At 35.3% G+C, this 72,089-nt stretch overlaps 3 protein-coding genes across 3 annotated transcripts; all 3 read left to right on the top strand.

The window, feature by feature from the left end:
* Positions 1-25,443: 25,443 nt before the first annotated feature.
* On the top strand, positions 25,444-26,559 carry LOC127136039 (extensin-like). Its single transcript, XM_051062644.1, has 2 exons — positions 25,444-25,599; positions 25,735-26,559. The coding sequence occupies exons 1-2, from the start codon at positions 25,444-25,446 to the stop codon at positions 26,557-26,559; spliced, it is 981 nt and encodes a 326-aa protein (XP_050918601.1).
* An 8,527-nt stretch (positions 26,560-35,086) lies between these two features.
* LOC127136038 (extensin-like) lies at positions 35,087-36,202 on the top strand. The gene is made up of 2 exons (XM_051062642.1): positions 35,087-35,242; positions 35,378-36,202. Exons 1-2 carry the CDS (start codon positions 35,087-35,089, stop codon positions 36,200-36,202), a joined length of 981 nt encoding a protein of 326 aa, XP_050918599.1.
* Positions 36,203-52,347: 16,145 nt separating this feature from the next.
* On the top strand, positions 52,348-53,960 carry LOC127073378 (S-adenosylmethionine decarboxylase proenzyme 4). The gene has a single exon (XM_051014532.1). It carries the CDS (start codon positions 52,655-52,657, stop codon positions 53,687-53,689), a length of 1,035 nt encoding a protein of 344 aa, XP_050870489.1. The 5' UTR covers positions 52,348-52,654; the 3' UTR covers positions 53,690-53,960.
* The last annotated feature ends 18,129 nt before the right edge of the window (positions 53,961-72,089 follow it).

The following is a 72,089-nucleotide window of genomic DNA, read 5'->3' as shown; positions in this document are numbered from 1 at the left end:
TTTTGCTAATTGTTCCTTGGTTTGTCTATTTTTTAATGATCGTGATTTCCAAAATTGTGCATGGCTGGATTTTATTTGGTGCTAGGTTATGTGATCATGTATCCATTTGTGACCTTGTCTTGCTTATCTTGTTGTGAAATGCTTGTTTTTAGTCCAATGAACTTGAAATTTTGCATGTTGATTCTAGACACATTGATGGACATTTTGGTTTTGGTTTGACATTTTTCTCAATTACCATTTTTGTTTTATGCTTGTGTTTGCATGGTGTGACAATTTGTGTCACACCTTTGGTTGTCTAACTTGTACAATGTGATTTCCATGCCAAATGATCTCCAATGTTTCTGATTTTTTGTGTGATGGATGTTGTGGATGTCTTGATTGCTCATGAAGTTTTCCAGAATTATTTGAATCATTTCTGTTTTGATTGAGAATTTTCATTCATGATGATCATTTGGATGCCTTGAATTGGTCTTTGACTTATCTTGCACATGAAATGGACTTGCTTATTGATTATGATTTGGTCCTTTTTAGGATTTGTTCTTGAGTAAATAAAAATGCTTTGTGTTGAGTTTGAGGTTCTGTTTTGGATTTTTGATCCTCTTTTGACCCTAGGCCTTGACCTAGTGGTTTGTTACTCACCATCTGAGTTGTGATTTCAGGTTCAAGTGTGCATCTCCATGATTGATGTTGCTCCTTCATTTGAGCTTGATTATTGGTTATTGTTGGCTAACATTTGCTTGTTTTATAGGCTTTGAGAACAATTCACTTGTGCTTATGGTTTATGTGTTGCATATTGGGTTGTTTGTCTGTTATTGATTGTTGTCTGTTTGTCTGGATTTTGTACTGATTGGTTTAGATGTTTCCACAGGTACTTAAGTTGCTTTAAGCTCATTTGAACTTTGCTTTGCTTGCTTGTGGTTGGCATACCACTGAGGTATAATTCCTTGATCTTCATGTAGTCTCGAAGACCTGTCATGTTACTTTGGCAGGCACCTGTCTGAAGCCCTCCTTAAGAGGCAATGTTTGTGGTTGTTTAATTTTGTGCCAAGCAGGTAAAGTCCTCTTGAGAGGCAATTGGCAGATAAAAGAGATGTGCAATCCATCCCCTGCTATTCAGTTGTGTCATTCACTTTTCTCACACACCATGTGTTGATGCATCTTGAATAAGAACCCAAGATCTTGTTGTGTCAGTCATGTGGAGAAAAGTTCAGTCATGTGGAGAAAAGTTCCCTCATTCTGAACTCCCACACTTTCTATTTTGAGTCAAGCTCTCCCAGGCCAGGGATAAGAGCTATGAGGCATAACCCTCATCTCCCATTTCATCTGCTTCACCCTAACTCTCAATGTTAGGGTTAAGAGCTAAAAACACCCCATTCCAGTTGGCTCGTTTCTACAGCCTAGCCTTGTGTGAGCCAATTGTTTGCATATAGTGTGTGTGCTTGCTTTATTGTGCTTGTACATGTTTGATTGTGCTGTTTAGGCTAGCTTGCTTCCTGTGCGAGTTAGGATAGAGACCTCAACTTATGGATCGTATGCATGACAACTTCTAGGCTCGAGTCGTAGTCTCCCTAGTAGCTTGTTATCTCCCTAGTCTCTGGTTAGGATAGAAGTTCTTTCCCTGTTTAGGGGAACTACGTCGCCCTGATCCTCATACCAGATGAGGTACGTAGGCAGGAGATGAGCTGATCTCTCCGGGCGCCCTTTGTCTTTTTCAACCCTTTGTGTGTGTTTGGAGTCTGACGTAAGTCCAGCGATTGGCAGTCGGTTTCCTGTGTGTGTTTGCTTGTTGGAGTCTGACGTAAGTCCAGCGATTGGCAGTCAGTTTCCTGTGTGTGTTTGGAGTCTGACGTAAGTCCAGCGATTGGCAGTCGGTTTCCTGTGTGTGTTTGTTGGTTCGGAGTCTGATGTAAGTCCAGCGATTGGAATTCGGTTTCCATGTTTGCCCATTTGTGTGGAGTCTGACGTAAGTCCAACGATTGGCAGTCGGTTTCCTGTGTGCGTTTTGTTTGGCGTGTGTTAGCCGAGCTACGAGTGCTCTGATTCTTCTATGGTCAGAGAAGATACGTATGCATAGGATGCGACATCCTAGCGAGCATGTTTCCCCTGTCCCGAACTACGTCGACTCTGATGTTTGTGCTTGATAGACTATGTAGGCCCAGGATGCGATATCCTGCTGAGTCCCGTTTCTTCCGTCTTTCTGTGTTTCCTTCCAGCCTTGTGCAGTGTTTGAGCAGTCTTTAGCAACCTTTCTTCTATTCTTTCTGAGCGTGGATCCCGTCGAGTACGACGGATGCGTAGGGGTGCTAATACCTTCCCTTCGCATAATCGACTCCCGATCCCATCTTTCTCTGGTCGTGAGACCATGTCTTTTCCAGGTTTACTTCGAGCGTTTCTCTGGCAATGTTTTTGTTTTTGTGACTTTCTTGAACTCTTTTTCTAAAATAAAGCATTAAACATGCAGAATTGATCTTACGGACTCCACTATAAACAGTTCTGTTATGGCTCAGTATGATTTCAATAATCCCATCTACCAAGCTGAAGAGGAGAGTGAAGAAGATTGTGAACTCCCTAAAGAACTGGTCAGATTATTGAAGCAGGAGGAAAGGGTCATCCAACCTCATCAGGAGGAGTTGGAGATTATCAACCTTGGTACTGAGGACACCAGAAGAGAGATCAAGATCGGGGCTGCTTTGAAGGAAGATGTCAAGAGAGGGCTGATTGAGATGCTGAGAGAATGTGTGGAGATATTCGCCTGGTCGTATCAAGATATGTCGGGGTTGGATACAGATATTGTGGTGCACAGGCTACCTCTCAGAGAAGATTGTCCTTCAGTCAAGCAGAAGCTGCGCAGAACTAGTCCCGATATGGCGGTCAAGATCAAGGAAGAGGTTCAGAAGCAGTTGGATGCGGGTTTCCTGTCAGTTACTAATTATCCCCCGTGGGTGGCCAACATCGTTCCCGTGCCGAAGAAGGACGGTAAAGTCAGGATGTGTGTCGATTACCGGGATTTAAACAGAGCTAGTCCGAAAGATGATTTCCCATTACCTCACATCGATGTATTGGTTGATAACACTGCTCAATCCTCGGTTTTCTCTTTCATGGACGGTTTCTCTGGTTATAATCAGATCAAGATGGCGCCAGAGGACATGGAAAAGACGATATTCATTACACCTTGGGGCATGTTCTGCTATAAGGCGATGCCGTTTGGGCTGAAGAATGCCGGTGTTACCTATCAGAGGGCTATGACGACTCTCTTTCATGACATGATGCACAAAGAGATTGAAGTGTGCGTGGATGATATGATTGCGAAGTCGCAGACGGAAGAGGAGCACCTGGTGAATTTGCAGAAATTGTTTGAAAGGCTGAGAAAATTCAAACTGAGGCTGAATCCAAACAAGTGTACGTTTGGTGTGAGATCCGGTAAGCTGTTGGGTTTCATTGTCAGTGAGAAAGGGATTGAGGTTGATCCAGCGAAAGTCAAAGCTATTCAAGAAATGCCTGAACCGAAAACTGAAAAGCAGGTTCGTGGGTTTTTAGGGAGATTGAACTACATTGCACGGTTTGTATCTCACCTAACTGCCACGTGTGAACCGATATTCAAATTGCTAAGGAAGAATCAAGCAATCAGGTGGAAGGATGACTGTCAGAAAGCTTTTGAAAAGATAAAAGAGTATTTACAGAAACCTCCAATCCTTGTACCTCCAGTTCCTGGGAGGCCTCTGATAATGTACCTGTCAGTGACTGAGAACTCGATGGGGTGTGTATTGGGACAGCATGACGAGTTTGGTCGAAAAGAGCATGCCATATACTACCTTAGCAAAAAGTTTACCGACTGTGAAGTAAGATATTCGCAGCTCGAGAAAACTTGTTGTGCTTTGGCCTGGGCTGCTCGCCGACTGAGACAGTGTATGTTGAACCATACTACCTTATTGATTTCTAAGATGGATCCAGTGAATTACATCTTTGAGAAGCCGACTCTCACCGGGCGTGTTGCTCGTTGGCAGATGATTTTAACAGAGTATGATATCCAATACACATCACAGAAGGCCATCAAAGGTAGTATTTTGTCAGACTACCTTGCCGAGCAACCTATCGATGATTATCAGCTGATGATGTTTGAATTCCCTGATGAAGACATCATGTATCTGAAGATGAAAGATTGTGAAGATCCTCTTGTCGAGGAAGGACCGGATCCTGATGACAAGTGGACATTGATGTTTGATGGGGCTGTGAATGTGAATGGCAACGGTGTTGGGGCAGTGCTCATTAATCCAAAAGGTGCTCATATACCTTTTTTCTGCCAGACTGACTTTTGATGTCACCAACAACGAGGCTGAGTATGAGGTTTGTATCATGGGGATTGAAGAAGCCATCGATCTAAGGATCAAAACTCTTGACATTTATGGAGATTCCGCTCTAGTGATTATCCAAGTCAATGGAGATTGGAATACTCACCAGCCGCATTTGATTCCTTATCGAGATTACACCAGAAGGATCCTGACTTTCTTCAAGAAAGTAAAGTTGTATCACGTACCCCGAGATGAAAATCAGATGGTTGATGCCTTGGCTACTTTGTCTTCTATGATCAAAGTCCATTGGTGGAATCATGTGCCACATGTTGCGGTGAATCGACTCGAGAGGCCTGCGTATGTGTTTGCAGCCGAGTCTGTTGTTGATAAGAAGCCGTGGTACTATGATATCAAGAATTTCCTCAAGAGTCAGGAGTATCCTGAAGGTGCATCGAAGAATGACAAGAAAACCCTGAGAAGGCTAGCTGGAAGCTTTTATTTGAATCAGGATGATATGCTGTACAAGAGGAACTTTGACATGGTGCTGCTCAGATGCGTGGATAGACACGAAGCAGACATGTTGATGCAAGAAGTGCATGAAGGATCGTTCGGTACCCATGTTGGTGGTCATGCAATATCCAAGAAGTTGTTGAGAGTCGGTTATTACTGGATGACTATGGAATCCGATTGTTTCAAATACGCTCGGAAATGCCATAAGTGTCAAATCTATGCTGATAAGGTGCATGTACCACCAAGTCCTCTGAATGTCATGAATTCACCTTGGCCGTTCGCGATGTGGGGCATTGATATGATTGGGAAGATTGAGCCTACTGCTTCCAACGGACATCGCTTCATCCTAGTTGCGATTGATTACTTCACCAAGTGGGTGGAAGCAGCTTCCTATGCTAATGTTACCAAGCAAGTGGTTGCCCGGTTCATTAAGAAGGAAATCATCTGTCGTTATGGGGTTCCTGAGAGAATCATTACGGATAATGGTTTGAATCTCAATAACAAGATGATGAAAGAGCTTTGTAAAGATTTCAAGATTGAACATCACAATTCTTCTCCTTACAGACCAAAGATGAATGGTGTTGTAGAGGCGGAAAACAAGAATATTAAGAAGATTGTGCAGAAGATGGTCGTGACGTACAAGGATTGGCATAAGATGTTGCCTTTCACTTTGCATGGGTACCGTACTTCAGTACGTACGTCGACCGGGGCAACCCCTTACTCCCTTGTGTATGGTATGGAAGCAGTCCTACCAGTTGAAGTGGAGATCCCTTCTCTGAGAGTCTTGCTGGATGTTAAGCTTGACGAAGCCGAGTGGATTCGAACAAGGTTTAATGAGTTGAGCCTTATCGAAGAGAGGCGGTTAGCAGCTATTTGCCAAGGGCAGTTGTATCAGAGAAGGATGAAGAGAGCCTTTGATCAGAAAGTGCGTCCTCGAAGCTATCAGACTGGTGATTTAGTTTTGAAGAGGATCTTTCCTCCCGGTACAGATAACAGGGGCAAATGGACTCCTAATTATGAAGGTCCGTATGTTGTTAAAAAGGTTTTCTCTGGTGGAGCCTTGATGCTTACAACTATGGATGGTGAAGATTTTCCGTCCCCTGTTAACTCAGATGTAGTCAAAAAATACTTCGCATAAATTGACCCGCTGGACAAAAAGAATAAAAGAGTCCAGGCAAAAAAAGGCATCCCGGCGAACCAAGAAAAATAAAAAGGTTCGGGCAAAAGTTAGGGATAAAGAATAAAAAGAATTTGTACACCCGGTAAGTCGAAAACCCGCAAGGGCGGCTTAGGCAAAAATGGGTATCCCGGTGGATTGAAAACCTGAAAGGGCGATCCAGGCAAAAGAGGGATTAAAGCGAAGACTACAGTCTGAGTTATCTGTACTTCATCGCGCTTCATTGTTTACTATCTCGAAGGATAGGATCGGTCCAGTCATTCTTCTCAGAAAGCAAGGAAGTTGAGGAGAAATTGATGATCTGTGAGTCATAACAGAATTGGGAAATAGTGGATGCCGTATTCACATTGCCATTAGGATAGATTTTTCCTTTTGGGCGCAATTACCTCTTCCTAGGAATTGCTTCCTGATGTATTTGCCTTTTCAAGCCCATTTTCAATCAATAAAAGTCATTATTCAGATAAATTGCTCTCTTGTTTTTATTTTTACTGTTTTGTTTGCAAAAAAGTCCGAATTTTTGATAAACATTGCATATAAAAACATGAAGGCTAGACAATAACGTGCAGAAAGATAAAACATTTGAAAATCATTTTGAAGGTTGAGTACACTTGAGTGTATCTTGTCCATGCAATCCCCTGGGGCATGTATGTCTTGTTGGTTGCAGGTTATCACCTTTGGTTCCTGGCTGAAGCAGATAAGCCACGGTTTGTTCAGGGATGTCGTCAGCACTGTCCTATAGTGTGAGAGGATGGGGATCTTCCCCAGCAGATGAAGCAAGTTCAGGACTTGTCTACCCAGCATAGTCAAGATCAGGGATTCCTCAGCAGGATTGAGGATGTTTCCCCAGCAGGCTTGGAAGTGGCTGTTTCCCCAAGCAAGTCTGAAAGCTATTATAACTGTTCTTCCCCGGCAGAAGCGTTTGTGGGTAGTGTGTCCCTCAGCAGCAAGTTCAAAGGCTATTCTATCCCCAGCTAGTCTGAAGGTTGTTAGTCCCCACTGAGTCTGAAGGATGTTGTATCCCCAGCGGAGGTATCAATGAGTAGTTTATTTCTCAGCAGTCGGGTATGAAGTACTGTAATCCTCAGCAGGGTTGTGAATGCCTTTCCCCCATCAGGGTTGTGAATGTTTTCCCCTAGCAGATCTCCCCAGCAAAGGTTTGTGTTGATAGTTTTCCCCGGCGAGTTCCCCAAGTGGATCAGGGTCGGTGAAAATTATCCCCAGTAGAGTTTATCCTACCTGTAGATTGGCCGTTATCCTCAGCAGAGGTGAGCATTGGTTGTTTCCCTAGCGGAGTCCCCAAGTGGATTGGATTCGGTGAAGGTTGTCCCCGGTGGGATCCTTTCTCCAGCAGCAGTGCTATTCCCTAGCCAGAGACTCCCCAGTTGAGTTGGTTTCTCTGTCGTCCCCAGAGTATCAGATCAGCAAGGCACCCCCGGCAGTGCGTCTCCCCACAGAGTTGGAGAATCTAATCAGAAGTGTGCACTCAGAGGAGCGACCATTTGCTTCCCAGCAGGAGTTCTCATCATTTTGTATCTTGCATGTAGTAAACATTGCATCCTCAAACCGCATAGCATTTCCATTCAATATGGAGCATTACGCCATAGAAAAATTCAAACATATGCATTCATGTGTTAAACCTAATCAGACCATATCCCCGGCAGAGGAGGATCATTGTTCAACATCTGTGCGGCACACTTGCTACAGTTGCTCTTGACAGACAGCATTCAGGATTGATATCCCCAAAGAGGTTATTTCCTCACCCACCCGTGGAAGGAAAGTTTGATTCTCCCCAATGAGATCCCCAACAAGTGTTTAGCCTTGCCTTGACATATGTAGATGTCATCCCTGTGATACCGGTAAGTGTCATGTCAGCACCCGTGTGTGTTCTTTCTTTGGTGTCGGTAAACACCATTGTTTCGATGTCGGTAAACATCGAGTCTCACTCCAGTCATCGGTAAATGTCTGGTCGTCCTTTGTTTTGGTGTCGGTAACATCATCTTTCGATGTCGATAAATATCGAGTCTCACTCCAGTCATCGGTAAATGTCTGGTCGTCCTTTTTTTTGGTGTCGGTAAACATCATCTTTCGATGTCGGTAAACATCGAGTCTTTCGCCCAGTCATCGGTAAATGTCTGGTTTTGCTTCACTTCTGTACGCATCACCTTTCGATGTCGGTAAACATTGTATCCTTTCCCATTCATCCGTTGATGTCTGGTCACCTCTCCGTTGGTCTCGATAAACGTTGAGTTTTTCCTATTCGTCCGTTGACGTCTAGTTGTATTCCTTTCTCCCATTCATCCGTTGATGTCTGGTCACCTCTCCGTTGGTGTCGGTAAACGTTGAGTTTTTCCCATTTCGTCCGTTGACGTTTGGTTGAGTCTTCCCAGTTCATCCGTTGATGTCTGGTCACCTCTCCGTTGGTGTCGATAAACGTCGAGCTTCTCCCGTTCGTCCTTTGACGTATGGTTGTATTTCTTTCTCCCAGTCATCCGTTGATGTCTGGTCACCTCTCCGTTGGTGTTGATAAACGTTGAGTTCTTCCCATTCGTCCGTTGACGTCTGGCGGTACCTTTTCATTGATAAAAATAAAAATCCCCGGTGATAAATATCAGATCCCAGTGGAAGTTGTCCTTGGTGGACAGTCTGTTCTTGGATCCCCGCAGAGTGCAAATTTCTACGGTTCTTTGGTATTCAATCCCTGTGTACCTTGAGGGTCTGACAGTCGTCGCTCTCATCCGTTCAGGTTCCCAGTTGATTGAATAGGGGAAGCTGTAGCACCTCAAATTTGCACCTCCCATTTGTTTATACATTTTATTTTTTAGGTCATTAATATTGCATTCATATTGCATAGTCCATTACATCTCATCAGTCAAGACTGGCCAGGAGATTCAACTGTGCAAGAGAGCAAGAGCATTTTCCATGAGATGAAAGCCCTATGGTGGCTCCAATGAGCTTACATGACCCAAGGATCATTTGGAAGCAACATGGTCAAGTGTTGAAGGCTCAGAGTCCACAGTGCATGTCCAAGTCATCTGAGGCCCATAAAAGTCAACTGCAAAGTCAACTGTGGATTTGGAGGTGGGAAGTGATCAGAGATACTTCATTCATGTTCAAACAAGTCTCATTTGACATTTCAAACACTCACATTGAAGAATTTGAAGTCAAGTAAAAAATTTCCCAAAATAGAAAGTGACCCATAATTTGAAATTTCCAAAAATGGAAAGGTTTTGGACCAACTTCAACTCAACTTTCCAACATCAAAGAAGCTTCAAATGAAATTTTGTCCAACATGAAAGTTGAATATCTTTCTCTCCCATTTCCAAAAAATCCAAGATCATGGATTTATGATGTGTGGTTGAGGCGTTATGATCCAATCATGGTAAAGTATGCTTAAAAATTCAGATGGCCATATCTTTTGAACCAAGGCTCCAAATTTGGTGGTTCTTTTTGCATTTTGTTCCTCATGACATGCACTTTCCAAATATCTCATTACATGGCATGGAATTCCTTTGCATGATCATATGCTCATTCATGAAGTTTTTGAGGGAAAATTATTAAAATCAATTTGGTTGATCATATGCATGAAATACCAATTCCAAAGTGTGCATGGGCTATTTTTAAGTGGATTTGGGCCAGCTTTGGGTACTGTTCACGCATGCATCTCATGCATGAGGTGAAAACACAAATTTGTGATACACCTTATAACTTGCTAATCCCATTTAGTTTTGGCTTAAGCATGTTTTCAGAATCATTAACAAAGCATATATAAGGATAATTGCAACTGCATTTGTGATTAACAACACTTTCAGATCTAGATTTTGGAAATTGATCAAATTTTTCTCTCAAAAAAGAACTTCCAACTTTCTCACACAAAGACCATTTCTCTTGTTGGAATCATGGTCATGAAGTGTTTCTGAGGAGATTTGAACGTGAATTTGGAGGAATTCGTGCCAGTTTTGACCACACATGAAGCTTGAAGCATTAATGGAATTTTCAAATTCAACTGGATTCAAACATGTTTGAGCTTCAATCTCACCATCAATCATCTCAACAAGCATTGTAGAGGAGCTTTGGACCATTGCTAAGCCTTATAGCACGAGTTTCCACTTGCTGTTCTTCAAGAGGTCATGTTTCGATCTCACTTATTCTCAAATTCATGGTTATATTTGTGTAGATCTTTGTTTGGTGATGATTCTGGTAGAAAAATCAAGTGAAATGGTGCATTATTCATGAAGTTATGTGTGTTTGAAAGTTTGATGTCCAATTTTATTTTCTTCGATTTGAGCTTGTTGTGATGAATTAGGACTAAATGCTTGTTGATCCATGATCTCCATGAAAAATGTTGTATGTTGATGTATTCATTTGGAATTTCTGGAAAAAATTTCTGGAAAACGCATGAAGATTGCTATTGTTCATCTTCTTCCTCATGAAGAAGATGAAGTTCATGATTTGGCAACGGTTTCATGCATTGGCCACGGTTTCCTGGTTTTTGTCCATGCTGGCTTAGGGTTTCACCATGATTGGTCCATGTGCGCGCTTGCCTTGCAGATCTATTGGTCCATGTTGTTTGATTGGGCGCTGACTGGTGACTGGACGTCCCAGTCATTAATGAAACAGTGCCTTTTAGCACCTGGTGCGCCACACTTTTGAATCCACACCGGATTCGATTCCTGGCGAAGGAACTTTTTCAAATTGCCTTATATTTTCTTGTTTTCCCTCCACATTTCCAATGCCATGATCATCTTGATTTTTATTTTTTCCATCAACTTAGAAAAATCATATTAAATTGAAAAATGCATTAATTCATCTCCAATTTTTTGCTAATTGTTCCTTGGTTTGTCTATTTTTTAATGATCATGATTTCCAAAATTGTTCATGGCTGGATTTTATTTGGTGCTAGGTTATGTGATCATGTATCCATTTGTGACCTTGTCTTGCTTATCTTGTTGTGAAATGCTTGTTTTTAGTCCAATGAACTTGAAATTTTTGCATGTTGATTCTAGACACATTGATGGACATTTTGGTTTTGGTTTGACATTTTTCTCAATTACCATTTTTTGTTTTATGCTTGTGTTTGCATGGTGTGACAATTTGTGTCACACCTTTGGTTATCTAACTTGTATAATGTGATTTCCATGCCAAATGATCTCCAATGTTTCTGATTTTTTGTGTGATGGATGTTGTGGATGTCTTGATTGCTCATGAATTTTTCCAGAATTATTTGAATCATTTCTGTTTTGATTGAGAATTTTCATTCATGATGATCATTTGGATGCCTTGAATTGGTCTTTGACTTATCTTGCACATGAAATGGACTTGCTTATTGATTATGATTTGGTCCTTTTTAGGATTTGTTCTTGAGTAAATAAACATGCTTTGTGTTGAGTTTGAGGTTCTGTTTTGGATTTTTGATCCTCTTTTGACCCTAGGCCTTGACCTAGTGGTTTGTTACTCACCATCTGAGTTGTGATTTCAGGTTCAAGTGTGCATCTCCATGATTGATGTTGCTCCTTCATTTGAGCTTGATTATTGGTTGTTGTTGGCTAACATTTGCTTGTTTTGTAGGCTTTGAGAACAATTCACTTGTGCTTATGGTTTATGTGTTGCATATTGGGTTGTTTGTCTGATATTGACTGTTGTCTGTTTGTCTGGATTTTGTACTGATTGGTTTAGATGTTTCCACAGGTACTTAAGTTGCTTTAAGCTCATTTGAACTTTGCTTTGCTTGCTTGTGGTTGGCATACCATTGAGGTATAATTCCTTGATCTTCATGTAGTCTCGAAGACCTGTCATGATACTTTGGCAGGCACCTGTCTGAAGCCCTCCTTAAGAGGCAATGTTTGTGGTTGTTTAATTTTGTGCCAAGCAGGTAAAGTCCTCTTGAGAGGCAATTGGCAGATAAAAGGGATGTGCAATCCATCCCCTGCTATTCAGTTGTGTCATTCACTTTGCTCACACACCATATGTTGATGCATCTTGAATAAGAACCCAAGATCTTGTTGTGTCAGTCATGTGGAGAAAAGTTCCCTCATTCTGAACTCCCACACTTTCTATTTTGAGTCAAGCTCTCCCAGGCCAGGGATAAGAGCTATGAGGCATAACCCTCATCTCCCATTTCATCTGCTTCACCCTAACTCTCAATGTTAGGGTTAAGAGCTAAAAACACCCCATTCCAGTTGGCTCGTTTCTACAACCTAGCCTTGTGTGAGCCAATTGTTTGCATATAGTGTGTGTGCTTGCTTTATTGTGCTTGTACTTGTTTGATTGTGCTGTTTAGGCTAGCTTGCTTCCTGTGCAAGTTAGGATAGAGACCTCAACTTATGGATCGTATGCATGACAACTTCTAGGCTCGAGTCGTAGTCTCCCTAGTAGCTTGTTATCTCCCTAGTCTCTGGTTAGGATAGAAGTTCTTTCCCTGTTTAGGGGAACTACGTCGCCCTGATCCTCATACCAGATGAGGTACGTAGGCAGAAGATGAGTTGATCTCTCCGGGCGCCCTTTGTCTTTTTCAACCATTTGTGTGTGTTTGGAGTCTGACGTAAGTCCAGCGATTGGCAGTCGGTTTCCTGTGTGTGTTTGCTTGTTGGAGTCTAACGTAAGTCCAGCGATTGGCAGTCGGTTTCCTGTGTGTGTTTGGAGTCTGACGTAAGTCCAGCGATTGGCAGTCGGTTTCCTGTGTGTGTTTGTTGGTTCGGAGTCTGATGTAAGTCCAGCGATTGGCATTCGGTTTCCATGTTTGCCTGTTTGTGTGGAGTCTGACGTAAGTCCAGCGATTGGCACTCGGTTTCCTGTGTGCGTTTTGTTTGGCGTGTGTTAGCCGAGCTACGAGTGCTCTGATTCTTCTCTGGTCAGAGAAGATACGTATGCATAGGATGCGACATCCTAGCGAGCACGTTTCCCCTGTCCCGAACTACGTCGACTCTTATGTCTGTGCTTGACAGACTACGTAGGCCCAGGATGCGATATCCTGCCGAGTCCCGTTTCTTCCGTCTTTCTGTGTTTCCTTCCAGCCTTGTGTAGTGTTTGAGCAGTCTTTAGCAACCTTTCTTCTATTCTTTCTGAACATGGATCCCGTCGAGTACGACAGATGCGTAGGGGTGCTAATACCTTCCCTTCGCATAACCGACTCCCGATCCCATCTTTCTCTGGTCGCGAGACCATGTCTTTTCCAGGTTTACTTCGAGCGTTTCCTTTCCCTCCTTTGGGATAAATAACGCACGGTGGCGGCTCTGTTGTTTCGTTTTCCCGCCGGTTTTTCGCGTAATGCGACAATATGATGTCAACAAATTGCAAGAAGAATGGGATCAAAAAGCCTCTCGAGCAAGATGCCCCATTGAGTTAAACATGGTGACTTTGAACCAAAGAAATCACCATGATCCGAATTTTGAACTTCACTAATCTAAATTACAAGCCAATTTACCACAGGTTTTGGATCTAAACATGTTTAATCAAGTCTCCATAAGTTAAATGACTCCTAAAACGCATGATTTGGCTGAGTTTTGATGGTTTACAAGTCACACTTTTCACACATCATGAGCAAATTCGTTTTGCACGAATTGAGCATCATTTGGCACATATGAGATCACCAACCACTTCCCTATAAATAGAGCAACATGTTTGCTTAATTCACAAGCTTTTGAGAGCAAAATAACCCCTGCTTCACTCTTAAATTTTTCTAGAAAATTGAGTTATCGTGTTTTGAGTTCCAGTTTGTTTCAATCCAATTTTTGGTTTCCATTAGCACCTTCGATCTTCTAAGAATCTTTTACAACAATTCCTAAGCTCTAAGACCTTCTGAAGTTCCCTGGCCAGATCGAGCTTCATCAACTTCTGACACCATTTGGACAAGGTAGTTTTGAGTATCATTTGAACTCAAACAAGTCACCACAATGTAGTTTTTCACTCTCTGATGCTTTTCCCTAACTTATCTGATGTTGATTGATTATGTTCATCATTTAATTTAATTTTTCGTGGCTTGCTTGTTGCTGAAACTTCTCTGAAATTCCCCTGCCCAGTTCAGATAAATGAATTTTGAGCATGAGGTTGAATTCGTGATGAGGAGGCGATCACATTGGTGGTAGTCTCATGCTCTGAATTTACAAAACGATGAAACTCCGATGAGGGATCATCAGGGAAGATGACCAGAGTTATCTCAGGTCATATGAGTTTGCATACACATTGACAATTTGAAATGTTCTTATGGTTCCATTTTGAATTAGATCTTGTATTTTATTTTGATTAATTTCCATCGTGCGCCCTAGCTTGAGGATTATTGGATTTGCCACGTCAGTTAATAAGGTCAGATCCAACACTTCATATTTTCTTTGATTTTATTTCTTTTTCCTTTTTTATTTTAAATTGCATTTTCTTTTAAAATTCATAAAAAATTCATCTTTCATCCAAAAACTCCCAAAATAATTTCTAAAATTTTCTTTTATATTTCTTCATCTGATTTTTATTTTTCTACATTTTAGTTTCTTGATTTTCTATTTTTATTGAATTTTCTCTTTTCTCATTTGTTTTAATTGGTTTAAAAATACTTTTAGGCATTTAAAATTTCTGAAAAATTTATTTTATATCTCTTATTTTATTTCCAACCTTCCATAATTTTCTTTGTCATTTATTTGGTATTTTGAAAGGCTTTATGGATTTTCTCTTTTATTTCCCTTTTCAAATTCATTTTAAAAATATTTTTGATGCATTTTATTTTATTTCTTTTGCATGTTATGTTTGTTTGATCTTTGTTGACTTCTTATGGCCTTGGATCATGGTTGTTTTGATCATATGTCTCATCAAACTTAATGAATCTTGGGTGTTGATGGGGTGAAAACCCTAATCCACCAAAATGGATGATTGATCTTGAATGATGACTTAATCAAGCATTTGATCCAATTTGGATTTGGTCTCTCTTGTCTTCTTATTCTTCATCCATTTCTCTTCCTTTTCTCCTTGATCAATTGGATGGTTTGTGTCCATCTTGTTCATGATGTGTGGATTGGTACTTGATGAAGTTTCATCATTTCAAATCTACCTCCTAATTGATCATGGACCATTTAAGGTACTTTGGATTGATGCATAAGTTTGTCCTAAGTATCATGAAGTATTGATTGAGGTAATGGACCACTCTCCTAGCATTTGTGCTTGATCAACCCTCTTTTCTTTTGTGTGTGGTATAACTTTAGGAGAATGATTTACATATCATTTCTCTAGCATGCATTAACACAAATATTATTATTGACCGGCCTCAAATAGTTGTGACTTCTACGTAAGTCCAATTACGATTGCTTAACATAGCACTAAATTTGTCCTGAAAGTAAGTCATTTTCATAAGTGAGATTGTAAGTCTCCTACTACTCATGGTATTGTGTGAAAAATATTATTTCCTTTTCACCTAAGAGAGTTAGTGACATACTTGTTGATTTTATCCAAGTTGGAGCCCTTCTCATGGTAATTTAAAGGTCCATGTTTTCATACTTATGGGTGAATAGTTGAATGTTCTCCAAAAAAATTACAAATCATCTTTCTATTCTTAATTAATAACATAACTTACTAACATATTATTATATTAACTTTACTTTAATGTCATTTATCGTATGCTCTTTATTTTTTACTATTTACTTTCTGCTTTTATTTTAGCATCTCATATCATATTGCTTGTGCTTACGCTCTTTTTCCTTGGTACATTTAGACTTCTTTTTTTGAAGATATTAATAAAGGAAAAATCCCCTAAAAATTGGTTCTCTTGATTCATGGACTTGAGGTTATTATCCTTAGCAATTTTGTGGAGTTATGGACTTAGAAGTAGGACCGTGACCCTTGCTTTAGGACTTTGGGATTCATCTGGTACCTTTGACTTTGGGTTTCTTTTAAAGAGTTGGATTGGTTACTTTGATTTCATCTAATACATGGATTATTCTTTTCTTATTTGGCTTGCTTGAGGCTTAGTCCAAAGGAGAGAATTATTGCTTGACTTATCTCATAAAGCTTGCTATCTCTTGGTTATATCTTTCCTCCCTAGCTTTTACTTTATGTTCTAGGATAGTCTCTCCATCTCCTCCTCTTCTTTAATTTTCAAAATCTTCTCTCTTCTTTTCAAAAACCTTCTTGTTTTCCAAATTTAACCACTTTCTCAATAAACCTTAACTTTTGTCAAGTGATTTTCAAAATATTTTTCTTAATAAATGTTACTACATCTTAAGCATATTCAAACCAATTTCAAAAGACTTAAAAAAATACACAACTCATTCAAACTATTTTGAACACACTCTCCTCCAAACTGAACCAGGGTTTTGAACAGACTGGCCACAAACCAAGTTGAGATTTTAAACCGATCAGATCTTGAACCAAAGTAAAATTTTACACATACTGAGCTTACGAACTGAACGGTAACATAGAAACTAAATACTCAAACAAAGCTTTTAACAAGTTTAGCTTTGAACACAAACAAAAACTCCATTAAGGATAAATTATTCAACCAAAAGAAAAACAATTCATGGTGAATTTACAATAACACTCTTTTCTAGAATACAAAACCTCACTTAAACAGAAAAGCTTTCTCGAAGCGCTACCGTTAAATTAAAGTGAGAGAAAGTAGAAAGTAGAAAGTATTATTAGAGATAGATAGAAGGAAGTGAGATAGAAAGCTCATGCTTTTAGATGTTGAAATATGAAGGGAGTGGCCTCTATATATATGCTAGAGGTTTGCACAAGAAAGGAAAGATCCATGGGCCAAGATAAATGTTCCAATTCATTGGCTCATAGGCCCAATCGACTGAGAGCCCTTAATAATCAATTGCAAAGGCTCAAAATAGAAAAAATGTATATATAAATGTTTCCATTTATTAAGATGTTGTCGCAATCGTTTTTGGACAACGTTTTCACTTACCAAACGGATTGGGTAAATGCTTCAATTGATAGGACAAGTCAAACATTTCTTTACAATGTTATGACAGGTCCTAGTTCAATTAGCTGCCCTCCAAAATTCTTTTGGGTTATTTACTTTGATAAATAAGGTATTTAAAACATGTTTTAGTGTGTGTGTGTGTGTGTGTGTGTGTGTACGTGTGTGTGTGTGTGTGTGTGATTTAGCCATATTTCTTTACGAAAAACCTTGTGTTTTTGTAACATACCAAACACTTAGACGTGATTGGGCAAGCTTTCACACTTCCTCTCTTTCACACTTTGAAGATTAAAGAGATTTTGAATAAACATATCATATAATCACTTGCTTGAATATTCTTGAAGATGAGGCTTGAGATAACTTCAATTTGAATTTCATCACCAGAGGATGTTTCAGTGTTCATTAAACCCTAATTCATATGTTTACATTATTAACCACTTGCCATACTTGCTTGACTTGATGCTTTAAGTTTTATAAAAGGCCGTGTCTTCATAAGTGAAACCAATTTTTCACTCAAGTTGTCATCCAATTTTTCATCATCAAAGTCTCATAATCAAAAGCTCATCATTAATAACAAACCATTATAGTCATCTTTAGCTTAATCACTTCTTTGAATAACCTATAAAATATGGTTTCACAATGCTTGTTGACATAGAGTGATGATAAGCCTTATATGTATGTTTCTTTGTCAAATTGGATATCCTCTCTTATTATGGGAATGAGATGCTTATAGAGGCTCATTGGGTATGGGCTATAGAAATACAAAGTTTCTTGCCCTAGACTAACGACTAAGAAATATGGTCATTATATGGTCATGGATTTGATCCCCCACTAAGATCCTTTAAGGAATTTTAATTGCAAAAAAACATATTTCATTGGTTTTGAAAAATAATTGACAGATAAAATAAGTTTGAGTTTATTATATCTAATGTGGATTGCTTGTTGATGTGTGTGAACTGCAAGTACACGGTTGTGTCAACTAATACAAAAGTTTAATCCCATAGAAAGATGTGTAATTACCAAATTATATCTCAAGTATGCTAATCTAACGCAAGTGGTTTTTTTTATGCAGACTGAAAAATAAAGTTTTAACAGTTAATATAAAACATGACTAGGAATTATGATTTTTCCATCTAGACTCACTTTTACGATTTGTGTATATTTTGAATTACGAGAATGTCTAAGAAATATTTATAGAAAATAATATAAATATGTGTGTCACCCACTTTCGTGGCGTGCGCATATCAACTTAGTTGTTTAGTAACTCACTGTTGGATGTTGACTCGTTATCTTTTGATACATGAATGACATGTCTATTGACTTTGCTTTCGCAATCGTCATAGATGTGAAAATTGTACTAGAGTTATAAAATAAATAAAGCCTAAACTTCTTATAATTTCAAAGACATAGTTTTGTAAGAACAAGATTTTGTGTCTACAATTCATCTCTAAAGTTTTGATGATAACAAAGGATGAAACAAATTGGTACCCCTAACATAACCTATCTAAGTGTGCAGGACTCTAATCGAAAAAGGGTCAGATAGACATATATCTGATATACACGTAAGTCCAGAATGACCACTTAGAAGTTATTCAAGAAGAGGTTCTGACTCTGAACAAAAGGAAGTGCACAAAGCTCTACGAAGAAAGAGGTATAAGACGCTCTGAGTCTGAACAGTGCAGTCTAGGATCTGATGATTTTTCACTCTGAAGAAATTACTATCAGAAAGACATCAAGAACCTTCGAAGTCAATCAGCTCTCAGCAACTATCTGAAGATACACACGCTGAACAGAAACATTTGAGCTCTGCATACTCTAACTCAGAACGTTCACCAAGACTTAGCTGCAAAGTCTTCCGCTTTTAGAAAGAATCTATTTTTGGAAGAGAGTTAATGCACTCCAAAACTGCTATGGAAAGGACAAAGACATTAATTACATTAAAAGTCCATCATTGCCAAGATTTCCTCATCCAACGGTCTCTTCATCAGATTTTTATATAAAGGATGGATCATCTTCATAACAAAATAACGAAGCACACAAGAACATTGCAAACTAATCTCAAATCTCTTTTATTCTTGTTCATTCTCCTTCACACGAGTTACTGCTCTTAGTGTCAATGTTTTCTGTTCTCATATTGTGTAACCTTTTCTTATCTTGAAGCACTGAGCACATTACTGTATTTTCACTACTTGCTGAATTTTCCTCAAGTGACTTGTGCAGTCTGTAAACTTGAGAGGGCTAATAGATCTTTATCCTCTTAGACGCTTTTTGTTGTAATCTTTCAAGATTAGTGGATTAAGTCCTTGTTAAAGGCGAATCACCTTGGCCGGGTGGACTGGAGTAGGTTTGAATTTCAAGCGAACCAGAATAAACTTATGTGTTGTTAGTATTATTTTTCGCGTGTGTTTATTTGCAAAAGTTTTTATTATCTGTGGAAACAATTCAAACCCCCTTTCATGTTTTTCTCTACTTCAATTGGTATCAGAGCTTCGGATTTGTTATTGATTTTCTAATCAAACACTTATTAGTGTAGAGAGATCCAGCGTGAGAAAAACATTATGACCAACACCAATGAAAGAGACAGTTATAATGCCAAACCTCCCATTTTTTATGGAGAAAAGTTTGATTACTGGAAAGACAGGATCAAAAGTTTCTTTCTGGGTTATGATACTGACCTATGGGACATAGTTACTATTGGCTATGTACCTCCTGTATCTAATGTCGGTATTGTTATTTCCAGAAACAAAATGACTGATGACCAGAAGCATGACTTTAAAATTCATCACAAAGCCAGAAAAATATTGTTGAATGTCATTTCATACAATGAATATGAAAAGATCACCAATAGGGAAACTGCTAAAGAAATACTTGACTCCCTAAGGATGACCCATGAAGGCAACTCACAAGTCAAAGAGACAAAGGCTCTGGCTCTAATTCAGAAGTATGAAGCCTTCAAAATGGAGGACGATGAAGCTATAGAGGTAATGTTTTCTAGACTTAAAACTTTAATTGTAGGACTCAAGGTTCTGGATAAAGGCTACACAACTGTAGATCATGTTAAAAAGATTGTCAGAAGCCTACCAAAGAAGTGGAGACCTATGGTCACTGCATTGAAACTATTAAAGGATCTAAACAACATAAGCCTGGAAGAACTCGTCAGCTCCCTCAGAAGTCATGAGATAGAACTTGAGGAAGATGAGCCCCAAAAGAAAAGCAAATATGTAGCTCTGAAGTCCAGATCTGAGAGACGCAAACCAGAAAGGAACAAAGCCCTCCAAGCTAAAAAAGATGATGACGACTCTGAAAAAGACGATTTTGGCGATGAGGAAGAGTTATCCCTTCTAACCAGAAGAGTAAAACAACTCTGGAGAAAAGGAATAACAACTTCAGAAGACTAAGACCCAAGGGAGATCGCTCAGAATCAAATTCCAGAGGAAAATCAAACAAAGAGGTAACATGCTATGAATGTAAAGAACCAGGTCACTATAGAAACGAATGCCCAAAGCTTAAGAAAGAAATCTCCATAAGAGAAGGGTTCAAGAAAAATTCCTTCAAAACTAAGAAGGGACTCATGGTCACCTGGGATGACTCTGAATCTGATGCCTCAGAATCAGACTCTAAAGAAGAATAAGCAAATGTTGACTTCATGGCTACCACATCTGGAAGCTCATCAGAAAGAGAATCCAATCCTGAAGAGGTATTTTCTTATCTGTCTTTATCTGACCTTGAATCTTGCCTATCTGAATCTCTAAACTCATATTAGAAACTTCAACAAAAATTTAAAGCCTTAAAAAGGGTTCTTGAAGGAACCATTGAAGAATGTGATAAGCTTGAGATAAAAGTTTCTGAATTAAAAGATGAAATTCTGATTTTGGAAAGAGAAAAAGAATCTACAAATAAACAATGTATAAAACTTGAAGAAGCTTTATCTCAAGCCCCACAGACTTCTAACACAATTATATATGAATATGAAAAGGTTTTTCAAAAGTTTCTGAAAAATGGGATAGAAAGAAGCAGAATTGGTCTCTATGATTTATGGATTCAGTCAAAATAAGAAAATAGGAATAGGATATGATTCTGATGAAGGCAGACTCATATCTTCTGCAGATGATAAACCTAAATCCCCATTTTCTTATCACTACACACATGCACAAAAACAAAATTTTACTAATGCTAGAAAACCCAAGGTTTCAAGAGACTTTGGGATAACTAATCACAAAGGATCCAAAAGATTATTGGTACCAAAGGATAAAATAGTTTATGTTGCAGATATCCTATGCAGCAGAGTTAAGACACCAACCATGGTACCTGGACTATGGATGCTCGCGACACATGACGGGAAGAAAGCATATGTTCCAAAGCCTAGAACTTAAAGATGTTGGCTTCGTAGGTTTTAGAGGAAATCATAAAGGTAAAATCAGAGGATCCAGAACTATTGGTAATTGATCTCTTCCCTCTATATCCGATGTTCTCTTTGTAGAAGGATTAATGCATAACCTGATATCAATAAGTCAATTAAGTGATAACGGTTATGATATAATATTCAATCAAAAAACATGTAAAGCAATTAATCAGAATAATGGAACAGTTTTATTCACTGGCAAGAGGAAGAACAACATCTACAAAATTAATCTTTCAGATCTAAAAGATCAAAATGTAAAATGTTTAATGTCTGTAAACGAAGAGCAATGGGTATGGCATGGACGCTTGGGCCACATTAGCATGAGAAGGATTTCTCAGCTAAATAAACTCGAGTTAGTTAGAGGTCTTCCTAAACTGAAGTTCTCTTCAGATGCTCTGTGTGAGGCATGCCAGGAAGGAAAAATTTCAAAAACTTATTTTAAAAAGAAAAATGTTGTTTCTACCTCTAAGCCTCTAGAACTTCTTCACATTGACCTGTTTGGACCTGTTAAGACAGCTTCAGTCAATGGAAAGAAGTATGGACTGGTCATTGTTGATGATTTTAGTCGCTGGACATGGGTAAAATTTCTAAAGCACAAGAATGAGTCACACTCTGTATTCACTAGCTTCTGCTCTAAAGTGCAAAATGAATTTGACTCTAGAATCATCAGAGTCAGAAGTGATCATGGTGGAGAATTTTAAAATAAGTTCTTTGAGGAACTTTTTGATACAAATGGAATATCCCATTATTTCTCCTATCCTAGAACTCCACAACAAATGGGGTTATAGAAAGGAAGAATATGACACTCTAAGAAATGGCCAGGACCATGATTAACGAAACAAATGTGGCTAAGCACTTTTGGGTTGAAGCAGTAAATACAACGTGCTATATTCAGAATAGAACCTCTGTAAGACCTATTCTGGAAAAGACTCCTTATGAAATGTGTAAGGGAAGAAAACCCAAAATTTCTTACTTCCATCCTTTTGGATGTTCCTGTTTTATTCTTAATACTAAAGAACATCTGAACAAGTTTGATTCAAAAGCACAAAAAGGTATTATGTTAGGATACTCAGAGTGCTCTAAGGGATACAGAGTATACAACATAGAAACCAAAATTGTGGAAGAATCAATACATGTCAGATTTGATGATAAGTTTGACTCTCAAAAGTCAAAGCTAGTTGAAAGCCTTGCAGATCTGGAGATAACTCTTGCAGGTTCTGACGAAAAGACTAAAGAATCTGAGGAAACTGAAAAGCAAAATCCAGAAACAACTGAAATCTCAACTATCCAGAAAAGATCAAGAAATCGTCCAAACATCTCTGAAGATTTGATTCTGGGAAACAAGGATGAACCTGCCAGAACAAGGTCTACATTCAAAGTATCTGAAGAAACCCCTATGGGATTAGTATCTCTGGTTGAGCTTACTTCATGTGATGACTCACTTCAAGACAATAACTGGATTCTGGCAATGAAAGAAGAGCTTGATCAATTCACTAAGAACGACGTCTGGGATCTGGTTCCAAGGCCAAAAGGAACCCACATTATTGGAACAAGATGGGTATTCAAAAACAAACTAAATGAAAATGGAGAAGTAGTCAAAAACAAAGCATGACTGGTAGCATAAGGTTACAGTCAACAAGAAGGCATTGACTACAACGAAACCTTTGCTCCAGTCGCCAGGTTAGAATCTATTCATTTACTTGTATCATTTGTTGTAAATCATTCCATCAAATTATATCAGATAGATGTTAAGAGCACATTTCTAAATGGTTATATCTTAGAAGAAGTGTATGTTCACCAACCTCCAGGTTTTGAAAATCCTAAATGTCCATAACATGTTTTTAAACTGAAAAAATCTTTGTATGGTCTAAAGCAAGCTTCTAGAGCTTGGTATGAAAGACTAAGCACCTTTCTTCTGGAACATGACTTTATTAGAGGAAAGGTTGATTCTACACTTTTCTGTAAAGACATAAGAAATGATCTCATAATATGTCAGATATACGTTGATGATATAATTTTTGGTTCAGCTAATCCCTCTGTTTGTCAAGAATTCTCTGAGTTAATGCAGGCAGAATTTGAAATGAGTTTGATGCAAGAGCTAAAATTCTTTCTGGGAATTCAAATTAATCAAGCTTCAGAAGCCACATATATATACCAAATTAAATACATAAAAGACATTCTGAAGAAATTTGAAATGTAAGAATGCAAACTAGCAAAGACACCCATGCATCCAACCTGCATTCTAGAGAAAGAAGAAGTAAGTCAAAAGGTTTGTCAGAAGCTCTATCATGGTATGATAGATTCTCTTCTCTATCTGACGGTTACACTGCCAGATATTCTTTTTAGTGTATGTCTTTGTGCCAGATTCCAATTGGGCCCAAGGGAATCTCATTTAACAGCAGTTAAGAGAATCCTAAGGTATCTGAAGGGAACATCTAACCTTGGCCTAATGTATGAGAAAACATCAGAGTATAGACTCTATGGATATTATGATTCAAATTATGCAGGAGACGAAATGGAACGTAAAAGCACATCTAGAAATTGTCAGTTCTTGGGAAACAATCTTATATCCTGGGCCAGTAAAAGACAGTCAACCATTGCACTTTGTACTGCAGAAGCAGAATATATATCAGCTTCATTATGCACTACTCAGATGCTCTGGATAAAGAATCAACTATAAGATCTTCAGATATATGAGAGTAACATTCCTATCTTCTGTGATAATACTGTTGCCATTTGTTTAAGTAAGAACCCTATACTACATTCTAGAGAAAATCACATAGAAATAAAATATCATTTTATCAGAGACTATGTTCAGAAAGGGGTAATTTCTTTAAAATTCATAGATACAAACCACTAATGGGATGATATCTTCACAAAACCCCTTGCTGAAGATAGATTCTCATTCATTATGAAACATTTAATAATTGAAAATTGCCCAGAATGAATCAAACGTGTGCCCCATCTAAAATGGAAAAATAAGGCTCTGACTCTGATACTTCTACCAGTTAGAAATCATTTGAATCAGAAATCCTCAGGATCTAATCTTTTGGTATTCCTTAAGATTAGATAGATCAACATGTGGTTTCTCTTGTGTCTGGATTTGGATCTTCTAGACACCTGTCTAGCAGAAATCAAGAGACAGACCCTTAAGATCTCCTCGAGCAGTATATTGATTTATGGATTAGACATCCATCATTAGCTGTAATAAATTTCTCCCATGGCGTGTCAACTCTTTTTCGGTGCCATCATTAATTTTAACTATTCCTTTTCCATCTAACGTTATCGTTTTGCATGTCCTTCTTATGTATTTATAGTTACCACACTTCACACTTTCACATCTCACTCATATCCTACACAAACCTCTCTCTCTCTCTCAAGCATCCTCAACATCCTCAACATTCTTCAACAACTTCATCTTCTTCATGGATTCCCAGCAACAATCAGTGTATAACTACTCACACAAATGGAATCAATGGAAAAACCTCCAAATTCTTCCCAATAAACCACTGCAACAACTGTGGTTATCTCCACTCCCATCTTCAAAGAACCCCATATTTTGGATCGTGAATCCCATGTCAACCTTGCCACTCTGTTTGACAAGCTTGAAATACTGTGTGAATCTTCGGTTGATTTCGAGAATATGAAAAGAAATGGGATAGACCTCACTGAAGAACTCAAAAAGCAAGGGTGGGAAAACTACTTTCAAAGGCTCTATGGTCCCATTTACACATATTTGGTCAAGGAACTTTGGTGTTTTGCAGATTCAGACGACCATTATATTGTGTCCTATGTTCTAGAGGTGAAGATCGTCATCACCGAGAAGTCAATCGCCACCCTTATGAACATGGAGAAGACAGGAGGAAGGCGTATTTACAACATTAACCCTAGGGAAAAATATATGTCCCAGGAAATTGCCCCAACAATTTTCAAGCAGAACGTTGAGGGTAATTCGTCCAAGAACAAGGAACTTCACCAGAACCTCAGAGTCTGAATAAAGATCATTATTGGGACTATTCATCACCGCCCAGCATCCAACTCTTCAGACTATATAAACACTGACCAGAAGTGTATCCTCTACTGCCTCCACAAAGGGCTCAAGCTGAATCTGCCAGCACTGCTTTTCAAGTACCTAAGGGACTCTGTAAGAGACACCAGGAACAACATGAAGCCCAGAGCCTACATCCCTTTGGGAAGGTTGATATCTGATGTTGTGATGGAGAGCGACTTGGTGGATCATCTGATTCGCCACAATCTGATGAAGGATGTAACTATTGACACTAGGAGGCCTCTGAATGCACGAAATCTGAAGAGCATGGGGGTAATTGAGAAGATTCTAGTCAAGCCCTCGTTGGAAACCTCCTGGGAAGCCTTGAAAGATTAGAGGAAAATACCCAATGGCCTCTACCTCTTCTAAAAAATTGATTGTCCAGAGGTTGTTGCGCATTATCTGTAGGATCTGGCAAACCAAGGAGTTGACATCTCAGATTTCTCCGTGGACTGGCTGCCTGAGCAACCACCAAATTTTATGAAGAGACAACGGGAGCCTTCTGAGAAGTCGAAAAGGGCTAAGAGAGAAAAGTTGGGGGAACCTTCTGTATCAAGACCACGCGTCCCTCTGATCTCCTCCTCCAAATCTCCAAGTAAGTCTCTGCCTCCTAACTCTCCATCTTTTCAATTAAGGCAACTTGCTTCTTCCCTTCCTCAAACCTCACCAGTATACACACACTTTGAACCTTCACCCTCCACCACCAAACCCTCTGAAACACCTACCTTTAACCAACCATCACCCCCTCTTTATAAATTCAACCTAACCACCACAACCTTGCCCATATTTAAAGCTAAAATGTTCAATGAACCCATATCACCACCTTCTTCAACACCTTCATCCCCATCTTACTACACCATATCCTCTGACTCAAAGTCATCTGACCCCCAATCTTCCACTCTGGCTCAACTTCAGGCTCGTCCCCTCTCCATACAAAACCAACCTGAACCAGAAACTAACATTTCATCACCCTCTGAACAACCACCAACACCTCCATATGAACCACCCATCGAAACTCCCTCTGAAAACCCCATCATCCATAACTCTGAACCTCCCATAGAAACAACCCCTTCACCATCAGCACCTACATCTCCCATCTCTGAATCAGAACCCACCTTCCCCACCCTGGAAGAAGCAATAACCTTATTTGATGAGTCTTCAGTGGAGAAGATCAGATCATTATCTGAGAACTCTGGTATCAATGATGATCCCCCTGCAATGAGGATTCACTAGAACATAGTGATCAGATGGATGACCTCTGAGGCTTTCAAGTTGAAAGGCCTCTCTGGACAAGTCTGCAACGACTTCATCAAAGAAGCTGGAGAAAGGTTGCAGGCACGTCTGGCCAGAGAGGCAGAAGAGAAGGCCAGAAAGGAAGCAGAAGAAAAGGCTCGTCTGGAACAAGAGTAAAGAGCTAGAGAAGCTGCAGAGAAGGTCGGTGCTGCTACTAAAGCTGAAGCAAAAGCAAAAGTTGATGCTGAAGAAGCAGCACGCATAGCTGCAAAAGAAGCTGCAAAGGCAAGGAATGATGCTCTGACTCAGGGGGAGCAATCTCATTCTGATTTCGCTCCTCTCTTCTTGAAGACTCTAGAAGAGCTACAAAAGGAGCAACAAATAGTGAGAGCAAGATTGAACCAACAGGACTTCGTCAACAACAACATTCAGAACCTGCTGACTCAGCTACTCCATAGGATGCCTCCGCCTCCGAACCCTTAGGCACTTAGGATTTGTTTATTGTTTTCCTTTCTTGCTTATCTGCTATATATTTTGTGTTTTTTTCTCTCTGCTTTAGCTACTTATCTGTAATTCTCCTTCTCATATATGAATTACATTTTGACGTCTCTATTTTTTTTGTGCTAAGTCTTTTTGAGTCTGACAAAAATGGGGAGAATAAAAACATCTCTGATGAAATTATATCTAAGCCTCTTGCTGCATTGCGCACATTAATCTCTTATGAAAATTCTAAGCTATGCAGGAAACATCTAAGGTAAAAACTAGTTACAATGCAAGGAAGATCCGATAAGAACATCTAAATACTTATTATGATCTATCTCAGGGGGAGTCATCACTCATCTGACTCTGAGATAACTCTTTAAATCCTTGTTGAAGTATCACTGTTTCATTATCTCTTTGAGGTTTTTGTCATCATCAAAAAGGGGGAGATTGTAAGAACAAGATTATGTGTCTACAATTCATCTCTAAAGTTTTGATGATAACAAAGGATGAAACAAATTGGTACCCTAACATAATCTATCTAAGTGTGCAGGACTCTAATCGAAAAAGGGTCAGATAGACATATATCTGATATACACGTAAGTCCAGAGTGACCACTTATAAGTTATTCAAGCAGAGGTTCTGACTCTGAATAAAAGGAAGCGCACAAAGCTCTATGAAGAAAGAGGTATCAGACGCTCTGAGTCTGAACAGTGCACTCTAGGATCTGATGATTTTTCACTCTGAAGAAATTACTATCAAAAAGATATCAAGAACCTCCGAAGTCAATCAGCTCTCAACAACTATCTGAAGATACACACGCCGAACAGAAACATCTGAGCTCTGCATACTCTAACTCAGAACGTTCATCAAGACTTACCTACGCAGTCTTCCACGTTTAGCAAGAATCTATTTTTGGAAGATAGTTAACACGCTCCAAAACTGCTATGGAAAGCACAAAGAGATTAATTACATTAAAAGTCCATCATTGCCAAGATTTACTCATCCAACGGTCTCTTCATCAAATTTCTATATAAAAGATGGATCATCTTCATAACAAAATAATGAAGCACACAAGAATACTGCAAACTAATCTCAAATCTCTTTTATTCTTGTTCATTATCCTTCACACGAGTTACTGCTCTTAGTGTGAAATATTTTCTGTTTTCATATTGTGTAACCTTTGCTTATCTAGAAGCACTAAGCACATTTCTGTATTTTCACTACTTGCTGAATATTCCTCAAGTGACTTGTGCAGTCTGTAAACTTGAGAGGGCTAAGAGATCTTTATCCTCTTAGACGCTCTTTGTTGTAATCTTTCAAGACTAGTGAATTAAGTCCTTGTTAAAGGCGAAATCACCTTGGCCGGGTGGACTGGAGTAGCTTTGAATTTCAAGCGAACCAGGATAAACATATGTGTTGTTAGTATTATTTTCCGCGTGTGTTTATTTGCAAAAGTTTTTATTATCTGTGGAAACAATTCAAACCCCCCTTTTCTTGTTTTTCTCTACCTTCAAGTTTTAGTAGATATTCGTCATAATATGGACTGATATAACCCCTTATCCTTAAGAATCTACTCACTCATGGTGAGATGAAAAACAACAATAATTGAGAATAGAAACATTACATGAAAAGTAAAGAATTAAAGGTAAATAATGTGAATTACATAATAGCAATAATATGAAAGGAAGAATTTAATAACAATATTGTAAAATGCTCAAAGTCACAATATAACCAAACTTAAAACAAAATATTTAAGAAAATAACAAGTTGTTGAAAAGATGTATATTACAAAGTGATGAATCCTTCTAAGTTTCGACCTTAGGTGTCTCCCCCCTTTTGCTTGATGTATAAGCATATTTTTATACTAATCCAAGCCATAAATGACTCATAATTAGCATTGATTTTGTTTATTACTACCACTAATTACTAATCATTAATGTTATAGAGGTTACAAATGCCAAAAGTCTCAAATATAACCAAGAAGTCAAGAATTTGTAACTGCCTGAGGTGCTGGCATGGGTCGTGTCAGGGAACATGGGTTGGTCGTGTCAGCCTCAGGTTTGATTTATGGAGGGGGCTAAAGGGGCCAACACGGCATGTGTCATGGGACACAGCCAGACCGTGTTGGTTTTGGAAAATTTGAATTAGAAGCACTCTGTTTCATGCGATCTTTGGCCTGTTTCATCCTGATTCGCTCCATTGACCTTTTATTGCCTTAAAACGCAAAAGGAAGAAAAAAATGCATAAAAGCGAAGAGTAATGATGAAAACACAAATGAAATCAAAAGTAAAACAAGTTAAAAATACGATACATTTACCCCCAATCAAATATCCCCAAACTTGAATCGTTCCTTGTCCTCAAGCAACAAGCTTGCTTAGAAAGAAGGGTTAATACATATTCTCCCCCGCCATATGGGCGGTCTTTGAAGGAAAAAACTGTAAAAAAAAAGTTTGTTTTTTTCCTTAACATTTTAATATTCCCTTATTTTGTCCCCTCATGAGACCTAGTCACCAGAATCTTTGACATGACATACTTTTTTTATTTAATTTTTTAATGACATGGAAAGCTTAGTTGGCTTTTTTTAATTTTTAATGAAATTGAAACACCTTTATTTTCGATCACCCAAAAGAACGTCGCTTCCACCTTAAAAACATGGTTTCGAATCCACCACCATTCTAAAGACCCTTTCCTCATTCTAATCTACCAGATTCTCTCAACCAGTGACGATTTACCTTCTCTTTCCTCCCTTTTGCTTCCTATATCCAAACCCTTTGTCCTTCATGTTCTCTGTCACGGCGGATACAATAATAAAATTCTCTTGTGTCTCAAGTTCTTCGATTGGGCTAGTCTTCAACCCCGTTTCATCCATACACGGGCTATTTTTGTAGCGATTTTTCGTATCCTAACCCAGGCTAGCTATGTGTTGTTGGTTCTTGAGTTCCTTCAAACATTATGGAAGCATGTTATCACTCACCGGGTTCATTTTGATGATACCCTTGTTGTTGTTTATGCTAATGCTGGTAAACCTGACGTTGCACTCCATATGTTTGGGAAAATGCGTTTTCAGTGGCTTGACTTGGATGGAATTTCTTATCGTATTCTACTCAACGCGCTTGCTAGGGAGGATTATTTTAATGCTTTTAGTATCATTCTTAGTCATATTCGTATGAAGGGTTACACGACTAGTGTTACAGATGTTATTGTTGTTAAGTTTTTCTACAAGCAGGGTAAGTTGAATGAGGCTAAAGATTATCTCAACTGTTTATTGGGGAGTGGGAAAGAAACGCATGGTTTTGAGGTGAATTTTCTTCTTGGTTCGTTGTTACCTCAAAAGCCTTTCTTTTTGGTTAGTTACAAAGAGATTGACAATGGAATGTTATAGGAGGAGGATGAAGTTGAATGTAAATATAATTGGAAGAATTATTAATCATAACAAAAGTTGTAGCCCAGTGGTTCAATTGCCTTGTCCTTAAGGGAGGGAACCTATGTTCGAATCTTTCCTTTGGGATATTTTTTGGATTGTTTTAGCATGTAAATTTTCAAACTTTATAAAAGAAAAAATAAATAGTCAACCTGGATTAAGAAAAATTAACAATTAAAAAAAAGCAATAGAATCCTATGACTATGTCTTATTAGAGGGGAAAATAAGGGATCTTCAAATGTTAGGGAAATAATCAAACTTTTTTTTTCAAAAATAGCTCATATGGCAGAGGGGAGAATATGTATTAACCCTAGAAAGAATTAGGATCGAGTGATTTTTGGTTCTTTAAAAACATTAAAAAAAATGAAATCATTGATACTCATATGTGGTTTGTCGTTCTGACCGGCTAAGACCTAAGTCCCCTTGTACTTACTAACATAAAAGGTATTACAAGAACACAAAACCGTAAATACAGTCCAAAGTTTCTCTTTCAGTCACCTATCTAGCTACGGTTTGGACTTATATCTCTTCTTTGATTTTTCCTTCCCTTTTGTTAGATAATCAAATTAAGGCAATTGGAATAATAATAATCATCATATGTATGAGATCAATCGAGAGAAGATTTTTATTTTTGAAGACGAAATTTTTGCACACTTTTGTGTGTTTATTATTGACCATTATGGTTCGACATTGGGGTTTGAATTTCGTTGGGCTAAATAGTTGGGTTAGGGCTACCTAACTTAATGGGTGCATTTGCCTTTTACCGTCATTTTCTTCTTTTATTGCTTTATATATATATTATATATATATATATATATATATATATATATATATATATATATATATATATATATATATATATATATAATATTTTCTCAATCGATCATCAATAACAATTGAATCAAATGTATGTCAGACTGTTTATATCAACAAATTAGAAGGTACTTCTTAGAATCTAAGCACTATGATATAAAATACGCATTAAACTTGTGACCTACTCAAGAAACTAATGGTGTTTGGGTAATACCGATTTTATCGGCTTTCCACGAGCCCCTAGACTTAGTCAATCGTCACTTCAATCTTATATACTTTCTCAAAAATTTCAAAATTACGTGCTTTTTCAAGAAAAAAAATTGTAAAACTCAATTTTTGGGAATTTTAACAAGGGTATATGCAACTTATTGAAACAAAACTATCCTAACAACACAAATCACACAACAAACAAAAAGAGAGAAAAACAAGGGAAATACCCCCCAAACTTACACCAGACATTAGCCTCAATGTTCCAATTCAAATAAGGAGAGGCAAATAGAAAACTCATAAACACGTCACTACGGTGGTGGGAGGCGCAATTGAAGAGAGATTTTTTATATTTTTTTTACTCTTTTTGCCTTATTCTCTTGAGCTTTCCTTTATTTATTAGAGAAAATCGTACCTTCAAAATAAAACAACATAAAAGACATTAATAAATTAAAAGCTTGAGTTGTCTCCCACGAAACGCTTTGTTTAACATTGTTTTAACTCGAGTGCTCTAAGGGATACAGAGTATACAACATAGAAACCAAAATTGTGGAAGAATCAATACATGTCAGATTTGATGATAAGTTTGACTCTCAAAAGTCAAAGCTAGTTGAAAGCCTTGCAGATCTGGAGATAACTCTTGCAGGTTCTGACGAAAAGACTAAAGAATCTGAGGAAACTGAAAAGCAAAATCCAGAAACAACTGAAATCTCAACTATCCAGAAAAGATCAAGAAATCGTCCAAACATCTCTGAAGATTTGATTCTGGGAAACAAGGAACCACCTGAACCTGCCAGAACAAGGTCTACATTCAAAGTATCTGAAGAAACCCCTATGGGATTAGTATCTCTGGTTGAGCTTACTTCATGTGATGACTCACTTCAAGACAATAACTGGATTCTGGCAATGAAAGAAGAGCTTGATCAATTCACTAAGAACGACGTCTGGGATCTGGTTCCAAGGCCAAAAGGAACCCACATTATTGGAACAAGATGGGTATTCAAAAACAAACTAAATGAAAATGGAGAAGTAGTCAAAAACAAAGCATGACTGGTAGCATAAGGTTACAGTCAACAAGAAGGCATTGACTACAACGAAACCTTTGCTCCAGTCGCCAGGTTAGAATCTATTCATTTACTTGTATCATTTGTTGTAAATCATTCCATCAAATTATATCAGATAGATGTTAAGAGCACATTTCTAAATGGTTATATCTTTAGAAGAAGTGTATGTTCACCAACCTCCAGGTTTTGAAAATCCTAAATGTCCATAACATGTTTTTAAACTGAAAAAATCTTTGTATGGTCTAAAGCAAGCTTCTAGAGCTTGGTATGAAAGACTAAGCACCTTTCTTCTGGAACATGACTTTATTAGAGGAAAGGTTGATTCTACACTTTTCTGTAAAGACATAAGAAATGATCTCATAATATGTCAGATATACGTTGATGATATAATTTTTGGTTCAGCTAATCCCTCTGTTTGTCAAGAATTCTCTGAGTTAATGCAGGCAGAATTTGAAATGAGTTTGATGCAAGAGCTAAAATTCTTTCTGGGAATTCAAATTAATCAAGCTTCAGAAGCCACATATATATACCAAATTAAATACATAAAAGACATTCTGAAGAAATTTGAAATGTAAGAATGCAAACTAGCAAAGACAACCCATGCATCCAACCTGCATTCTAGAGAAAGAAGAAGTAAGTCAAAAGGTTTGTCAGAAGCTCTATCATGGTATGATAGATTCTCTTCTCTATCTGACGGTTACACTGCCAGATATTCTTTTAGTGTATGTCTTTGTGCCAGATTCCAATTGGGCCCAAGGGAATCTCATTTAACAGCAGTTAAGAGAATCCTAAGGTATCTGAAGGGAACATCTAACCTTGGCCTAATGTATGAGAAAACATCAGAGTATAGACTCTATGGATATTATGATTCAAATTATGCAGGAGACGAAATGGAACGTAAAAGCACATCTAGAAATTGTCAGTTCTTGGGAAACAATCTTATATCCTGGGCCAGTAAAAGACAGTCAACCATTGCACTTTGTACTGCAGAAGCAGAATATATATCAGCTTCATTATGCACTACTCAGATGCTCTGGATAAAGAATCAACTATAAGATCTTCAGATATATGAGAGTAACATTCCTATCTTCTGTGATAATACTGTTGCCATTTGTTTAAGTAAGAACCTATACTACATTCTAGAGAAAATCACATAGAAATAAAATATCATTTTATCAGAGACTATGTTCAGAAAGGGGTAATTTCTTTAAAATTCATAGATACAAACCACTAATGGGATGATATCTTCACAAAACCCCTTGCTGAAGATAGATTCTCATTCATTATGAAACATTTAATAATTGAAAATTGCCCAGAATGAATCAAACGTGTGCCCCATCTAAAATGGAAAAATAAGGCTCTGACTCTGATACTTCTACCAGTTAGAAATCATTTGAATCAGAAATCCTCAGGATCTAATCTTTTGGTATTCCTTAAGATTAGATAGATCAACATGTGGTTTCTCTTGTGTCTGGATTTGGATCTTCTAGACACCTGTCTAGCAGAAATCAAGAGACAGACCCTTAAGATCTCCTCGAGCAGTATATTGATTTATGGATTAGACATCCATCATTAGCTGTAATAAATTTCTCCCATGGCGTGTCAACTCTTTTTCGGTGCCATCATTAATTTTAACTATTCCTTTTCCATCTAACGTTATCGTTTTGCATGTCCTTCTTATGTATTTATAGTTACCACACTTCACACTTTCACATCTCACTCATATCCTACACAAACCTCTCTCTCTCTCTCAAGCATCCTCAACATCCTCAACATTCTTCAACAACTTCATCTTCTTCATGGATTCCCAGCAACAATCAGTGTATAACTACTCACACAAATGGAATCAATGGAAAAACCTCCAAATTCTTCCCAATAAACCACTGCAACAACTGTGGTTATCTCCACTCCCATCTTCAAAGAACCCCATATTTTGGATCGTGAATCCCATGTCAACCTTGCCACTCTGTTTGACAAGCTTGAAATACTGTGTGAATCTTCGGTTGATTTCGAGAATATGAAAAGAAATGGGATAGACCTCACTGAAGAACTCAAAAAGCAAGGGTGGGAAAACTACTTTCAAAGGCTCTATGGTCCCATTTACACATATTTGGTCAAGGAACTTTGGTGTTTTGCAGATTCAGACGACCATTATATTGTGTCCTATGTTCTAGAGGTGAAGATCGTCATCACCGAGAAGTCAATCGCCACCCTTATGAACATGGAGAAGACAGGAGGAAGGCGTATTTACAACATTAACCCTAGGGAAAAATATATGTCCCAGGAAATTGCCCCAACAATTTTCAAGCAGAACGTTGAGGGTAATTCGTCCAAGAACAAGGAACTTCACCAGAACCTCAGAGTCTGAATAAAGATCATTATTGGGACTATTCATCACCGCCCAGCATCCAACTCTTCAGACTATATAAACACTGACCAGAAGTGTATCCTCTACTGCCTCCACAAAGGGCTCAAGCTGAATCTGCCAGCACTGCTTTTCAAGTACCTAAGGGACTCTGTAAGAGACACCAGGAACAACATGAAGCCCAGAGCCTACATCCCTTTGGGAAGGTTGATATCTGATGTTGTGATGGAGAGCGACTTGGTGGATCATCTGATTCGCCACAATCTGATGAAGGATGTAACTATTGACACTAGGAGGCCTCTGAATGCACGAAATCTGAAGAGCATGGGGGTAATTGAGAAGATTCTAGTCAAGCCCTCGTTGGAAACCTCCTGGGAAGCCTTGAAAGATTAGAGGAAAATACCCAATGGCCTCTACCTCTTCTAAAAAATTGATTGTCCAGAGGTTGTTGCGCATTATCTGTAGGATCTGGCAAACCAAGGAGTTGACATCTCAGATTTCTCCGTGGACTGGCTGCCTGAGCAACCACCAAATTTTATGAAGAGACAACGGGAGCCTTCTGAGAAGTCGAAAAGGGCTAAGAGAGAAAAGTTGGGGGAACCTTCTGTATCAAGACCACGCGTCCCTCTGATCTCCTCCTCCAAATCTCCAAGTAAGTCTCTGCCTCCTAACTCTCCATCTTTTCAATTAAGGCAACTTGCTTCTTCCCTTCCTCAAACCTCACCAGTATACACACACTTTGAACCTTCACCCTCCACCACCAAACCCTCTGAAACACCTACCTTTAACCAACCATCACCCCCTCTTTATAAATTCAACCTAACCACCACAACCTTGCCCATATTTAAAGCTAAAATGTTCAATGAACCCATATCACCACCTTCTTCAACACCTTCATCCCCATCTTACTACACCATATCCTCTGACTCAAAGTCATCTGACCCCCAATCTTCCACTCTGGCTCAACTTCAGGCTCGTCCCCTCTCCATACAAAACCAACCTGAACCAGAAACTAACATTTCATCACCCTCTGAACAACCACCAACACCTCCATATGAACCACCCATCGAAACTCCCTCTGAAAACCCCATCATCCATAACTCTGAACCTCCCATAGAAACAACCCCTTCACCATCAGCACCTACATCTCCCATCTCTGAATCAGAACCCACCTTCCCCACCCTGGAAGAAGCAATAACCTTATTTGATGAGTCTTCAGTGGAGAAGATCAGATCATTATCTGAGAACTCTGGTATCAATGATGATCCCCCTGCAGTGAGGATTCACTAGAACATAGTGATCAGATGGATGACCTCTGAGGCTTTCAAGTTGAAAGGCCTCTCTGGACAAGTCTGCAACGACTTCATCAAAGAAGCTGGAGAAAGGTTGCAGGCACGTCTGGCCAGAGAGGCAGAAGAGAAGGCCAGAAAGGAAGCAGAAGAAAAGGCTCGTCTGGAACAAGAGTAAAGAGCTAGAGAAGCTGCAGAGAAGGTCGGTGCTGCTACTAAAGCTGAAGCAAAAGCAAAAGTTGATGCTGAAGAAGCAGCACGCATAGCTGCAAAAGAAGCTGCAAAGGCAAGGAATGATGCTCTGACTCAGGGGGAGCAATCTCATTCTGATTTCGCTCCTCTCTTCTTGAAGACTCTAGAAGAGCTACAAAAGGAGCAACAAATAGTGAGAGCAAGATTGAACCAACAGGACTTCGTCAACAACAACATTCAGAACCTGCTGACTCAGCTACTCCATAGGATGCCTCCGCCTCCGAACCCTTAGGCACTTAGGATTTGTTTATTGTTTTCCTTTCTTGCTTATCTGCTATATATTTTGTGTTTTTTCTCTCTGCTTTAGCTACTTATCTGTAATTCTCCTTCTCATATATGAATTACATTTTGACGTCTCTATTTTTTTTGTGCTAAGTCTTTTTGAGTCTGACAAAAATGGGGAGAATAAAAACATCTCTGATGAAATTATATCTAAGCCTCTTGCTGCATTGCGCACATTAATCTCTTATGAAAATTCTAAGCTATGCAGGAAACATCTAAGGTAAAAACTAGTTACAATGCAAGGAAGATCCGATAAGAACATCTAAATACTTATTATGATCTATCTCAGGGGGAGTCATCACTCATCTGACTCTGAGATAACTCTTTAAATCCTTGTTGAAGTATCACTGTTTCATTATCTCTTTGAGGTTTTTGTCATCATCAAAAAGGGGGAGATTGTAAGAACAAGATTATGTGTCTACAATTCATCTCTAAAGTTTTGATGATAACAAAGGATGAAACAAATTGGTACCCTAACATAATCTATCTAAGTGTGCAGGACTCTAATCGAAAAAGGGTCAGATAGACATATATCTGATATACACGTAAGTCCAGAGTGACCACTTATAAGTTATTCAAGCAGAGGTTCTGACTCTGAATAAAAGGAAGCGCACAAAGCTCTATGAAGAAAGAGGTATCAGACGCTCTGAGTCTGAACAGTGCACTCTAGGATCTGATGATTTTTCACTCTGAAGAAATTACTATCAAAAAGATATCAAGAACCTCCGAAGTCAATCAGCTCTCAACAACTATCTGAAGATACACACGCCGAACAGAAACATCTGAGCTCTGCATACTCTAACTCAGAACGTTCATCAAGACTTACCTACGCAGTCTTCCACGTTTAGCAAGAATCTATTTTTGGAAGATAGTTAACACGCTCCAAAACTGCTATGGAAAGCACAAAGAGATTAATTACATTAAAAGTCCATCATTGCCAAGATTTACTCATCCAACGGTCTCTTCATCAAATTTCTATATAAAAGATGGATCATCTTCATAACAAAATAATGAAGCACACAAGAATACTGCAAACTAATCTCAAATCTCTTTTATTCTTGTTCATTATCCTTCACACGAGTTACTGCTCTTAGTGTGAAATATTTTCTGTTTTCATATTGTGTAACCTTTGCTTATCTAGAAGCACTAAGCACATTTCTGTATTTTCACTACTTGCTGAATATTCCTCAAGTGACTTGTGCAGTCTGTAAACTTGAGAGGGCTAAGAGATCTTTATCCTCTTAGACGCTCTTTGTTGTAATCTTTCAAGACTAGTGAATTAAGTCCTTGTTAAAGGCGAAATCACCTTGGCCGGGTGGACTGGAGTAGCTTTGAATTTCAAGCGAACCAGGATAAACATATGTGTTGTTAGTATTATTTTCCGCGTGTGTTTATTTGCAAAAGTTTTTATTATCTGTGGAAACAATTCAAACCCCCTTTTCTTGTTTTTCTCTACCTTCAAGTTTTAGTAGATATTCGTCATAATATGGACTGATATAACCCCTTATCCTTAAGAATCTACTCACTCATGGTGAGATGAAAAACAACAATAATTGAGAATAGAAACATTACATGAAAAGTAAAGAATTAAAGGTAAATAATGTGAATTACATAATAGCAATAATATGAAAGGAAGAATTTAATAACAATATTGTAAAATGCTCAAAGTCACAATATAACCAAACTTAAAACAAAATATTTAAGAAAATAACAAGTTGTTGAAAAGATGTATATTACAAAGTGATGAATCCTTCTAAGTTTCGACCTTAGGTGTCTCCCCCCTTTTGCTTGATGTATAAGCATATTTTTATACTAATCCAAGCCATAAATGACTCATAATTAGCATTGATTTTGTTTATTACTACCACTAATTACTAATCATTAATGTTATAGAGGTTACAAATGCCAAAAGTCTCAAATATAACCAAGAAGTCAAGAATTTGTAACTGCCTGAGGTGCTGGCATGGGTCGTGTCAGGGAACATGGGTTGGTCGTGTCAGCCTCAGGTTTGATTTATGGAGGGGGCTAAAGGGGCCAACACGGCATGTGTCATGGGACACAGCCAGACCGTGTTGGTTTTGGAAAATTTGAATTAGAAGCACTCTGTTTCATGCGATCTTTGGCCTGTTTCATCCTGATTCGCTCCATTGACCTTTTATTGCCTTAAAACGCAAAAGGAAGAAAAAAATGCATAAAAGCGAAGAGTAATGATGAAAACACAAATGAAATCAAAAGTAAAACAAGTTAAAAATACGATACATTTACCCCCAATCAAATATCCCCAAACTTGAATCGTTCCTTGTCCTCAAGCAACAAGCTTGCTTAGAAAGAAGGGTTAATACATATTCTCCCCCGCCATATGGGCGGTCTTTGAAGGAAAAAACTGTAAAAAAAAAGTTTGTTTTTTTCCTTAACATTTTAATATTCCCTTATTTTGTCCCCTCATGAGACCTAGTCACCAGAATCTTTGACATGACATACTTTTTTTTATTTAATTTTTTAATGACATGGAAAGCTTAGTTGGCTTTTTTTTAATTTTTAATGAAATTGAAACACCTTTATTTTCGATCACCCAAAAGAACGTCGCTTCCACCTTAAAAACATGGTTTCGAATCCACCACCATTCTAAAGACCCTTTCCTCATTCTAATCTACCAGATTCTCTCAACCAGTGACGATTTACCTTCTCTTTCCTCCCTTTTGCTTCCTATATCCAAACCCTTTGTCCTTCATGTTCTCTGTCACGGCGGATACAATAATAAAATTCTCTTGTGTCTCAAGTTCTTCGATTGGGCTAGTCTTCAACCCCGTTTCATCCATACACGGGCTATTTTTGTAGCGATTTTTCGTATCCTAACCCAGGCTAGCTATGTGTTGTTGGTTCTTGAGTTCCTTCAAACATTATGGAAGCATGTTATCACTCACCGGGTTCATTTTGATGATACCCTTGTTGTTGTTTATGCTAATGCTGGTAAACCTGACGTTGCACTCCATATGTTTGGGAAAATGCGTTTTCAGTGGCTTGACTTGGATGGAATTTCTTATCGTATTCTACTCAACGCGCTTGCTAGGGAGGATTATTTTAATGCTTTTAGTATCATTCTTAGTCATATTCGTATGAAGGGTTACACGACTAGTGTTACAGATGTTATTGTTGTTAAGTTTTTCTACAAGCAGGGTAAGTTGAATGAGGCTAAAGATTATCTCAACTGTTTATTGGGGAGTGGGAAAGAAACGCATGGTTTTGAGGTGAATTTTCTTCTTGGTTCGTTGTTACCTCAAAAGCCTTTCTTTTTGGTTAGTTACAAAGAGATTGACAATGGAATGTTATAGGAGGAGGATGAAGTTGAATGTAAATATAATTGGAAGAATTATTAATCATAACAAAAGTTGTAGCCCAGTGGTTCAATTGCCTTGTCCTTAAGGGAGGGAACCTATGTTCGAATCTTTCCTTTGGGATATTTTTTGGATTGTTTTAGCATGTAAATTTTCAAACTTTATAAAAAGAAAAAATAAATAGTCAACCTGGATTAAGAAAAATTAACAATTAAAAAAAAGCAATAGAATCCTATGACTATGTCTTATTAGAGGGGAAAATAAGGGATCTTCAAATGTTAGGGAAATAATCAAACTTTTTTTTTCAAAAATAGCTCATATGGCAGAGGGGAGAATATGTATTAACCCTAGAAAGAATTAGGATCGAGTGATTTTTGGTTCTTTAAAAACATTAAAAAAAATGAAATCATTGATACTCATATGTGGTTTGTCGTTCTGACCGGCTAAGACCTAAGTCCCCTTGTACTTACTAACATAAAAGGTATTACAAGAACACAAAACCGTAAATACAGTCCAAAGTTTCTCTTTCAGTCACCTATCTAGCTACGGTTTGGACTTATATCTCTTCTTTGATTTTTCCTTCCCTTTTGTTAGATAATCAAATTAAGGCAATTGGAATAATAATAATCATCATATGTATGAGATCAATCGAGAGAAGATTTTTATTTTTGAAGACGAAATTTTTGCACACTTTTGTGTGTTTATTATTGACCATTATGGTTCGACATTGGGGTTTGAATTTCGTTGGGCTAAATAGTTGGGTTAGGGCTACCTAACTTAATGGGTGCATTTGCCTTTTACCGTCATTTTCTTCTTTTATTGCTTTATATATATATATATATATATATATATATATATATATATATATATATATATATATATATATATATATATATATATATATAATTTTCTCAATCGATCATCAATAACAATTGAATCAAATGTATGTCAGACTGTTTATATCAACAAATTAGAAGGTACTTCTTAGAATCTAAGCACTATGATATAAAATACGCATTAAACTTGTGACCTACTCAAGAAACTAATGGTGTTTGGGTAATACCGATTTTATCGGCTTTCCACGAGCCCCTAGACTTAGTCAATCGTCACTTCAATCTTATATACTTTCTCAAAAATTTCAAAATTACGTGCTTTTTCAAGAAAAAAAATTGTAAAACTCAATTTTTGGGAATTTTAACAAGGGTATATGCAACTTATTGAAACAAAACTATCCTAACAACACAAATCACACAACAAACAAAAAGAGAGAGAAAAACAAGGGAAATACCCCCCAAACTTACACCAGACATTAGCCTCAATGTTCCAATTCAAATAAGGAGAGGCAAATAGAAAACTCATAAACACGTCACTACGGTGGTGGGAGGCGCAATTGAAGAGAGATTTTTTATATTTTTTTTACTCTTTTTGCCTTATTCTCTTGAGCTTTCCTTTATTTATTAGAGAAAATCGTACCTTCAAAATAAAACAACATAAAAGACATTAATAAATTAAAAGCTTGAGTTGTCTCCCACGAAACGCTTTGTTTAACATTGTTTTAACTCGACTGCTCATGAGTATCACCATGCCCATTTATCAACCATCTCTCATATCCACTACTTTTATTTTTCTTCTTCCTATGGATGGTTCACACTTCTGAACCAATAAGGGTGGTTTTAGGATACTTGTCTTTATTAATTCAACTTTTTCATCTCCCACCTCAAGGGTCGACCTTCCCATCTTAACATTAATAATTTCCCCAGTTTCATGATCCTCTAATTTAATCGTTTTAGATAGGACATCAGTTAATATTTCTACTGACATTTTGGATTGGGAACCTACCTTAGCCTCCACAAATCTTTGTGGGAAAGGAATCTGTAGCTTGTAGGGAGAAGGAGTAACATAAGGTTCTTCCTTCTCTACCTCTTTGACAACCTCCTTTTCGGGTGGGTTTAGTGATTTTTTCTTAAACTCTACCTTTTCCTCACCAGAACTCTCCTCAACCTCTTTATCATTCTCCCCAGAATTCTTAATTTGTTTATCACTCGTAGTTATTACAACATTCACATGTCTCTCGGGGAAGGGTCATATAGGGATATGTGCAAGTTGGGAGACTTGTGTCTCTAATGCCTTCTTGTGAGTCATGAGGGACTTTACCATAGTTATTAGCTTCCCAATGGCCTCAATTATATGGAGGTTTTGGCTTCTAAATTCTTCATTCTGGAGAGATTGCATCGCCACAAAACTCTCAATCATGGATTCCAAATTAGAGCTATTTTGCATCGCCACAAATTCTCCGTTAAAAATGCATGGTTGGATTTCCCAAAGGTTTGCCTTATTGGGGACCATACAGCCCCACAGAGGGCTGGAAGTAGTTAGTTAAAGGAAGTTCAAGTGATTTCCCTATTCCAGATTATATGTTTTAGAGTATGGGCTTACTAAGCTATTGTTCATGTGATTGCCCATCTCGAGAATCATTATGAGAAAATGAAATTTATAAAAAAAATTAAAATAACATAAGATTTAAAAGTACCTTAGTCTAAATGGAATTGAAAAAAAGTTTTGATATCACAAAAATATACCTGGAAACGGCACCAAAAACTTAATATGTGTGTGAACTACAAGGGCACAGTTGTGTCAAGTAATACAAAAGTTCGATCCCACCGAGAGATGTGTGATTACCATATTCTACCTCAACTATGCTTATCTAAGGTGATTGCAAGTGGTTTGTTTGATGCATATTAAAAAATAAAGTTTTAATAGTTAATATAAAACATGACTAGGAATTATGATTCGTCCATCTAGACTCACCTCTACGATTTTTGTATGTTTTGAATTACGAGAAGTTCTAAGAATTTTTTATAGAAAATAAGATAAATATGTGTGTCATCCACTTTTGTGGCATACATATCTCAATGTATTTCAGGCACAACTAAGTAAATCAATCAAGAACGTTGGGTCTTGTCACGTGACGACACATCTTGATTATTTCTCAATTGAGATCAAGTTGCCTTGTCAGTGACGCCTCAAACTCAGTTTTTTAGTAACTCGCTTTCGAATGTCGATTCATTATCTTTCAATACATGAAGGATATCTCTATTGACTTTGCTTTTGCAACCGTCATAGACGTGATAATAGTACTCGAGTTCTAGATTAAATAAAGCCTTAACGTCTCATAATTTCAGAGATATAGTTTTAGTTGAGATTCTTCATAAGATGGACTCATATAACCTCTTGTCGCCAAGTTACAATGTAACCAAGCTTAAAACTAAAAGACTTAAGAAAATAACAAGATGTTGCAAAGATTTCAAGTACAAAGTGATAGATCCTCCTAAGTTTCGCCATTAGGTGTCTTCCCCCTTTTTCTTGATGCATAAGCCTTTTTTTATACTAATCCACGCCATAAGTGACTCATAATTGGCACTAATTTCATGCATTACTACCACTAATTACTAATTATGAATGTTATGGAGGTTACAAATTCCAAAAGGTCATAAACTTAGTCAATAAGTCAAGAATTAGTAACTGCTTGAGGTGCTAAAATGGGTCGTGTAAGGGAACATATGTTAGTCGTGTCAACCTCAGGTTTGATGTATGAAGGGGGGGCTTGGGGCCAATACGACCTGTGTAATAGGACACATCCAGATCGTGTTGGTTTCGGGAAATTTGTACTAGAATTGCTTTGTTTCCTACGATCTTCGGTCTTTTTCGTCCTAATTCACTCCATGGACCTCTTATTGCCCGAAAACACAAAAGGAAGACAAAAGTGCATAAAAGTGAAGAGGGAATGGTGAAACACACACGAAATCGAAAGTAAAACAAACTAAAAATATGATATATTTACCTCCTATCACTTGTATCATTTATCTCTAGCTGGACATATAACATTTCAAATTGGTATACAAAATAATTATATAAACAATTATATTTGAAGAACAAATTACACTAATTAATGATTTTCGATCATTTTGCAACTCATCATTCAACTCATTTTTTTAATTGTTAAAATTTATCCAATGCTTCTTGTTTTCGTTCAACTTTCTTCCATACATTTTCAATGAACAAGTAAGGAAGAAACTTGAACGAAAATTAGAAGCTTTGGAGAGATTTTAACCATTAAAGAAAGTGAGATGAACGATGAGTTGCATAATTCTAAAAAACAATTTATTAGTGTTAAATGTTTTTAAAGTACAACATAATTTTTCATATTATTATTTGCAAAAATAATTTAATAGATTATATGTTCAAAGTGGATTTAGTGAAATAAACAATAAACATTAGATATAATAAGTTAAACTGTATTTTATGTCATTATAATGTCTTCTTTATATGTTCAGAGGAACAAGATGGGAGTTGCACAAAGAATCACAAAAAAACATAACCTTAGTGTCAAACTCAAACTCAATAACAACAACTAAACCCTAAACATATAAATTTCAAAATATTTCAAAGTGTTATAACTAGACAACAACAAAAACAACAACAACATTAATAACATCGACAACTCAAAAACAACAATAAGTAACAACAACATTAGCATTATCTCAATCTAAACAGCAACTAAAAAAACAATCTCTCAACAAAAATTAAGCAAGATCAACAAGAAACATATAACTTCAATCTTAATAAACCAATAATATATTTATCTCAACAAAAACAACAACATATAACATCAATTTCAGTTTAAACAATAATAATAACAACAACAAGAATAAACCTCTAAGATTTCAGGTCACAACAACAACAACAACAACAAACAACAACAACAACAACATTGATGTAACATGAATAGTAACGTTAGACATATCAGATATGTGAAGAAGAAGAAGAAGAAGAAGAAGCAAACAAGATCCCTAAACACATATCATCTTAATATTTTCTTGCTTTTTCATGAGTTAGAGGATGATATGTGTTTAGGATGAACAATTTCACCTCGGTTTTTAAACAAACCAAGGTGAAAGGTGTCGTTTAACCCCTCAATTTTACTAAAGAACCGAGATAATATCACTATTATAAATAATACATTTCACGACGACGATTTCACCTCACTTATTGAAAAACCGAGGTTAAATACCTAGACGCACCCTGTTTTTTTATAAAAAAATATACTATATATTTTGTCGGTTATTTGAAAAACCGGTGGGTAAATCTATTCAGTGTACATACTTCGAATTCCAACAGTCTCAGTTTATGTTTTTATCTCATTAAAAGTGGCGCATCCTTGAATATTTTATTTTTAATAAAAAAAAGTACGCTACCTTTCACCTCGATTTTCATACCAACTGAGGTGAATATGTTTATATATATATATATATATATATATATATATATATATATATATATATATATATATATATATATATATATATATATATATATATATATATATATATATATATATATATATATATATATATATATATATATATATATATATATATATATATATATATATATATATATATAACTCGTAGTATTCAGTTTCATTTGTCTAAATAACACAAATAAAACCCTAACAAAGAGCCCCAAACAACGAGAGTCATACACACATACCATCTTCAATACAAATACGTTATGTGTTTAGGACTATTTTTTCTTTTTCAGTGATCCAAATCATTTTCGTTTACTTCTTCTTTAGAGATCTGGCACGTCAAACATCACTAGTAATAATTTTGTCATATTGTTGTTGTTGTTGTTGTTGAGATCCGAAATCCTAAACTTTTTGTTGTTGTTGTTTTTGTTGTTATTGATGTTGTTTCGTCGATGTTGTTGTTGAGACCCTAAACCCTAGAGTTTGTTTATTGACATTGTTGTTATTGATATTTTTTTTGTTTATTGACGTCTTTGTTCTTGATATTGTGTTTGTTGTTGTTGTTATTATCTTGTTGTTTTTGTTGTTGATATTGAGATTGAGATTATGTTTTTTGGGGATTCTTTGTGTAGCTCTCATCTTGTTTTGTCTAGTTGAGTTTATTATATCTAATGTTAATTGTTTGTTTCACTAACCCCTATTTGAACATATAACCTAGTAAGTTGATTTTGAAAATAATCATATGCAAAGTTATGTTGTATCTGAAACTTATATTACACTGATTAATGATTTTCTAGCATTATGCAACTCATCATGCATCTCACGTTGTTTTATAGTTAAAATATCTCCAATACTTCTAGTTTTCGTTCAACTTTCTTCCATATTTGTTTATTTTTTCAAAGCATCAAATTGTATGCTTTCAAGAATGAGTTAGTAGAAAAGTAAGTGTTGAATAAATAACTTGAAACATTGGAGATATTTTAACCATAAAACATCGCAAGAAGAATAATGAGTTGTATAATGCTTCAAAATCATAATCAAAGTAAGTTGTTCTTCTAATATAACACAATTGTTTATATAATTATTTTCCTAACCAATTTTTAGAAGTTATATGTTCAGTATAGGGTTTAGTGAAATGGGCAATCCACATTAGATTTAATAAACTCGATTTTTTTTACCCCTCAACTTTATGAGATAGGTGAAAATATGGTATATTCGTCGTGAAATTACAAAACCGATGGGACATGTGTTTTCGTCATTTCAGAATTCCAAAAAGGTCTCCCTAGGGATCTAACTCATGACCTTTGCACATACCCGTTGTTTTTTTTAAAACCGAGAGGTAAAGTTTATATTTTTCATGATGTCCTTCGTTATCTCGCCTTTGTAGCCGATGTTAAATGCATTTCGCGTCCAAGGTAAAATGTGATTTTTCTAGTAGTGTATATTACATGCAAAAAAAATAGTGAATGGTAAAGAAATTGAAAAGTAACATTTATTGTTTCCTTTTTCAGTTTTTTTATCATTCGTCATTTTCTTTGTGTGCTATAATAGTCAAACATTAGACTTGTACTATAAAACATTAACATTGGTTGCAATTTACAGTATGTTTAGGAATAAATTTATCAATTATGTCAACCCAGGAAAGCAATAAATCATGGAGTGTTTTCTTTGGTTGACAACATTGAAATGTTATTCCAAAATATAAAAATGGACTTGCAAGAGGTGGAAACAACAACAACGCTATTATGTGAGATGAATTACAAAAGCTGAAAAAATATTTTGTTCAAGATTGGTGTTAGAAGAATAATGTACAACACATAACCTTGAAGATTTTTTATGTCTTGCAATTCATCTCAAAGAATGATGTGTACGAGTCTGGAGCAGGTATAGATGAGTTAGGTTTAGGGTAAAACTTAATTAACGAGTGCTTTTATAGTAAAATCTTATGGGTAATGCTAACTTGTTGCCCAAGCGCACAAGTTAAGAGATAAATATAGAAACAAATTCTTGAAAATTGTGTATTGAATTTATTAGAAACTTATAATTAATAATCTTATTTATTTTTTCAATACAAATTTTCTATTTGTGGGTTTCTTAACATGTGCCCTTGAGGCACAAGTTAGCATTACCCAAATCTTATTATCTAACCCCTCAGTTATATAAGAAACCGAAGGAATAGATAATTTACTTTACAAATAAAAAATAAAAAGAAAGACACGACTTATAACGAAATAAAAATATGAACGTCATATATTGGTATTTGAAGCATGTTCTGAATTATTTTCCCCTTGATTATATTCTTACACCGAGGGAATATATGGTATATTTTTTTTCTAAATAAAACATGAAGCATCCTTGTATTATACCTCAGTTTTTGTTCGGTGAGGAGAAAACTTTGTCATGAAATATATTATTTGTAGTAGTGTGCCTTGAATTTATGTCATTCATATATTGAGAGTTGAAGATAATGAGATAACACTTGGGTAAAAAATAAAGTTTGATCTTAAGAACTTGGAAGACTATTTTCTTGTAACTCTTCGATAATCTCTTGTGACAACTCTTGAAGTATAGTGAATTAGAAACCGACTCTCTTTCCTAAAGTAGACCACTTTGAATAAATTGGGTAAGAAAATTCTTTGTATTCTCTTTTGTGTAGATTAATTTTGCTTGATTTTATTTAATTTAGTTGTCATTTTTCTTTGTCCCACATATCAAAATATCTTGGTGTAGTTGAACCTTTAAATTTCACAAGTGGAACCCACTATGGGACAAAAGAGTTAGGTTTACAAGTGAGCATCATGATTTCTAAATGGGACGTCGAGAAATTTTCTGAAGACAATAATTTTGGATTGTGAAAAGTAAATATGCTAATAATATTAACTCAACACAGGTGTGTAGAAATATTTAAGGGTGATACATTGATGTTTGCACGCCTAACACAAGATGAGGAGACCGAGATGGTGAATAAGGTAAGAAGTGTCATTATCTTGTGCCTCGAATATAAAGTTTTAAGGGAGGTCTCTAGGGAAAAGATTATGACTTTGATGTAGATCAATCTTGAATCATTGTATATGACCAAGCCTTTGACTCACAAATTATCTTTGAAACATCAAATATATTAATTTTGAATAGTAGAGATCAAATATATTATGGAGAAATTGATAGAATTTCACAAGATCATTGATGACTTAGAGAATACTGAAGTGAAGATTGATGATGAGGACAAGACTCTACTCATGTTTAGGTCATTACTCAAATCCTTTGAGCCCTTCAATGTCACCTTTATTTATGTTAAGAAAGTTACAATTACCTCGAATGAAGTCTAGACAGTTGTAAGGTCCAAGAAGATTTAAGTGATGAAATGTTTGATTGTTAACGATAGTGTTGAAGGCTTGAGTGTCTTAAGAGGAGGAAGTGAGAGTATAAGGAATTTCAAATTCAAGGAGTTTGATAAGTCAAGGTTAAAAGGTTTTATTTGTCTTAAATCTATCACTTTAAGAAGAATTGTTCCAAGAGGGGGTAAGGGAAACCAATAGACTACTCCAATTTAAAGGTCTTCAGAGCTCTTTTGTTTGTCCATATCAAGTTAGACAAGCTTGACACTAGGGTTGTGAAATGTGTCTTTATTGGTTATGAACAATGTGAGAATCATTGCACATTGTGGGAAGTGGAACCTAGAGAATCATAATCCATCATAAACATGTATGTTACTTTCGGTGAGACGCGTCCGATGGAAGAATAAAGATTTGGAGGTGAAAGAATCAAAAATATGCTAGAGAATACTCATTTAGGGTGGAGGTTACTACTAGGGAGATCGAAAAACATTTGGATAAAAATTAAAATTTGTTCTTCAAAACTATAAAGACTATTTCCTTCTAACTCTTCTATTATCTTTTGTAACAACCAAAGTATAGTGAATTAAGGTGTCACTCTCCCCTAAAATAATCTAGTTTGATTAAATTAGATAAATAATTTTTTTGTTATTGATTATCATTTTTATCTTATTCTTATTCTTATATTTTTGTTTTCATATATTAGTTAATAAATTATTATTGATTGAGACCATTTAGTGTGGTTGATTATGTTCTTTATCCCACTTATTATATTTTTTTTAGTGTAGTTGTTTCTTTTCTTTGTCCCAAACAATATTTATCATGCTTCGTATCAACGGTCTCTTGTCTTTGTCGCAAACAATATCTATCATGCTTCACATTAAATGTTTATTTTCTTTGTCCCAATCAATATTTGTTATGCTTCATATTAACTTTCAAAATTCAAACTATCAATTTTCTTTTCCAATTTAGGATTTTACATCTTATATTAGATCTTCTGTCGACATATTAGGGTGTCCAACGGTAGAAGCAGTTATATTTATTAAGAAATGTTGACTTAATAAAAGTTGTATAAGATTTAAATATATATACTCTCTAATCACTACTATAAATAAATTTAATTTTTTAATATATTTGATTGTTAGTATATTTAGTCTATATATAGATTAGATACATTAACGATTAAATATATTAAAAAATCAAATTTAACTATAATAATGATTAGAGAATTTAGTATTTAATGTCTAGTTTTAACTGATTATGATGAATATTGATATAATATTGACAATACCCTTAAACTCAAAGTCAAGGACACCACTAATTATATGATCAATAACGTAGTTTTACTTGTTGCATCTACCAAAACTTCTCTAAAGGACCATGAACTACTAATTACTCCCTTTTACTAGCTACTTTGCAATTAATTACTGCTCACATTAAACTAGTTAAACATAATCATCCAAATCAACATAACGTTAGATGAAATTGGAAGAGAGTATAGTTTATTGTAATATGAACAACATTTATGAGTACTACCATTAGACTCATATGTATGTAATCCGAATGTATGATTAACATGTTACCAAAAGAATATTAAGTTAACATAATGATAAACGTCATTTGATTGTTTTCTAAATCAAGCTTTTAAAACTAAACACTTGGAGGATAAAGAGAGTGGCTTTAAATTTTGATGCCGATTTGGTTAACAAGTGTGCATGCATGCTTTGATAATAAATAAAATAGATAAAAAATAATAGTAATAATAATGATAATGCCACCTAGCTAGCTACATGAATTTGCATGAAGAATAAAAATGATGTGAGTGCTTTTCATTTCACGTACGGGGCCTCCCTCATTCAAGGATATTCTCATTATTTACTTGCCACGCCTGATTCCTTTTTTCTCTTTCATAGTTTTCTTCTCCTCCTTATTAATATTAATAATCATAATAATAAATGTCTATAATGGTCAATTTTTCTAATGGTAAAAACACATGAGAGATATTGATGCAAATATATGAGAATTATGGATGTAAATCAACGGTCGACTAAATCGTTAGCTAGGTTTTATAAGATTTTGAAATCCTATACACTTCGCTCGGAGAATAGTTTCCTTAGACAAGTCTCAAGAAATTTGTTAGGTTTTCTTATTTGATAGTTTGTTATTTATTGGTTTTCCTTGATCCAATCTAACTCTAGGGCGTCTTTGTTCTCTTGTTTGTCTAAGGACTTATGACCGATACAATCTTATCCATTCAGATTGAACTTTGACTTAATCCATAGTATATTTTATATGGTTGAAGATGTAATATCGATCTCTTTTTCATATTAATTGTGTGTGAAATTTGCTATTTAGTAGTATCTCTTTAAAACTTAAAAAAGAAAGTGAGTATTATTATTCTAAACCAAATATGGAAGACATTTTGAGCACGTCAAGTTCTTTTTGTTAATTAACCTTGCTCTCCTAGGAATAGACAATGTTGTCTCCATCAAGTTGAGTTGTTTTCACCTTTCCATTATGCAGTAGCCATTATCATCACTATAGGAGTGTGCTCATTTATCAAACAACTCTCAAGTGATTGGTGCTTCTCTTTGGAATTTCAGTTTTTGGTTCCTAGTGATGTAGCTCTAATTAAAATGATCTATATCACCACAACAAAGCTAATAATGTTTGTCTTGCATAGCAACAATACAACATCTAGCTCTTGTTTTATGATTATGTTTCTATTTTATCAGAACTATCATTCAAACAGTTATGCTCAATCCTCAATTTTGACTCATAAATCCAAATTTCTGTCATTTTGAAAAGAAAAAATAACTTATGATATGGTTTCAATACAATTATGTTTGACATTCTTCAACCAACTATTTAAGTCAAAATAGGGCCCTTAACCTTCAAATTGAACTACTAGCCATAGATTGTTTTTAGTCCTAAATTATACTATATAATAAAGATTATATAAAAATAGATGGCACACATAAAATAAATTAATGTCACTATTCTTTTTTAATAACAAAATCAATTCTATTAACAACTATATTAGTTAACTTAAGAAAATTTAATATTCACATAGATATTCTATAGAAGATCCAGTCAAGTGTTAAAAAATATAAGATTAAAATCAAATAGTATTGTTAAAAGAGATTAACGTCGAATAATATATAACTTGAAGATATATTTATAAGTGAGAAAATTTTGAGAATGTGGAGAATGTTAAAAGACTAACACATCAGATTATTAACTTACATATTAATTTTATAAAATTGAATTAAATTCAAGTTGGTATTCTTAAGAAATAAGTAGTATAAAGAGAGCTAACTTTACCTATTAAGAAAAGAGACTAAAACATTCTTTCAAATTTTTTCTTAAACCACTAAAGCCAATTAATTAATACTATAGTGACTGATTTATCATGTGAGCAAGTTAGTTGATATAACTATTTGATGTGATGATTGACTATCTTTGAATTATTTAATGGAATCCAAAATCTATTAAGGGATAAAGTAAAGACATAAAAAAAGCACTAATGGTATACTCTTATTGTGTAGTCTATCTTGTAGGATACTAAAGATATGCAAAACTAGAAATCTAGGAAAACAGTGATGAAGGTGAGTGGAGAATAGAGACAGAGAACTATTGAATGTTACACTTAAAAATAAAAACTTAATGTTGCGTACTATCATAATCCTATTCACTTCATTATGCCTACAATCATGATTCTTGGTTCCATCACCCGCATGCTCTTTTCGTAACATTCTCAATACAATTTCACTCTCATTCTTATTCACATACACCTATAAATCTCATTGACCCTCCAATCTTTTCTCTCACTTCAAACATCTCTATCTCCATTTCTCACCTTCTCTAACTAGCTTTTGAGTTCAAAACAAAACTCCTCTGTTTCCCTCTGTTTTTTCTCTGTTACATTCAAAACACTAACCCAAATGGCTGTATCTGGGTTTGAAGGATTTGAGAAACGTTTGGAACTTAATTTCTTTGGAGATGATCCAATTATCTTCCAACTGGGTCTAAGGAAAATTGATTTTGAATCAATACAACAAGTGTTGGAAGCTGTTCAATGTACCGTGGTTTCAGCCGTTGGTAACTCTTACTTTGATGCATATGTTTTATCAGAATCAAGCCTCTTTGTTTATCCAACTAAGATCATAATCAAAACATGTGGAACTACTCAACTTCTCAAATCCATTCTTCCTTTAATCCATTATGCAAACCATTTAGGTCTCACTTTATGCTCTTGTCGTTACACAAGAGGAAGCTTCATCTTCCCAAACTCACAACCTTTCCCTCACACAAGCTTCAATCATGAAGTAACCTTCTTACAAGACACTATCCCTTCAAATCTTTGCCATAGAAAAGCTTCCATCATGCCCTCAAAATCATCTTCACACTCTTGGCATGTTTTCACCGCACACTCTTCAATAACTCATCACAATCATAGTGATAGTGATAGCGATGTCTTCACTATGGAGATATGCATGACAGAGCTAGACCTTATCCTAGCTCGAAAATTCTTCCGCCGACCCGGAGATGGAAAAACCGGCGACTCTGCCGGAAAAGAGATGACGGAGCTAACCGGAATCAATGAGATAAACCCAAATGCATTGATTTGTGATTTTGCGTTTGATCCTTGTGGCTACTCTATGAATGGAATGGATAACGATTGGTATTCCACCATTCATGTAACACCGGAAGATGGTTTCAGCTACGCTAGCTTTGAATGCGTTGGTTCTGTTAACGACAACATAGTACACGTGTTGAGGAAAGTTGTTCAGATTTTCCGACCAGGTACGATGTCGATATCAACTACATGCAGTGGCTATAACAACGAGATGTTGAAGAAGATGGTAAATGCTGTTGAGCCTCTTGGATTGAAATGTAGAAGTCGTGCGGTGGATCAGTTTCCGGCGGGGGAGACGGTTGTTTTTCAAACATTCATGGCTCGCCGGAGAAGTGTTTAACGCCGGCGAGTGGCGGTTAATGGTGGCGCGGTGGAGGGGGGAAATTTAATTAAAAAATTTAAAATAGGGAATTGGTGTTAGAGTTAGTTGAAAAAAATGTAGGGTGGGTGACGTGGCGTAATGTGATTGGTTTGATTGTGGTGGTAAATGTTGGGATGGATAATGATAGTGCACCCCACTTAGGTTTGTCACGCATAAGAATTTTTTTTGAAGATGTTTAGTGGGTGTAAAAGTGCTCTTGTTTGAGATATTGGACTTTTTTTTTATGTTACTCTTTTGTTTTTTTTCACTCTAGTTGTGTTACATTGTCTTTTATGTTTTCTTTGTAGATTAGGATCAGGGTTTTAGATGACAAAATCACACTTTTTGTTACATTTTTCACTTGTTTTGTTTATGTGGTGTTAAGTAAAGTAATAATCATTTGAATATGTGATTCATCAATGAAGCATGACAACTCTGTCTTCAATTACCTATTGTCCTTGGTGGTAAAAAGAGAGCAAGGAGGCACTATTGAATCATGACTTTGTCGCCACTCATATTTGTTTAGAAAGCAACATTTGAGAAATAATAATATCACTTAGGTTTTGCTTTGTTAGAAAAGATGGAAGAGCGGATGAAGAGATATTTTATTGTTTGGATAATTTAAAATTAAATTAAATTAAATATAATAAAATATGTATTATCAGAAAAATTGTTTTTAAGTGATCAATTTAATGATTAAAAAATTTCAATCACTTTAGTCATCGAATTAGTTATCAAACTTTGATATTATGTTAATAAAATTTTCAAAGTTGTTAAATCGGTTATCAAATAAAATTTGTCATTGAATTAGTGATTGAATTTTTGTGATCAAATAATTCAATCATAAAATATATTTTTATACAAAATTAATTTATTAAAAAAATTTAGTGACCGAAATTTCGGTCACTAATAATTTTGGTGGTTTTATTTTGTAAGTTATTAATTTTCTTTTTTTTTTAAATAGTTTATGTTGATCCTAATTTTTCTATATTAGTGAAAGTTTCACATTTTTGTTTTTATAATATATAAAAAATATATTCATATTAAAGAAATGTATAAACATAAATGTATTAATTTAATAAAAAAATGTAATTTAAATTATATAATAATAATTTAAATATATTCTAATAATATATATATATATATATATATATATATATATATATATATATATATATATAGAGAGAGAGAGAGAGAGAGAGAGAGAGAGATTAATTACTATGCACTGTCAGTGTAAAAAATTTTACACAATCGATTCATCACCATCACTCGTTTATATTACTTTATAGATTTTTAAAATAAAAGTCAAACTTGTTTCAATATCCAACGATTATGATTAACTGACGGTGTAAAATCCTTTTACACTGTCAGTGTATTTCAATTAATCTCATATATATATATATATATATATATATATATATATATATATATATATATATATATATATATATATATATATATATATATATATATATATATATATATATATATATATATATATTATATATATATATATATATATATATAATATATATATTATATATATATATATATCAATTTAAATGTGTTCTAATGTTTATGCATGTACTCTATAATTCTATAATTCAAGGGCAAAAGTTCAACCCTTGTATGAGACAATCATTTTCATTTAACTTTAATTTATTTAACACACTAAAAATTGTAATTAAATTTATCACTAAATTCCGACCATTGAATACTTAGTAACTAAATGTGAAGTTTTTAATAGTGATAATATAATTTTATTTCATTCAATCATTCATTATCATTTTTTTCTCTTTAATTTGAATGGAATAAAGAATTTATTTTATTTCATCTTAAAATTTTCAAACAATACAATAAAATCTTACATTTCTTTCCATTATATTTTGCTATATTTATTTAGATCCGTTTTATTCCATTTTGTTCATTTTATAATATCTAAATATATTCTTAATTATTTATAAAATAAAAAGATGAGGCAACGTATCATGAAACAACAAATTCAAAACCTCTAAGAACTTATTTAAATGAGATTAAAGATAGTGCAATGTTAGTGTAAACTTTTTTTACACCATCATCCAATAGAATTATAACTTTCTGCCATGTCATATCAGTATTTTAAAATTAAATGTGTGATTTGACGGGATACACGTCTCTGATTGGTTGACAGTGTAAAAATATTTTATACAGTCAGTGCATAGTCTTTTTTCTCTATTTGAGATTAAAGGTAGTGCACTCTCAGTGTAAACTTTTTTTACACCATCATCCAATAGAACTATAACATTTTGTCATGTCATATCAGTATTTTAAAATTAAACGTGTGATTTAGCAGGATACACGTCTCTGATTGGTTGACAGTGTAAAAATATTTTATACGGTCAATGCATAGTCTTTTTTCTCTATTTGAGATTAAAGGTAGTGCACTTTCAGTGTAAACTTTTTTTACACCATCATCCAATAGAATTATAACGTTATGTCATGTCATATCAGTATTTTAAAATTAAACGTGTGATGTAGCAAGATACACGTCTCTGATTGGTTGACAGTGTAAAAATATTTTACACGGTCAGTGCATAGTCTTTTTTCTCTATTTGAGATTAAAGGTAGTGCACTGTCATTGTAAACTTTTTTTACACCATCATCCAATAAAATTATAACGTTCTGCCATGTCATATCAGTATTTTAAAATTAAACGTGTGATTTGGCGGTATACACGTCTCTGATTGGTTGACAGTGTAAAAATATTTTACACAGTTAGTGCATACTCTTTTTTCTCTATTTGAGATTAAAGATAGTGCACTGTGAGTATAAACTTTTTTTACACCATCATCCAATAGAATTATAATGTTTTGTCATGTCATATCAGTATTTTAAAATTAAACGTGTGATTTAGTGGGATACACGTCTCTGATTGGTTGACAGTGTAAAAATATTTTACACAATCAGTGCATAGTCTTTTTTCTCTATTTGAGATTAAAGGTAGTGCACTGTCAGTGTAAACTTTTTTTACACCATCATCCAATAGAATTATAACGTTCTGTCATGTCATATCTGTATTTTAAAATTAAACATGTGATTTGGCGGGATACACGTCTCTGATTGGTTGACAGTGTAAAGATATTTTTACGCGGTCAGTGCATAGTCTTTTTTCTCTATTTGAGATTAAAGATAGTGCACTGTCAGTGTAAACTTTTTTTAAACCATCATCCAATAGAATTATAACGTTCTACCATGTCATATCAGTACTTTAAAATTAAACGTGTGATTTGGCGGGATACACGTCTCTGATTGGTTGACAGTGTAAAAATATTTTACATGGTCAGCGCATAGTCTTTTTTCTCTATTTGAGATTAAAGATAGTGCACTGTCAGTGTAAACTTTTTTTACACCATCATCCAATAGAATTATAACGTTTTGTCATGTCATAACAGTATTTTAAAATTAAACGTGTGATTTGACGGGATACACGTCTCTGATTAGTTGACAGTGTAAAAATATTTTACACGGTCAGTGCATAGTCTTTTTTCTCTATTTGAGATTAAAGATAGTGCACTATCAGTGTAAACTTTTTTTACACCATCATCTAATAGAATTATAACATTCTGTCATGTCATAACAGTATTTTAAAATTAAACGTGTGATTTGGCGGGATACACGTCTCTGATTGGTTGACAGTGTAAAAATATTTTACACGGTCAGTGCATAGTCTTTTTTCTCTATTTGAGATTAAAGGTAGTGCACTGTCAGTGTAAACTTTTTTTACACCATCATCCAATAGAATTATAACGTTCTGACATGTCATATCAGTATTTTAAAATTAAACGTGTGATTTGGCGGGATACACGTCTCTGATTGATTGACAGTGTAAAAATATTTTACACGGTCAGAGCATAGTCTTTTTTCTCTATTTGAGATTAAAGGTAGTGCATTGTCAGTGTAAACCTTTTTTACACCATCATCCAATAGAATTATAACGTTATTCCATGTCATATCAGTATTTTAAAATTAAACTTGTGATTTGGCGGGATATACGTCTCTAATTCTTTGACAATCTAAAAATATTTTACACGGTCAATGCATATTTTTTTTTATCTATTTAAATTAGTATTTTAATATAATCATTTATGTTAGTTATTGTTATATTCTATAAGTTTCTTAAATCCTTGTAATTGTGACACATGGATGTCGGATGGATAGGATGTATATATAACTATTAGCATACACATGGATGGCATATGGCTAGGACGTATATATAACTAGTAGGATAATGTACGCTTGCACAAAATGATATATTTAATTATGTAATGAATAATGATCAATTGAATTATAGGAGAATAACCATATAAATGAAATTTTGGTCACACGTGAAAAATGGAAATTTTTACTCAAATACCTCTCTTTTTAAAAAAAAATCTCAAAATAATCCAATTTTCAAAAAAAATCACAAATTAACTCAGTTTAAAAAAAACGTAAGACAAAGGCATCAGACCAATTGGCGCCTACCCTTAAACTTTAAATGGATGCGCCAATTGGATTGGCTACAATACATGGTGTTGTCAATCCAATTGGCGCCAATGTGTTATTTGGAAGACGAGACGCCAATTGGTCTGGCGCCTCAGTGTAATGTGAAATTTTGTGGTTATAAATAGATGTGTTGTGCGATTCATTTTTCCACACCTCATTTTGTCATATTGCAAACATGTTTGATGTTCGTCGTCGTTATGAAAAAGTAACTTATTCGAGAGACAAGACTCCGATGTTGATGCTCTTCTAGAACATATGTAGTTTCGATCAACTGAAGAGTGAGCTGGTTCGTTGGTTAGATGGGAAAATACCATAATGGAAAAAATTATAAGTATTGAGAGACTTTATAGTATATTTGGTTGGATGCGAGTCAAAACTGATAAGGATGCTAGGAAAATGATGTTTGGATGAGATGACATCAGTTTGATTGTTGTAATCAGTTAGAAATGTTTTGTTTTAAGTTTGCTTATGTTGAAGTGATGTTTGTTGTTAACCTTATTGAAACAAAAAGATAATGATATATAAAAATCCAATGTTACAAAAAGATTATGATGCAGATGTTGCTCCTAAATTGGTACATTTGCTTTTATTGTGTCCTGGTTGACGAAATATACTACATAATCTTATCATTTTATCAGTCGTATCCATTTTTGTTCTAATACGTGTGTTGTTTGACCTTCCTTTTTTCTTTCTTCGTATCTCATCGTTGTGTCAAACTATGTCACCTTCATATGGAGGCCAGTATTCCTCCATTGGTAGCACTGAGAAGCTTTTGTTATACACATTCATGACGGTAATGGTCGTCTAAACATCAGATAGATGGTTGTAAGCGTCTTGGCGAGTATGTGTGCATGCCGCAATGACATGAGAGCAAGGAATACAGAAGGTCTGGAACTTTCCACAATCGCAACAACTTCTACTTAGTTTGACAGCATTGAATAAATTTGGCCTCCCCTCATTGTGGTCCATTGTTTCCTGTACACTGAAATTTTGCTTATGACAGTCAAAGACTATAATCACGTGTGTGCTAGCTTTGATATTTTCCTCTTTCATCACTTTCATACAACATTCACTGAATATTTGGCTCAACATTAACATTGTACTTCATCTTTCACCTCTGGTTGCGAAGGTAGAAGCCAACCTAAAATAGGTTATTTTGACCAAAGCGGTTATTGGTAGATTTCTAATGCCTTTGAATACGTCGTTCATGCATTCCACAAGGTTTGTTGTCATGTGGCCCCATCGACAACCTCTATCAAATTCCCTTGTCCACTGCTCTACTGGTATATTATCCACTCATCTTCTTGTATCTGCATTATACAATCTAATTTCATCACGGTAATATAGAAATGAAGGCTGAGTTAGAGCATACCTTGCATTCACCACTTTTTTACGAAGGTTCTTATCTTTGATTACACGCATGAAGTTTTGTGCGATATGTCTAATGCAATAGACATGGGTAAAAGGAGGATCGTGTCATCCGTTATCATAGTTTTTGTAAGCACTCTCAATGGAAGCATGTCTATCTGAAATCAAACAGAGATTGACTTGTGGAGCGACATGTGTTCTGAGATGTCGAAGGAAGAAACCCCAACCACCAGCGGTTTCACCTTCAACCAGAGCAAAGGCAATGGGAAAGACATTATTGTTTCCGTCTTGTGCAACAACCATGAGCAAAGTACCCTTGTATTTTCCGTATAACCATGTTCCATCAATTTGAATAATAGGTTTGCAGAATGCAAAACCTTTGATGCACGGTTCGAACGTCCAAAAGAGGCGGTGAAAGATTCTATTTCCAGCAACACAAGTTCTGTCTGGCGTAAATGCTGGCAATGTCTCCATAATTACAACAGTTCCTAGTACGTATGTTTTTAGGGCCCATAAAAACTGTGGCAATTCTTTGTATGAATCCTCCCAATTTCCGAATACCTGTTCAATAACATTTGTCCTGACAATCCACGCTTTCTTATAAGATGGAGTATAATTATATCTTGTGACGGTATGAGATATTATTATACTCACCTTCACTGATGGGTCTTTGTTAACAAGCGTCAAAATGTCTTGACATATCAATGCATCACTTAATTTACGATGATCTTGTTCAACATTAGTTGCAATGCAACTGTGAGGTGGGTCTATAGAAGCTATCTCCCAAGAGTCGCTTCTCTTTTTGTGAGACGCAGCCAACCGAAACTTGCAAAGTATTTTACGACATTCGATGACATACCTTCTTGAATCATTGCGTTTCACAGTGAAATCAGCAGAGTTATTCATGTGAATTTTTTTATAGTTTGCACACATTCTTCTTTAGTGCGAAACATGTCTCCCACTTTTAACTCACCCTCTGATCGTGGATACGGGTTATTAAAAACATTGTTGGATGTTTCATCGTCATGCAATTCCATATTTGTCATATGTTGAGGCGGATTATATACATGACTTGGAGGTAATGCGTTGGATGATCGTCATCTTCAATGTTGTTGTTCAACATATGATCGACCTGTGTCTCGGTCTCTTCTTCTTCATCAACGACGTTGACTTCTACTTCTGCTTCTGCGTCGGCTTCATCTAAGTTTTCTGAATCAAATTCATCAGATTCAACTTGATTAATCATCTAAGATTGCTGAGATGGTATACTTGGTTGAAGAGTAATATATAACTCAATAGAGTTGCAACCAGAATGTTCGTGACTAACAAACATATATTCAAAATCATCATCGTCCAATACGTTTAGCGGGAAAAATTTGCATTGATTGTTCTCGAAAAAAATTGGATTTTGATACGTGATATGTGACGCAAGACCAGATCCTGTGCAAGATTCAATTCATATTTTCAAATGCAAGAAATCTGAATTTCTCTTGATCGTAAGTCGGATAGTATCGGTGTTTCGAAAACAAAACCCGTATAGATCAGACTCATATGTCTCACCGTTGCAGTGAGAATTGATAGTATATTTTGGTGCAGATGACATTGTAATATTTCTTGTGCAGATGAAAAGTAATATTTTTTTGGTGCAGATGAATTTGTGTTGATTGTTGGATGTAGATAGTAAGACACTTAAATAGGTAAGTGATGTGTCAAGCAAGCAAGCTAGAGGTAAGTGATGTGTCAAGCATGCAAAGCTAGAGGTAAGCGATGTGTCAAACATGCAATCTAGAGATAAGTGATATATCAACATGCAAGCCCTAGCGTCAGTCCAATTGGCGCTAGCTTGTATTCCTTGTACATGGCCGTTAGTCCAATTGGCGTTGTCATGTCTTCCTTCGAGACCTCGTAACTAAGCATGCAGAACCATGCAAGCGCCAGACTAGGTTAAGATGAAGCATGCATGCAAGCCTAGGAGGCTCCACTTTGATTGGGGCTAGCATGTGACATTTTCATGTGTAAGTCAAACCATTTGGCGCTAGCATGCAAGCACTATTATCCATGCATTCAAACTTTTGCTTGTATTTACATGTCACTCATAATAAATAGCCATGCAACTCTCAAATTTTTTCCTCACCAACAATCACTTCTTCCTCTACAACAACAACTCTTTCATCTGCAACAACCACTGTTTCAAATATTTACTCCGACAAGATGTCTCTCCTTACTATGGGTGAATCGCACAGAGGCACAATTGCAAACATAACAACTTATGTAAGCGTTTAATTCTTGTATTATTTTTCTAGAATAATTTGTAATAACGATACTTAATTTGTTGTTTATCTTTTATAAAGTAACGAATTTTGTTGTTTCTTTTTTAGGATGTTTCTAGGTTTCGAACTCGGGTCCACGAATTTGTACACATGGACCCGATGATTCAACTGTATGTCGAACTCACCGGTTTTGGACATATAAGCAAAATAATGTCTTGGTCGGTGGATAATAAATTTATTCTTGCGTTATGTGAAAGATGGCGTCCCGAGACACACACATTCTGGTTTCCAACCGGTGAATGTACCGTGACGTTAGAAGACGTCTACATGTTACTAGGACTGTCTATCGAAGGTAAGGCAGTAAATAGTAAAACCAACTATGCGAATTCAATTTTTATGGACCTATTGGATGCTGATTTGTTATATGATAACTCGAGAGGTCAAGGTATATTCCTTTCACACCTTAAGGCATATTATAACAGTTTATAGTTAGATGAGAATTCTATCGAAGAGGCTCGAATAATAAAAACTAGGTGTTACATTATGCTTTAAGTTAGTTCATTTTTATTTCTCGAAGGTAGTGGTTCTAGTATGCATGTTATGTATTTACCTTTACTAAGACATGTAGATATAGGAAGTTACAATTGGGGGTCCGCTTGTTTGGCTTATCTTTATAGCTCTTTGTATAAAAATGAATACAAAGACACATCTACATTTTTTACATGTGGTGTTTTGCTCCAAGCATGGGGTTGGTCCAGACTACCGTCCCTAGCGCCCGTCAACAACAACCCATTCACATTCCCGTATGCACAAAAGTAAGTTCTTAAAAATGGAATATATTTACTTACTTTACCGATTATTATCTCTAAATAATATTTTTACTTTTATGGTGCAGTTGGTCGGAATGTGGTATGAGTTATAACAGATGTCCTAAACACTATATTACCCAGTATCACAATCTCTTGGATCACCTTCGACCGATAGATGTATGGCCATTAACCTAATTATTTCGTAATAATTTGCTAATTTCCTCTACCAAATTTATAATCTAATATATGTTCACATTTCAGTTCATTTGGCATCCATATCTAAATTTGGATCATGACCATGAAATCAACGAACAAGACGCAGTCTTTTGGATTGCATGCACATCGATCATAAGATTCACCACTGTGGAGATGCACAATAGTGATCGTGTTAAATTGCAGTTTGGTATGCCTTAACACATCCCAGACCCCCAGGCAAACCTAAGAGAATGATATTTATGCAAAGTTAACGACCAATGGAACTTTAACCCATGGCAAAGCTTCGCTAGATCTGAGTGTCGCAAATGGAAGCACCGCCAAGACCATGTCTTAACAGATGTTGTGATGCCAACTAAAGAAAAACCAAGTCGTAATTATATGGCTTGGTACAGATCGGTTGGATTTGAGTTCATCGCCGAGGATATGTACCTATACGACCCACGTCAGGCAACTTACACACCAGAAGGCTCAACATCTAACCCCCAACAATATTGTCAGATCGACTACTCACAACCCCCTATCCATCAAAATTTCCGATCCATAAACACACAAACATACAACCCTAACATGCCATACACCCAACCACAATACCAAGAGCATACCCCGTACCACCACCAACAACTAGATCATCATCGAGACACCTAACATCTCTATGCACCCAACACATCACCCTACCATAGCCGCCTTAGTCAAAACACTCAACGATCATTTAACACTAACCGTCCCTCCTCCTACCATAGCCAAGAAGCCCAAACATCTCAAAACCAAAACCTTCAACAACCATATGTCTACCAAACACCACAACAATCATTTCAACCTTTCCTCGACGCATCATTCACACCAATGTCTCCCCTCAGTCGTCCTGGTCACCCTCCAACAACTCAAACACAACCCAACTACTCTGGCATGGGTCATGAACTCATTTATGGCGGTACCCCTTCGATGCTACACAAGACTACGTTGATTTGTCTGACTATCTCAAGCAATCTCCTGCAGTTGGTGGTGATGTTCCTGGGTCCTCAGATACTCAAACACCTGGAGTGAATCATCAACGTGGATTAGGGCCACGAGTTCGGGTAGCTAGGGGATGTGGGACCAGATGTCGTTTAGGTGATTCCGATAATTGGCATTAGTCTTTTTTTGTGTAAACGGGTATTAATATTAATATGAATTGGTCCGATTTCGACTTTATCTATCATGTATAATGTTTTTCAAAAATAATTACGAAACACACACAGGTGCCAGACCAATTAGCGTCTCCTTTAAAACTTAACATATAAGCGTCAATTGGATTGACAACACAAGGTGGACTAGTCAATCCAATTTGCGCATCCTCTCTAAGTTTAAGAGCATGCGCCAATTCATTTGACGGTTCCTCTTCAAAGTGGGGTAGTTTGGGAATTTTTTTGAAAACTGAGTTATTTTAGAATTTTTTTTGAAAAACTGAGTTATTTAGGTAAAAAATGATCATAAATAATTGAATAACTAGATGAAGATGTGTAAATAATTTATCTATTTTTTATCAAATTTTATATATATTAAAAATTTGTTTTGGCTATGATTATTAAATTTATATAAAGAATTTATTTTATTCCATTTTAAAATTTCCAAATGATACCATATAATTTTCATTTCTTTCCACTCTATTTTGCTATATTTATTTAATTATTATTAAATTTTAAATATGTTAAGAATTTGTTTTGACATAATGGTTATTAAATTTATTTTATAATAAATAATTTATTGTAAATTATAATTAAAAAATATATGAATTAATGACATATAATAATATATATTTTATTTGGAAGGAAAATATATGTTTGTAAATTTAGAGTGACATTGTTTTGTTTTGATTCTCATTTTTTTTTGTACTTATCTATGATTTAAATATTTAATTTTAAGTTGTTAAAGATATGTATTAATTTTTCGTATTAAATAAAATTATTATTATTTTGTAATTATTATCAAATAAATTTTTCAATAGATTTATATAATTTATGTCTCTTTTATCGAATTTTAGTTATATGTTGAATAAAGATTGAAATCGCTAGTTTTTATATAGCTTAATTATTTTTTATTAATGAGAATGTAAAAGTTTATTTGATTTTATCGTTGATCTCAATTTAAATATGAGTATTTTTTTCCGTCTTTATGAGGGTTCAAACCCGTGACCTCTAAAAGAGTAGAAAGTTAGCATGATAATATGCTGTTCTGTTTTAATATATTACTAGAATAAGATCCGCCGTGATGCACAATTGTAAATTAGTTTATTAATTTTTTTATTGAATTTTAAATATATTAATAATTTATTTTGAAAAAACATGATTACTAAATTTATATTATAATAATTTATTATGAATTATAATTGAGACAATAATATGAGTGAATCACATATAAAAGATATATTTTATTTGAAAGAAAAATACAGATCTATAAATTGAGAATGACATTCGTAATTAGTTTTGCAAATTTAAAAATTATAAAATATTTTTTGTTTTGTTATGATCTTCATGTCATTTTAGTATTTATCTTTGATTTAAGTATTTAATTTTAAATTGTTAAAAGTGTATATTTATTCCTATTGTTAAATAAAAAACTTATTTGCAATTATTATTAAATAAAATTTTATTAGCTTTATAAAATGTATATTTTTTATTGTCAAACTTTAATTATCTAATGAATAAATGGTTGAAAATGCTACTTCCTATTGTAGCTTAATTTTTTAAAAATAATTATTTAATTTTATTAACGGGATTGTAAAAAATTTATTTGATTTTATCGTTGATATCAATTTAAATAATTGAGTATTCTTTTTTTAGATATTATTCTCAATAGTTTTTAATATACTCTATATGGTCACCATTATAAATGAAAAGAGTAAACTGTAATTCAATTTGATAATATATATTTATGAAAATAATATATTTATTTAAGTTAGTAATTAGTTGATAGGTTAATATATTTTTTACTATAACTATTTTGAGATTAAAAATATTTATTTTAAGTGTTTTTTTATTTATTATTTTAAAGAAAATATATTTTTAATTTTAGTGTTTAGATTCGCATATCTATTTCAAAATTGAAATTTAGGGGAATAAAGATAGTCGGAATATTGATTGTCTTGTTATACATTTTTGTTATAAAAAAATGAAAATTTTAAATATTATTTTAATTTTAGTGTTTAAATATACGTGTCTATGTTAAAATTAAAATTTAGGAGAATATAGATAATTGGAATAATGATTGACTTAGATTTTTTTTTGTTAAAAATGAAATTTTATTCGTCTTTCTCAATGTTGGAACCTGTGACCTACAATAGAAAATAAGTATTGTATTTGGATATTTGAAAAATAAAAATAAGATCTTAAATTTGTCACAAAGAACTAAATGATGTGGCACAAAAGGAATACAAGTGTTAACATTTATCGTGATATAATCTTCAGATTTAATATATTATATAAATAGATTTTTAATGATTTCAAAGAAAACATAATTTTAGTTTTAGTCTTTCGATACACATGTTTATTTTACATTTGAAATTTAGGAGAATATAGATAGTTGGAGTATTGATTGTCTTATTAGATCACTTTTGTTAAAAAAATGAGATTTTTAAATATATTTTTAATTTTAATGTTTAGATTCACGTATTTATTTTAAATTTGAAATTTAGGAGAATATAGATAGTTGGAATAGTGATTGTCCTATTAAATCATTTTTGTTAAAAATATATTTAAAAAATCGTCTTTCTCAAAGTGTGAACCCGTGACCTTCAATAAAAAATAAATATTGTATTTATTTATTTGAAAAGTGAAGATAAGATTTTGGTTGTGACATATAAAATTATGAGATGGTGTGGCACAAAAAGAATAGAAGTGTTAACATGTGTCGTGATATAATTCTACGCTTCAGATTTAATATTTATATAAATATAGATTTTAATGTTTAGATTCATGTGTCTATTTTAAATTTTAAACTTAAAGAGAATAGAGATAGTTGGAATTTATTTGAAATTCGGAAGAATTTAGATTCACGTGTCTATTTTAAATTTTAATATTGTCAAACTTTAGTTATCTAGTGAATAAATGATTGAAAATGCTAATTCCTATAGTGGCTTGATTTTTTTTAAATTATTATTTAAATTTTATTAATGAGATTATAAAAATTTATTTGATTTTATCGTTAATATCAATTTAAATAATTGAGTGTTCTTTTTTTAAATATTATTCTCAATATTTTTTGTTATACTCTCTATGGTCACCATTATAAACTAATAGAGTAAAATATAATTCACTTTGATAATATATATTCATAAGAATAATATATTTATTTAAGCTAGTAATTAGTGATAGGATAATATATTTTTTACTATACCTATTTTGAGAATAAAAATATTTATTTTAAGTGTTCATTTTTTTATTATTTCAAAGAAAATATAATTTTAATTTTAGTGTTTAGATTCACATGTCTATTTTTAATTTGAAATTTAAGAGAATATAGATAGTTGAAATAATGATTGTTTTGTTAGATCATTTTTGTTAAAAAAAATGAGATTTTTAAATATTAATTTGCTTTTACTGTTTAGATTCACCTGTCTATTTTAAATTTAAAATTTAGGAGAATATAGATAATTAGAATAATGATTATCTTGTTAGATCATTTTTGTTAAAAAAAACCATTTTTTCAATATTTGAATTCGTGATCTTCAATAGAGATTAAATATTGTATTTCTGCTTCAGATTCAATATATTATATAGATAGGTTTTTTATGATTTCAAAGAAAATATAATTTTAATTTTAGTCTTTAGATTCACATGTTTATTATAAATTACAAATTTAGGAGAATATAGATAGTTGAAATAATGATTGTCTTCTTAGATCATTTTTGTTAAAAAAATGAGATTTTTAAATATATTTTTATTTTTATGTTTAGATTCACGTGTCTATTTTAAATTTTAAATTTATAAGAATATAGATAGTTGAAATAGTCATTTTTGTTAAAATAATATGTCTTTCTCAAGGTTAGAATCTGTGACCTCCAATAAAAAATAAATATTGTATTTATCTATTTGAAAAGTGAAAATAAGATTTTAGATGTGACACATAAGGGTTTTTTTACCGAGATAACCCAGTTTTTCGAAAAAATTCCCAAAATACCCCAGTTTTCAGAAAAATTCTCAATCTACCCCACTTTTAGGACGAGACGCCAATTGAATTGGCGACTCCTCTTAAAAATTGCAAGGAGGCGCCAATTCAATTGGCGACTCCCTTAAAAAAGCCTCAAATTAAAAAACCTCCAACATGAAAGTTGTAGATCTTTTCAAGATAATGAATTTGGATATACATTTTGCATCATTTGGATTTTTTATGAGAAAGTTATGAGCAGTTGAAGTTGGACTTCTGAGTTTTTGAACTGTTATCTGACCTATAATGTTTTGTATTATTGCATGTGTTTGTGTTAGAGTTATGAATTTTTGTCCAACATAACAACTGAAGTAGACATCTTAAATTTTCCAATGTACTTGGTCCCACCTCAAAATAATTAAAATTGAGTGAGTTAGGTCCTTGCGAACTTGACCCAAAATTAGGGTTTCTGTCAAAACATGTGTATGTGAATTTTGCCAAAAGGGACCAACTTCAAGCCCTTCTGTTTGAATGATAAAAGCCTCAAATGACAAAACCTTCAACATAAAAGTTGTAGATCTTTTCAAGATAATGAATTTGGACTAAAGTTTTGCATCATTTGCAATTTTTTTGAGAAAGGTATGGGCACCTGAACTTGTACTCTTTGACATTTTAACTATTATCTGACCTATAATGTTTTGTATTATTGCATGTGTTTGTGTTAGAGTTATGAATTTTTGTCCAACATAACAACTGAAGTAGACATCTTAAATTTTCCAATGCAGTTGGTCCCACCTCAAAATAATTAAAAATGAGTGAGTTAGGTCCTTGCGAACTTGACCCAAAATTAGGGTTTCTGTCAAAACATGTGTATGTGAATTTTGCCAAAAGGGACCAACTTCAAGCCCTTCTGTTTGAATGATAAAAGCCTCAAATGACAAAACCTTCAACATAAAAGTTGTAGATCTTTTCAAGATAATGAATTTGGACAAATTTTTTGCATCATTTGCATTTTTTATGAGAAAGGTATGGGCACTTGAACTTGGACTCTTTGACATTTCAATTGTTATGTGGCCTATAATGTTTTGTATTATCATATGTGTTTATTTTAGAATTATGAAATTTTGTCCAACATAACAATTTAAGTAGACATCTCAATGGAGTTTCAGTCAAAATATGTGTATGTGAATTTTACCAAAATGGAGTTTAGACAAAGAAACCTAATGTTTGGAGTTTACACAAAGATAAATTTGATATAATACGAATTGATATTAATAAAATTTGGATTTTACAAAAAGAATCCTAATGGTGATGATCGGGGTCACCTAATCGACCTCCGGTCCCACATCCTCTAGCTACCCTAACCCTTGGCCCTAACCCACGTTGACGATTCTGCACCGGTGTTTGTTCATCTGATGGTCCAGGAGCGTCATTACCTCCTACAGGAGAAGATCCATTGAGGTATTCAGCCAACTCAGCATAGTCTTCAGTATTCAATGATGGTGTATCGGTGTAGCTGAGCTCATGACCCATGCCAGAGAAGTTGGGGTGTGGTTGACTCATGGATGAGCGACCGGGACGGTTGAAGGGAGACATGGGTGTGAATGATGGGTCTAGGAACGGTTGGAAAGGTTGTTGGGGGTGTTTGGAAGAGATATGGTTGTGGGATGTTTTGGTATTGTGATGTTTGGGGTTCTTGGCTACGGTAGGAGGAGGGGCGGTTAGTGTTTTGGCTAAGGCGACTTTGGTAGGGTGATGGTGTGGGTGCGAAGCGATGTTTGGTCTGAGGTTGATGGTCCATTTGTTGGTGGTGGTATGGGGGATATTCTTGGTATTAGGGTTGGGTGAATGGCATGTTTTGGTTGTATATTTGTGTGTTTGTGGAACGGAAAGTTTGACGGATAGGTGGTTGTGAGTAACCGGGCTGAGAATGTTGTTGGGGGTTAGATGTTGATTCTTCTTGTGTGTAACTTGTCTGGCGTGGGTCGTAGAGGTACATATCATCGGCGATGAATTGAAATCCAACCGATCTGTACCAAGCCATATAAGTACGATTTGGTTTTACCTCATTTGGCATGACTGCGTCAGTTAAGACATGGTCATGACGGTGCTTCCACTTGCGACACTCTGATCTTGTGAAGGTTTGCCAAGGGTTGAAGTTCCATTGGTCGTTCACTTTACGCATATGCCATTCTCCTAGGCTAGCTGGGGGGTCTGGGATATTCTGGACCATACCAAACTACAGCTTCACACGATCGGTGTTGTGCATCTCCACTGTTGTGAACCGTATTATCGGTGTGCATGCTGTCCATACGGCTGCGTCTTCAGGGTTGACCTGATGCTCATGATCCATATTAAGGTATGGACGCCAAATGAACTTAAATGTTAAAGACGATAGGATTTAAATGAATGTAGAAAAAGTCAACATAATATGACGAATTAATGAAGTTATTTTGCTTACGTCTGTCGGTCGAAGGTGATCCAACAGGTTGCGATACTGAGTAATACAGTGTCTCGGACATCTGCTGTAATTCATACCGCGTGCCGACCATCTACACCAAAAAGTTAAAATAAATTAGTTATGGGTACTAAACTGTAAGGAAGTAAGTAAAGATATAGCAATTTAAACAACTTACTTTTTTGCATATGGAAAAGTGAAGGGGTTGTTATTGACCGGTGCTAGAGACGGTAGTCTTGACCATCCCCATGCTTGTAGCAAAACAACACATCCAGAAAATGTAGATGTGTCTTTGTGGGAGTTTTTGCACAACGAACTATAGAGATAGGCTAGACATGTGGATCCCCAACTGTAACTACCTATTCTATCTACATGTCTAAGTAGAGGTAAGTACATAATATGCATGCTAGAACCACTACCTTCGGGAAATAAAAAGGATCCTAGTAACAACATAATGTAACACCTAGTTTTGATTATTCGAGCATCTTCGGTAGAATACTCATCTAAATATAAACTATTATAATATGACTTTAGGCGTGAGAGTAGTATACCTTGACCTCTAGCATTATCATCTAACAAATCAGTGTCTAAAAGCTCCATGCAAATTGAATTTGCATAGTTGGTCTTACCATTAACAGCTTTGCCTTCAATTCGTAGTCCTAAAAGCATGTAGACGTCTTCTAATGTCACGGTACACTCACCGGTTGGAAACCAAAATGTGTGTGTCTCTGGCCTCCATCTTTCGCATAAGGCTAGAATGAACTTGTTATCTATAGACCAAGACATAATCTTGCTAATCTGACCAAAACCGGCGAGTTCAACATAAGGTTGAATCATCGGGTCCATTGGGACAAATTCGTGGACTCGAGTTCGAAACCTTGATACATCCTATAATAGAAATAATATAACACTTGACTAAGTTGGTATTTCAAAATAAAATGGGGAAGGTGGAGATGAAACACTTGACTAAGTTGGTCCATTACGTATGTTGCGATGTTTGCAACTGTTCCTCTGTGTGCTTCGCCCATTGTGAGTAAAGACATATTGTTGGGGAGTTGGTGTAGATGAAATTGGAAGATATTGTTGAAGATGAAATTGTAAAAGAAGTAATGTAGATGAAGTAGTGAGAATGTTGGTGTGGAAGAATTGTTGAAGGAGTGGATGTATTTATAGGCAAATGGATGAGAGCATAAAAAATTATGTTTGCATGGTGTCTCCACCTCATTTGGCGACCATGTACAATCCTAAAGAGGGGGCGCCATTCAAATTGGCGACACCATAGGGTACATGCATGCAAGGCTAGTTCTGAATGCTTGGTTTCGAGGACTGACTCCATGGGGGCGCCATTCAAATTGGCGACCATGTACAAGCCTTAAGTGTAGGCGCCAAACCAATTGGCGCCATCATCTGCATGTCTGACACGTGGCATTCTTGTCTCCTGCATGCTAAACAACTCACTTATGGATGGCTTGCATGATTGACACATCATCTCTGACTATGTTACATGTTCGACACGTGTCTGTCTTGTCTCCTGCATGCTGATGACTAGCTTATTGATAGCTTGCATGGTTGACACATCATCTAAGACTGTCTTGCATGACTGACACATCATG

The sequence above is a fragment of the Lathyrus oleraceus genome, chromosome 4 (genome assembly GCF_024323335.1).
Source record: "Lathyrus oleraceus cultivar Zhongwan6 chromosome 4, CAAS_Psat_ZW6_1.0, whole genome shotgun sequence".
Taxonomy (NCBI): domain Eukaryota; kingdom Viridiplantae; phylum Streptophyta; class Magnoliopsida; order Fabales; family Fabaceae; genus Lathyrus; species Lathyrus oleraceus.
This window is presented reverse-complemented; position numbering and strand designations above follow the sequence as displayed.

What these genes read in the sequence shown, in the direction of transcription:
- LOC127136039 (XM_051062644.1), top strand. Translation starts at nt 25,444, where the DNA reads ATGAAGCCCAGAGCCTACATCCCTTTGGGAAGGTTGATATCTGATGTT. An exon ending in GAAATCTGAAGAGCATGGGG is followed by an intron (nt 25,600 to 25,734) that starts GTAATTGAGAAG and finishes CATTATCTGTAG; the next exon opens with GATCTGGCAAACCAAGGAGT.
- LOC127136038 (XM_051062642.1), top strand. Translation starts at nt 35,087, where the DNA reads ATGAAGCCCAGAGCCTACATCCCTTTGGGAAGGTTGATATCTGATGTT. An exon ending in GAAATCTGAAGAGCATGGGG is followed by an intron (nt 35,243 to 35,377) that starts GTAATTGAGAAG and finishes CATTATCTGTAG; the next exon opens with GATCTGGCAAACCAAGGAGT.
- LOC127073378 (XM_051014532.1), top strand. Translation starts at nt 52,655, where the DNA reads ATGGCTGTATCTGGGTTTGAAGGATTTGAGAAACGTTTGGAACTTAAT.